The sequence below is a fragment of the Narcine bancroftii genome, chromosome 13, assembly GCF_036971445.1.
Source record: "Narcine bancroftii isolate sNarBan1 chromosome 13, sNarBan1.hap1, whole genome shotgun sequence".
Taxonomy (NCBI): Eukaryota; Metazoa; Chordata; class Chondrichthyes; order Torpediniformes; family Narcinidae; genus Narcine; species Narcine bancroftii.
This window is the reverse complement of record NC_091481.1, coordinates 14,093,706-14,153,002: the sequence shown is the minus strand read 5'-3', so window position 1 is coordinate 14,153,002 and position 59,297 is coordinate 14,093,706. Positions and strand designations below refer to the sequence as shown.

Below are 59,297 nucleotides of genomic sequence, written 5' to 3'. Positions count from 1 at the left end.
CCTTCTCCCGAACCCCCTCCCCCCAACATTTAGTTCATAACTTGATGAAGGGATCAAGCATGAAAATATTGTTTGTGTATCTTTATCTTTGTTACATAAAGTACACTTGGACCTGCTGAGTTTCTCCAGCATGGTGTTTTTACTTCAACCACAGTGTCTGCAGACCTTCATGTTTTACTCCTGAATATTATTCAATATTTGTGGTGAAAACTTACAAGTAATGGTATTGCCACAAGTTCCAGGACATTCTGTCCCTAACAAGAAAGACTTTTGATATTCATTGATAATTCCATTGACAATTTTCTCCAACAATCAAAGAATAGTTTGGCAGTCACTATTAATGAGAGTTTTAAACAGACAGATCACAGAACATTATATCTACGAGAGCTGGGCAATCTGGTTCACCTTGAGATTTTCACCATGCTCAAAACACAAGAATAGTCCAATGCTGAGAACACCCAAGAAGGTTGATACTTTATCCATTATCCTAAATATTCACTCCCACCACCCCAGTTCATGCTGCACACACTGAGCCTGTGGTCATTCCCACAGTCTCAGGGGTTAAGCACACAGACTCTTTGTGTTTCCCTTGAAAACAAATTTAGAGCTTGGAGAGTGACTCTCATATTGATACAAGTGCACAAAAAAAGGATGGAACTATATTAAACAGTTCCTTAATCCACATGTGAAGCAAATTATGAATTAGATTTTGTTTGTTTCACTTTTCATCAATTTTTAAATTTGGATTAATTTGGTAAATATGGGTTTAACATGACAAGTTTCCTAAGCTAGTTCAGAGTGGCAGCTCATCACCATTTCCTCACTGAAAATGGAGAATGATAGGAAATCATGTCTTTCACAAATCTAGAATTAAAATAAAATGTCTATCCATTTGTCCATCACCTCATGATCAACCAATGCTAGATTGTGAAATTCTTAGCCTTTTAAGAACATGAGAAATAGGAGCAGGAGTTAGGCCATCTGTCCTGTTGAGCCTGTTCTATCATTCAATAAGATCACAGTTGACCTGGCTGTGGACTTCACTCTGCCAACTTGCCTTTTTCCCCATAACAATGAATTCAACTACTGTGCAAAAATCTGTCTTAAACACATTTAATGAAGTCCGCTCTACAGTTACCTTGGGCAGAGAATTCCAGCTATGTTGTTCTCTGGGAAAAGCAATTCCTCATCTCTATTGAATTATTCCCCTAGATTTTGAGGCGACTGTCTTCTAGTTCTTGACTCACCTAGTGCAAACTTGTTTTCCTCTCTCTTCCCTTATTCTTAATTTTGTGTCTTTCCAAAAGATCCCTTCTCATTCTGATCAGTCTTTAAAGAATCGTGACATTTTTCCATGCTCTTACCCCTTCGTACTTTTGTAATCCTCCGAGATTTCTGATTATTTAGGTCTGTCATCTTGCACATGCCGATATTTAACTGCAGGACAATTGGGGGCTTTGTCTTTAGCTGTCAAAGCCCCCAGCTGTGAAATTTCCTCTCTGAAACCATGATGTAACTTTTTAAAAACCTGCTTTTTGCTTACTTTCTTATACACCCCCTTATGATCTCACTACTGTGCTTATCTATGGGGTTCTTCTTGTACACCCCCTTATGATCTCACTACTGTGCTTGTCTATGGTGTTCTTCTTGTACTCAGCACTTCTATACACCTGGTTTGAATTTCACTTTGGTGATGTTTTGCATTCCTTATCCTGTCAGTCATTTCCATGGTGGATGATTCGGAACTTCTCTGCAACCACTCAGCAAGAACTGTCTTTTTAAAATTTCTATGAGCCAAGACTGGATTTCAATGGGGCAATTTTTGAAAATTTAACCTCTTATTATAACGAGGTGACAAGGGTCTATTGGAGAGTGTGCAATTCGATTAGTCCCATCTGATAAAAATTAGCAACAAAGTAAATTTCCAAACCTTAAAACTGAAATAGAATTGATGAACAAGGTTGCCTCCTGCCTTTCTCCAAAATTAATGGGATATTCTAATTTCAATTTGCCCCATGTAAAACTGAGCTAATATCCATGTGGTTGATTCTTTGAAAGAAATCTCCAGATTCAATAGTGATTTGCCTTGCAGCCAAATGATTACCTACCTGAACGAAATTAAGATGGAACTGGAAGGTAATTTTGATCAATAATCCATCAGGCTCCAGTTAAAAACTTGTCCTACATCCCCTATCCAGACTATACATTTCCCAACTGTTCCGACCACATACTCAACTTGGAATCAGGTTAATGGGTTTGTGAAAGCGGGGAATTCAAGGACCTGCTGAACAAATGAAACAAGACATTTACAATTTGAGGTAAAGTTTGCCAAGGCTGCTAGAGATCTGGAAACATTCCTAACTATTTTAAGACAAATTATTTTCCTCAACAACTTGTGGAAAGGAAAGCCACTCACTGCACGCAGGTTCTGGTCATTCCCCAGCGATGAAATCTGTGTGCATGTGTCTGTGAGTAGAAATGGAATAGCCATTGGCTCAAGTTTTTCTGTTTTTAAAAAAAAAAGTTCTTCAAAAGTTAACCTAACCTACTGTGCTAACTGAATTTGATTGGGATGGATTAGCATTGAAATTCCATTGGCAGTACCGCTGGAGATGTTTGCAGAGAAGCGATATTGGCTTCATAAGCAGCATTCTCAAGAATTCTGTGTGCTGGCCATTAGAAATGTTCCAACTCCTGTCAACTACATGCAAAAAACAATCCCATCTTTGAATATGCTGGCTGCCAAGTGATAATTTATTAAACTAACGCATTCTAAAACACTGGCTCTGAATAAGAACAAAATACCCATACATTTAGTCCACATCTGTTTTAGATTAACCAGTGTTTAATCTGCACTCAATCTTAAAACTGCCGGCACTGTCATTATTTTCCTTGTTGAATCACAATGTAGAAAGGCCCATGAGTTTCAAAATGCTTATAGATAAATGGTTTAATGTAGAATCGATGAGGCCATTTGGTCCATCTGGTCTCTGCTAGTGTTTGTGCTTCACCATCTTGTCAAATCCCTCTCCAACCTGATCTCATTTCCTGACATTAATTTATCTTGTTTCCCTTTAAATATATTAATATAATAATCCTTGTATGATTAAAACTTGTCTTTTAATAGAGAAGGTTCTCATGAATTCCTTACTATAGATGTTAGTGTCTGTTTTGAATTTATAGACTTAAATTTGGTCATGCAAGTAGCTTATCAATGACTACTCAAGTCAAAGCCCCAGGAATCTATTATCTGACCTTCAGGATAGGCAGATCTGCAGCACTTTTTGTTTTATTTACCTCTCTTCATTCCAGTAACATGGCCCCCAGATTCTCCAACCCTTCCACCACCTCCCAAATACCCTGAATAAAACCATCCTCTCCCCCAGAAATGTATTTTCTTCAGTTGATGAAAGAAAATCCACAGGATTCTACATCATTTCTTGTATTGCATTTCTGGCAAGTGTAGGTTTATTGCCTGTCGAACAACGGACACCATATGAAAGTGGAATGGAGTCAACAGCATAATAGACTGCCTAATAGATTCATGTTTAACTGTCTACTCAACCCAAAACTCTCATCCATTAACCAAGGTCATCAACCTTGCTTTTTTTTCTCCTTGTGTTCATTCAGCTTTTCTTTCGATATATCCATACATTAATTACTCTTTGTGTGAGTGAATTCAATATTGCCACAACTCTGTAAAGAACTCTGACAAGAATTCTTTTGCAAATTTTTCATATTTGATTATATAGGATAGACTTGAACAGGCCATTTTGCCCAACCACTTAATGCTGTATCTAAACCTCCTCCTGGACATGCTCAATGTTTGCTCCCTCCTTTGCCAGTCTCATTGTCCATGTCACTTCCTGTTGTACATTGCAATTGTTGGTGAAATTTTGATTGCTTAGATACCTGCATGGACACCTCATCAGTATGCAGGGACTATTGGTTTCGGTGCTTGTTTCTTATGCTCCTTATTTTTAAATGCCCGTGCTTCACAAGACCAGTGACTCAATCCTGCTAAAGACTCCTGGGTATGGAGCAAAAGCTCAACATGGACACCCAGCTGCAAAATTTCTGGAAAGAAACCATCACAAAAGAAGATCTGCTAAGAATGTGTTGGCTGAGGCATTTTAAAGGTGATCTCAGCAAGCCACCAGAGAGGGAAATTGAGTGCAAGAAGGTACCCATACTGCCACATGTAGACTTCCAGACACAGAAATTAGCAGTGCAGAGAAAAGAGGAGGTGCCTTCAGAGGAGGTAAAACAGAAAAAGACGAAATCTAAGGAGCAGACTCAAAGCATGCCTTTGAGTGATATGAGGCCAGTCACTCCAGAGATACGGGCCCTGTTGTATGATGGATTCTCCAAAGAGGATAAAGGAAGATACCAATACCTAAAAGCCCGAATGAAGAAAAGTCCCAGTGAGAAATACGAGTACCCCATAACCTCTTCCTGGAATTATGGCTGGAACGTAGGTAAGCGTGTTGGCCAGGCTAACTGGATGGGATGAGCTCTGTGTTCCTGGGTAGAGATAATTCTATTTAAGACCAGAAATGCTTTTCCATGTTATTGAATAGTGGACCAGAAGATAAGGTCAAGGTTATTTAGCAGAGGTTAGTAGTAGGGTCAGAACACAAGAAGAGCTGCTGATCCCATTGGCAAGAAGTGGACAATTACATGATGCTGCAGGTGACTTCTCTGGGAAGCCATAAATTAGACATTGTTCAATTTGAATGGAATTCAATCCAGTCCAAAAGCAAAACATTGTTGGAGTGCATTGCTATTGTCTACACTTGGGCGAGTTCAAAATTTCTTCCATTTGAGTTGCATATAAGCTACCTTGAATATGCTCTTTTCCGGGGTCTTATTTCATTAAAAAATAAGATTTTAAAATTAGGTTAACCTCAAACATTGGAGTAACTCCATCAAAAACTTTTAAAACTGTTATAACATGGATTAGGTACCAACTAAAATCCCTTCAAAGCGACCATAACTCTATGAGTCTCAAGATTGTTATGGAAAAGGATAAAGATGGACTGGATATTAAGATCCTGAATTGGGGGAAGGTTGATTTCAGTAACACAAGACAGGTCCTGGCAAAGGTAAAGTGGTAGCAGTTACTTGCAGATATGTTTTCATCCAACAAGTAGGACACTGGACAACAAATTGTTTTAAAAGGTTTGCTTCCTGAAAAAAATTGTGGATTAATGATAGATAACTTCAAGCTGAACACAAAGATAATTTCTGATTTGCTGTATCCCGTAGGAAGTTCGAGAAACATTAAATTAATTTTTATTAAATTTAGCGTGTTTAATTATATAATGATGCTGACACATTGCGTTAGTTCAACTGACCTAAAAATGTTTTGCACCTGATTTTCATTTGTGCTCAGCATCTGATGCCTCTCGTGTCAGTGTCCAACAATAATCGGCCAGCATTGATGGATTCCAATTGTTTTGATGCCACTTTTCCGCGGTCACAATATCCTGGTGAAACCTTTCACCATGTTCATCACTGACTGCACCAGGATCAGTTATGAAGACATCCAAGTTCAAATGCAGAAAATTAATTTTCAATGACATGCTGCTCTTCATGGCTTTGTCTGCTTAAAGTAAACTTAAAATATGACAGAAAATCACAAAAGTAGGTTTTATCTAAAAGATGGTATATGATAAGAACATTTTAAGGTGATTTTTGAGATCAGTAGCCCAAAATCCAAGAAATACACCCAAAATAGTTCAGGAAGAAAAATCTTCATTGTCCAATCTAGTGAAAGGTCAGGACTAATGTGTTCCCAAAGGGTGAAGAGTAAACCTTGCTGTCAAAGAATATCAAGGCTTGGATAAAGAAAAGAAGGAAGCAAATGGTTCAAGAGAAAGTCGGAGAAAGAAGCTGAGGTCTTAAATGAATACTTCTCATCCATATTCACAAGGAGAAAGATAATGAAATTCACTTAAATGAATACTTCTCATCCGTATTCACAAGGAGAAAGATAATGAAATTCACTAAAAATGTATTAGTTATTTTATTGGCCTTAAGGATATATGAATCCACAAGGCTTAATGAAATGTATCCCAGGCTGCAATGGGAAACAATGAAGCAGGATGCTGGGGGCCTTGATAGAGATTTTGTGAGGCACAGATGAGTTGCTATAAATGACTGAAGAACGGCAAAACTGCTCGCATTATTCCAATGCAGCAGGTAACTACAGGCCTGTGAGTCTAATGTCAGTGAAAAGGTATTGGGGAAAAAAAAAAGTACTTTGGGGCTCATTTACACTTGTAAAGGCAGTGATTAATTAAAGAATCTCATCATGGTTTGGTTAAGGGAAGCTCACGTTGGATCAATTTGTTCGAGTTTTGAAGATTTACTAAAATTAACTGGTAAGGGCAGTGCAGTCTACTTGGACTCCCGAGAAGTTTTTAAACAAGGTCCCACATGAGAAGCTGAACCAGAAGATTGAAGTCCTTGCACTCCATGGCAAGTTGGCAAATTGTATTCAAACTCGGCTTAATAAATTAGAGGCAGAGGGTGATGGTGGAATAGTTTTGGAGACCTGTGAGCACTGGGTTATCACAGGAATCACTGTTAGAAACCTTACTGTTCGTTACATACATTACTGATTTGGATAAGATTACAGAAGGTATGATTCGCAAATGTGCAGATGAAACAAAAATATTGGTGTTGTTGAGGAGGGGAGTCTTAGGATACAGGAACAATACTAATCAGCTGGTGAGATAGTTGAGTAATATCAGGTGGAATTTAGTCTGATAAATGTAATGTGGTGCACTTTGGGAGGATGAGTAAAGTTGGGACATACACAATGAATAGTTTAGGGTTCTAGGAGGTTTGTAGGAACAAAAGGATCTTGGTTCACAAGTCCAATTACCTCTGAAATAGGCATAGAATATAAGAGAGAGGAGGAACTTCACAAAACACTGGTTGGAAGGACATGATTGAACTGGAGAAGTTGCAGAGTTTCACCAGGATGTTGGCTGAAATGTAGCACTTCCATTTTGTTGGGAACTTGATTTGCTGTATTCTTTGGAACAAAGGAGGCTAAGGGGGTGGGGGGGGGACTTGATTGAGGTATATAAAAATTATGAGAGAGTTGGTGTAGATAGTAGAAAACTTTTTTCTACAGCAGATATTTCTAAAACCAGAGGGTAATGGTTTATGATAAAGAAGGTTTGAGGAGGATTGTTTTTAATTCTGAAACACAATGCCTGGGGAGCCAGTGGATGCAAGGAACTACAACAGGATTTAAGAAACAGTTTGATGAGTACTTGAATCACCAAGGTATAGAAAGGTGCAAACCAAGGGCTGGTAAATGGGATAAGTACAGAGGTACTTGTGGTCACCATGGACATGCAGGTTTGAAGGGCCTGTTTCTATGACTATAAACTATTCACATATTTAACCTCAGAGATAATTAACCCAGGAAATGAAAATGATTATGCTTCTGTTAACTGATGTCACATTGGCAAGATTTATGCGACAGGTATTACATTAAAAGTTCTAAAATCTGGACTGTTCGGATTTTCCTTATTCTTGGGCAGTTCATCTGTGGGTTGTCAAGATGTCCAGATTCTCAGGTGGTCTGGATTTCTGGCATTTGGTATTTATGGACTTTTACTGGATTTTCTGATTGGAGCCGCTGTCTCCTGTATCACAGCTCATCCAGGGATGCATTATTGATAGGAATGGGATGAGGGGTTCACTTAATTGCTATGCTTCTTTCCTAACAGAGGATAATGTTGAGTACAAGAAACCAGGTTTTGGGCGGTCGGCCTTGGTAGAAACTGCTTTTTACCGAAGAAATGGGATCTTCAGTAAAGCAGAAGAAAATGATGGCATTAACTGATCCAGCACAGGATGTGGAATCAGGGTGGCCAACACGGCATCTTCTTAGATTCACAGGACAAAACCTTTGTTTCTGCTGGTCCAAGAGATGTGTGAGTCAATGAATAGCTCAAATGACCTTGCATCTTCAACAAAAGCTGAAGTACACAGTCTAATAAAACTTTAAGAGAAATGTCCATCTGCATGGTTTCTCCTTCAGGGATGTATAGAGAATGTTTTCCAAGGGACAGTCCTATGCTCAGAAAAAAAAAAAACGCATTCTTAGGAGGACAGTTGAGGTCTGAACATAAAGAGTCACATTATTGGATTACATTGGACAATGAAGATTTTGCTTCCTGAACTATTCTGGGTGTATTTCATGGATTTTGATCTCACTAATCATGAAAATCACCTTAAATTTTCTCATCATGTACCATCTTTCAGATACAACCTATTTTTGTGATTTCCTGTCAGATTTTAAGTCTACTTTTATTTTTTTTTCACACCATAAATCACATTAGCCATGATATACACTATTTCTTTTCACACATATACAGTGACTTTTTCTCCCCCCCCCCCCCCTCATCCATTTTAGGTATACAATCTAGGTTGCATTAAGCCAGTCAGACAATGTTGTCATTCAACAAAATTACACCAGAAATTCTACTGAGTCCATTCTTTTCTTTCCTTCTCCTTCCATCAACTTAGGTAATGTTTGTCCCCGGTAGGTTTTCGCTATTGTATTTAATGTAAGGCTCCTATACTTGTTCGAATATTTCAATATTATTTCTTAACCAATATGTTATTTTTTCTAATGGAATACATTTATTCATTTAAATTTGGTAGTTTCTTCCTTTTAATTTGGTTATGTATTCCATTAATATTTAAAGACATATAGTTCAGCGTAGCCCTTTTATATTTTGTTTATCTTCTCTTTCCGTTTTTCCATCATTACCTTTCCTCCTTTTCCATTTCTGTTTTCTTATTTTCAACTCTTTATAAGACAACATTCCTACAACATCTAACATTTTCCTTATTCTCCTATTTCTATCTTATTTATCCCCAATCTCCCCTTCACCTCCTGAGTTGTCCTTTATCCCTTGTCGGACAACCACATCTCCCCTCTCCATTTGGATTTGCGAATCCACTCGCAAGCGTCAACTGATTTTGCAGTGACCGCTATTTCCCCCCACCCCGCCTCCCCCAGAAAAGATTTCACTTTTCATATGTCACAAAGGTCCCTCTTTTAATTCCCTCCTTATTCTCTCTATTCCATTACCTTCCCTTATTAATTCTTGTCTATACTATCTATATTTTCCTCTAAGTACAGATACATTCATGTATGCTCATTGTCTCTATTCACTCTTATACCTCTTTACCTGCATACATATCAATCGTGATCATTTTTACTCTCATTACCCGTCTTCATCCCTCAGTCTATTTTTGTCTTTACCCACATACATATCAGTCGTGATCATTTTAACTCTCATTACCCGTCTTCCTCCCTCAGTCTATTTTTGTAATTGTTCTGCAAATTTTCGTGCTTCTTCTGGATCCGAGAATAGTCTGTTTTGTTGTCCTGGAATAAATATTTTCAATACCGCTGGATGCTTTAGTATAAATTTATACCCTTTCTTCCATAAAATCGCCTTTGCTGTATTGAATTCTTTTCTCTTCTTTAGGAGTTCAAAACTTATATCTGGATAAATGAAGATTTTTTGCCCTTTATACTCCAGTGGTTTGTTGCCCTCTCTTACTTTTTCCATTGTCTTCTCCAGTACCTTTTCTCTTGTAGTATATCTTAGGAATTTTACTACAATAGATCTTGGTTTTTGTTGTGGTTGTGGTTTAGAGGCCAATACTCTATGTGCCCTTTCTATTTCCATTTCATGCTGTAGTTCTGGACATCCTAGGGTCTTAGGGATCCACTCTTTTATAAACTCCCTCATATTCTTGCCTTCTTCATCTTCCTTAAGGCCCACTATCTTTATGTTATTTCTTCTGTTATGGTTTTCCATTGTATCTATTTTTTGAGCTAGTAGTTCTTGTGTCTCTTTAGTTTTTTTATTAGATTTCTCCAATTTCTTTTTTAAGTCTTCTACCTCCATTTCTGCTGCTACTGCCCGCTCTTCCATCTTGTCCATTTTTTTTCCCATTTCTGTTAAGGTCATCTCCATTTTAATTATTTTCTCCTCTGTGTTGTTTATTCTTTTTCTTAAATCCTCAAATTCCTGTGTTTGCCATTCTTTAAATGACTCCATGTATCCTTTAATAAGAGCAAGTATATCCTTTACCTTGCCTATCTTTTCTTCTTCTATTTCACCATACTCTTCCTCTTCTTCTTCCTCTGGGTTGACCATCTGTTGTTTCTTTGTTGCCCTTTCCTCCTCTTCTATCTTGTTTCTATTGTCTTCTGCGGTCTCTTCTTGCTGCAGGTGTTCTGCAGCTGTCGTTGCCGGCTGTGGAGATCGACTCCCCAGCTGGTCCCCCCTCCCGTCGGTGTGTTTTTTTTCATTCGCATCGCGCATGCGCGAAGTTTCGCGCATGCGCGGTTGCGCACTTTTGCTCGGCTCTGCGAGCCATTTTTGTAGTCCATTATTTACCGACCTGAGGGAGCGGGTTTCTCTCTCCGCAGCGGGCCTCTTCGGACAGGTAAGGCCTTCACCTTTTTCCTCCTTTGTCTTCTCTTCCTCTCTTCTTACCGTTGCTTTCGACTTTTCTTTTTTTGTCGCCATCTTCTTTCCACCTTTATACTCACTTTTCTGTAACTTTTATTTCTGTGCCTTTGTGTTTTCTCTTGTTTTTCCCGACTTTTCTGGAGAGGGCTGGAGTTCACCGTCCGGCCACTACTCCATCGCGTGACTCCTAGATTTTAAGTCTACTTGAAGCATACAAAATCATGAGGTGCCACATGTCATTGAAAATTCATTTTCTGCATTTGCACTTGGACTTCTTCCCTGCTGATCTTGGTGCAGGATCAGTGACGAACATGGTGAAAGGTTTCACCAGGACAATGTGGCCATGGAAAAGCAGTATCAGGGAAACAGGAATCCATCAATGCTGACTAAATATTGCTAGACGCTGACACGAGATGCTGTGTCCAAACAAAAATCAGTGGCAAAACATTTTTAGGTCAGTTGAGTAAACACAATGTGTTAGCATCATTATGCAATTAAACATGCTAAATTTAATAAAATTTCATGTTTCTCCAACTTCCTCCATGATACAGCAAATCTGAAAATATCTTTGTGTTCAGCTTGAAGTTGTCTATCAGAATCCCCAATTTTTTTTTTCAGGAAGCAAAACTTTTGTAAAAAATTGTTGTCCAGTGTAATAGATGAGCTAGTTATCTGTCATTGGGCCCAAGTGGAAGAAGGAGGTGTGTGTGTGTGTGTGTGTGTGTGTGTGAGAGAGAGATTTCCATTATTGAGCTCTCAAGTTCAGTGATCTGGAAATGAGGTAAACAAGAAGTGTTTGTAGTTATAGCAAAATAAAGTTTTGGTAACAATTGCATCAGAAACAACCAGTCTATTTTATTAAGTCTTTTGCAGTAACAAAACATATCCTGGCCCTGAATAAAATGCAGAGCAAACCATACCTCACTACTGGAGTCAATGCGACAGTTGGGTGCAATTGAACCAGTGTATGGGTTTTATCCATCTCAAAAAGGATAACATCAAGGTTCACTTGATTGATTCCAGGGGCAAAAGAGTCAACAATCCAAAGTTATTTGGTGCAGTGAGCTTCTGAATTGAGCAATGATACTAATTAAACCCATCAAACTTTTACTGGATGGCAGAATAACTGGTTAATGGATTTTTTCCCATCTAGAATGTATAATCAGGACTAAGATAAAGTAAAATTATTAATTTAAATATTTATGAATTCTTGGATTAATCTACACCAAGAAGGTTCTTCATGCACAGTCAAGGCTGAGATTGGTAAGATTTTGGGCACTCAGTCAATCCTACGATATGAAAAGAGGACAGGAAAAAGAAAGTGGTAATAGAAATTCTGCCTGGCCCGCAGGAAAAGAAATCTCAGGGTTATATGTGATGTCATGTATGTACTTGGACAATAAATCTGAACTTTAAACCAACCAGGTAAAATGGAAATAAAGGGGACTGCAGGTGTTGGATTCTCCAGCAACAAACTATCTCCTGGAGGAACTCAGTGGGCCAAGGAACAATTAACCCTACTTGATGAAGGGTTCTGGCCTGAGACATTGGTGTTGCTTAACCCACTGAGTTCCTCCAGGAGATTGTTTGGTGCTCCAGAAATTTTGGATGTTGGAGTGAGTGGAGAGCTCTACCTCTTGTTCGTATTCCCATGTGACATGGGTTGATCTGTGATTGCAAACACTGGTCTATTGTTGAATATTTTGGGTTATCTAGTGTTCTGGTGACACTGATCTTTCCTTGCAGACTTTTGGCCATGGACCCCAAACAAATGTAAACTAAAATGGACCACTCAACACATTAAGTTGTGGGAATCTGTTACATGGACTCCTGGGGGTTGGACCACTTTTGAATGTTCACTTTGATTCTTCCCATCAGTGAAGCCCTGGGTTTCCATTGGATCGAACAGTTCCTTAAAACTGGCTGTGTTCCTATGAAGAGGTACAAGGGTAAAACTACCGACCCTTAGACTCAATTTATTCCCACTCTCCTAGCATCAACAGCCCCACCCCTTCACACCTTCAACTGCTATCCCACAATCCCATTCCTCACACCCAACCCCTTAAATATACCCCAGCCCATCTGTCACCCTGCGCCAAGGCCCTTATCCTTCATAAATCACCCCTTCAAATGCTATTAACAGCCAAATCCTCACATTCAACCACTTCAAAGTACTTCTCAGCTCACCCTCAAGTTTGATCCATAATATAGACATAACAGTCATGCAGCATGGAATCAGGCCCTTTGGCCCACCTTGCCCATGCCAACCAAAATGCCCCACCCACACTAGTCACAGCTGCCTATAGTTGGCACATATTCTTCTAAACCTATCCATGTATCCATCTAAATTTTTCTCAAGCAGCGTGTTCCACACATTCATCACTCTGTATAAAAATTTTTTTAAAATCCTCAGGTTCCTATTAAATCTCACCTTAAACCTATGTCGTCTGGAGAAAAAACTGCATTTTGTATATCTCAGTGAGATCACCCCTCATATTCCTGCACTCCAACGGATAAAGGAAAGAGATGCTGGAGGAATTCAGCAGGTCTCGCAGCATCCATTGGAGCTAAAGATAAATAACCGATCTTTTGGGTCTGAGTCCCTCTTCAATGCTGCAGGACTGGCCGAGCTCCTCCAGCATATCTGTGTGTTTACTACAATCACAGCGTTTGCAGTCTTTAGTGTTTCGCTCCAAGAGATAAGCCCGAGACAACTCAACCTCTCCCTATACTTCAAGCCTCCAATTCCTGGCAATATCCTCATGAATCTTACCCTTAACCTCTCCAGCTTGACAACATCTTTCCTGTAGCACAGTGACCAACACTGAAAACAATATTTTAAATGGGCCCTCACCAATGTCTTATACAAATGAAATATGACCTCCCAACTTCTATACTCAGTCCTTTGACTGATGAAGGACAATGTACCCAAAGCCGCTTTGATGGCCCTCTCTGTCTACCTGTGACTCCACCTTCCTGATCCCTCTGCTCTACAGCACTCTCCAGATCCCTACCATTCATGTTATGCTTCCCAAAATGCAACATCTCACATTTCTCTGTACGATATTCCATCAACCATTCCTCTGCCCATCTGCCCAAATGATCAAGATTCTTCTGCAATTTTTGGCAACAACTTCACTACTTACAATGCTAAACACATCTGTAAACTTGCTTATTACACCCATTGATATAGATGATAAATAGTAATGGGTCCAACACTGAATGATGTAACACAGCACTAGTCACAGGCCACCAGTGCAATAAACAGTCTTCCACTATCGCCCTCTGCTTTCTTCATATCCATTCTACTATCTCTCCTTGCATGCCAATGCATTCTAACCTTCAGTGCAGAACCTTGTGGAATGCCTTACAGAAATCCATATACAGTAGAATTTAAGCAATCGGCAGCCTCAAGCGCCGGGCAAAAAAAAAAAAAAAACGGAAAATAAATACATTTTAAAAATACAAAAGTTTAAAATTGGTGCCCCTTAGCAATTAGTTTGTCAATCAGGCAACAAACAATCTTAAGCTACCGGAAAATTTGCTTATCTGGCATCTACCCATCCCATAGGTGCCAGATACTGGGGTTTTTACTGTATACAACGTCTACAGTTCTGCCCTTGTCAACCTTTTTGGTCACATATTTAAAAAAAAACCCAAGTAGATATGTGAACCTAATCTCATATCTTTAATCCTTATGCAAGTTCCTCACCCCTCAAAACAACCACTCATTCTCAACCCTCAGCACAACTCCCACCCTCACACTGCTATTCTTTATACCTGTCTATTGCAAATCACCTCATCTTCGCCCTACACCTCTCATTTATATACCCCATTATTAGTCCCACTACCAGCACTATAAATCTCTATCCCTTCTTCTCACTCTCTGTGGTGAATGTCTGCCAAGCTGCCTGTCTCCCGTCTGGTGAGCCTTGCTGTACTAACATTGGCTGTGCATTATCTCTACTGTTAAGGACACTCCCCTTGGATATAACTGTATATGCATCTATTGTCTTTCATTATTGTACCATGAGTTTCTGCTAATAAAAGCCATGATTATTGTTTGACCACATCATCTTTGTCTCCTTCATCAACTGGCACTTCACTCTCACACCCCATTCCATTCACCTCTAAGAGCCCCATTCTCACCCCTCAAACACCATCTATCAGCATCACAACCTCCTGAACCCAACTCTTGGCTTCACTCCTCAATCTCATGCCCATTCAACTCCACATCCCCAATATTCATTTAAATGACAGACTTCCTACCTCTCGCCTTTTGACCTCAGAAGGAAGGCACGTTCTTGCCGCAGTTGATCCAAAGTTTCTCTGACCCTGGTCCTCCAGTGAACCGATCCCTAATGTGGAATGCAAACAGGTACTGTCACACTGGAAATCCCAGAAGCATGAAGTCACGTTAAAGGGTTAAGAAGAATTCCCATGGAATGAGGATATCTATAGGGAGTGAACCAGTAATGAAGGAATGGAGGAGAGCTGGGAGTATAGGGACTGGAGAAGTAAGGGTCCCAAGTTGGGTAAATGATTCAGGGAAGTGTGAGGGGTTCTGGGGTCTGAGAGGCCAGGATTGCATGTTTAGGGGTTAGGTCAGCCAGCCCAACCCTCTCACATTTCTTATTCCATTGATACCTCTGAGGATTTGGACGAATGATCCAGCAATCGGCTCACATTTCACCAAGGCAGCTGGGAATGCAATTGAGTAAATTGGAAAAAAAAAAATCAATATTAACAATAATGAGTATAAAATCCATGGAGTTCGCAAGTGTTCTTTAGGGAAGGGAATCTGTCACCCTTACTGGGACTGGCCAAGACTTTACAGCAAACCTTTGAATTGTTGCCTGTAACACTGAACTTAGTTGCAGCAAAACTCCTGGGATAATCCATAACAGGAATGGAACTGGCATGACCTAGGCATCTACTTTGGACAGATTTAAAAAGGAAAATTATACCCATCCCAGTTGATAATGTAAACTCAATCTCACAAACATTTGGAAATGTGCCAAAAGCCTGATGTTCACTACATCATTGTGGTTCCTGGGCATATTTCGTGGCCCCAGCTGCCAACTTGCGGCCCAGGAATACTCTGTTTCTAACCCCTCAGTTTCTAACCCCTCAGTTTCTCCCCCTATGGGTGCATGACCTCAAGTTTCATGGAATTAGGTTAAACAAAAAAGGAAACATAGAAACATAGAAGATAGGAGCAGGAGAAAGTCATTCGGCCCTTCGAGCCTGCTCTGCCATTCAATGAGATCATGGCTGATCTTAAAGTTCAGTACCCCATCCACGCCTTCTCTCTGTAACCCCGAATTCCCTTATACTGAAGAAATATATCTAATTCCCTCTTAAATATATTCAATGAACCTGCCTCTACTGCCCTCTGTGGCAATGAATTCCACAGATTCACCACCCTCTGGGTAAAGAAATTGCTCCTCATCTCAGTTCTAAATGGTTTGCCTATTATCCTCGAACCATGGCCCCGGGTTCTGGACTCCCCCACCATTGGAAACATCCCTTCTGCATCCATTCTGTCCAGTCCTGCCAGAATTTTATATATCTCTATGAGATCCCCTCTCAATCTTCTAAACTCCAGCGAGTACAATCCCAAATTGCGCAATCTTTCCTTAAGTTATTCCTGCCATTCCAGGTATCACCCTGGTGAATCGCCTTTGCACTCCCTCCATTGCAAGAACATCCTTCCTCAGATAAGGCGACCAAAACTGCACACAATACTCCAGGCGTGGTCTCACCAAGGCTCTGTACAGCTGCAGTAAGGTATCCTTATTCCTATACTCAAACCCTCTTGATATGAAGGCCAACATACCATTTGCCTTTTTAACCACCTGCTGTACCTGCATGCTTGGCTTCAGTGACTGGTGCACAAGAACCCCTAGGTCTCTCTGCACTTTTCCATCTCCCAATCTATTGCCATTCAAATAGTAATCTGCCCTCCGGTTTGTATTACCAAAGTGGACAACCTCACATTTATCCACATTGTAGTGCATTTGCCATGTATCTGCCCAGTCCCCCAATTTATCCAAATCACACTGGAGCTTCCTGACCCCCTCTTCAGTGCACACAACCCCTCCTAGCTTAGTGTCGTCTGCAAATTTGGAGATATTACATCCAAAACCTTGGTGGATGAACAAATACTGTCTTCTCTTAGTCAACAAAAGAATCTGCTCTTCCACATTGAACACCACATGCATGATGCATTATGAAAAAGGGCACAGAGTACATTAATGTTCATCATCTGGGATCGCTTGGAGTACCACCATTGACCAGATGGAAGGTAGTGAAAGGCATAGATAGTGAGAGAATCAACATGGGGGAAAATACTTACTTGAATGTCTGCATTAATCTTCCAGTTGCAGGCTCACCTCTCCATGGCAGGAACAACGGAAATGACTGTTGTTCAGATCACAAGGTAACAACATTGCTTTTCACACTGAGGATACACACCATTGTGTTGTATGACATTAGTTGAATGGAAGAGCTGTCTCTCAACCTCTCATAAAGCTCAATGTCCCCCAGTAAAAATTAATCTTCTTGTTTGGCCATCATATTAAAGATTCACAACATCCATCCCATTTGCACAATGGTGTTTCAGTATCTGCACAATGTAATGGAGTAACTTGGCAAAGATGTTTTTGACTCTATCGCCCAAATTGTGACCTCTACTACCTGGAAGGACAAGGGCAGCAGATGTAGGGAAAGACTACCCTCTGCCACACGCCATCCTGACTTAGAAGTCATTTCTGTTACTTTATTGTAGTCTCGAAGAATTCATGATCTAGTTGTGCTGTGGGAATACTTTCATCTAACAGAGTGCTGTGGTTGAAGAAGATGACTAATGACGCACTCTCTCTCAAAAGATGAATGCATTGAAAGATTTGGCAACATGACAGATAAAGGGCAAAATTATCCACTTTGATAGGAAGTATGGAGCACCTACATATTTTTTATGAAAGGTATGAAAGCATGTTAGAATTCAAAATGGCTTTGAATGATCATGTACACAGCTTGAAAACAATTAACAAGCAGACAATAGTGCTTTTGGTCTATTGCAAAGTGACTGGAGTATTCAAGAAGAAAGCTTGTTGGATACTCACAATCTTTTGGTCAATCTATAATTAGAGTGTGTACAGTTCTGGGCTCTTTAATGCATGGAATAAAGAAGATGAGATGGTTTTCCAGCAACCAGAGATTGAACAGATTGGGCCAATACTCCCTCCAGTTTAGAAGACCAAGATGTTGTGTTTGGAGGAAATGTGGCCTCCCTGTTGATGGAATGTGCATATTGCAGGTAGTCACGTGTCTTCCCCATCTGAAACTTATTCAGAAGTTACCTCACCTGTCAGTCAAGGTTGGGCTCCGGCTATTAATTAGTGCACACCTTGCCGTTGGTTCATTCAAATCACTTAGTGTCATTATTGGCTAGACACACAGATTAACACAGTATTTAACAAGAGAGCACAGCATGTTCTCTCTCTGCCTCATGGTTCAAGCCCCAGAAACTGCTTCTGTGGATGTTGCTCGGAAGGGACACAGGTAAGGTGCGGACTGCACTGAAGTTGAGCTGTAGCATTCTATAGATAAAATTGCTATAGATCAATACTTGCAGTTGAGCTGCCCCTCCCAACGATCAGAAGTCTGGGAGTGTGTGTATCTCCCTGTGTATCGTGTGTACGAGAGCCACCTCCAGACAATCAGGGGCCCGGAAGGATGTGTGAATGTCTGCATTGCCTGTGTGAATTAGTAATTGTGTACCGTTTAATGTTTTGCCATGTTCTTTTAGAAATTTGTTTTATTCCCATTATGATTTTCCCACGCTCTTCTACAAATTGTTGTCTGTTAATAAAAGTTATGTGTGGTTACAAACCCTTATGTCCAGACTTGACTCTCTGTGAACCCACTGAACCTGATATTCTTTCTCAACACAACAGATGTGCTCATGGAAATGTATCCTCTTATGTTTACTTATCTGGGTAAATGGCAAGTGGCTCAAAACATTGGAGGCATTCAATAGAAGGGATGACATATGGGATAAGAATGATCTTCAGAGACAGGGCAAGGACACAATGTTGGGACTGCAATGGAAGAATTGGAGGACTGAAAAATGAACTAAAACAGGTGATTAGATGGATGGGCTTTGATGTAATTGATGGGATGTATATTTCTCCACTCAGACAGTTGTAACGATGAATCATTTACCTCAAGGAGTTGGAGATGTTTAGTCATTTGACTACATTGAAGTCAGAGATCAGTGGCTTTTTGGGCACTGTAAATCAAGGATTATCGGGAAGGGAGCATGAAAATAATGCAGATATAGTGTGGAATTTAATGGGATTCAGCTCTGAAGATCAATGTTAATTTTTTCCCATTTAAGCCCTTTCTTCCATTCCTCCTGATCTTCAATACATTTCATCCCAACAGCACTCGCTATATCTTGCGAATGTCACAGCAGCAGTCCATTGTCTCAATGGGCTTCAAGACAGCCGCCATCAATTTCAAAACCAAATAGGGCAACAGTAACAGGCCTTAATGTCTACCACCCCATGGCATTGACCTCCACCATTATGAAATGCTTTTGAGCACCTGGTGATTGGATGCATCAAAGCGCATCTCCCAGTGACAATGAACTATTTCAATTCACCTATAGATAGAAGAGTTCACTGATGATGCTATAACCTTGTCCCTCCAACCCATCCTGACCCACCTGGAGAATGATGCCTCATACACCAGGCTGCTGTTCATAGACCAGCTCAGCATTGCCCAGAGGCTGTTGAAGGTGCTGTCCTCGCAGGTACCCTTTCTGTCACTGGATTCTGGACTTACTAATGAAAAGACCACAGTCTGTCTGGGTCAGCAATAGAATGTTGAGCACCATCACACTGAGCCTACTCCTGTTCATGCTACTGACCAAAGACTATAATGCTTGATCCAGCTCCAACAGAGATCACCAAGTTTATCGAAAATGCGTCAGTAGTTGGCCTTATCAGTAACAGCAATGAGTTGCACTATGGAGGAGAGGTGGAAAATCTTGTGATATGGTGCAAGAATAACAACCCAAGTCTGAATGTGGACAAGTCAAAGGAGTTGATCGTGGACATCAGGAGGACCAGGAACGATCACCTTCCACTACACATTAATTCGTTAGTGGAGAGAGTAAGGAGCACCAAGTTCCTCAGAGTCCACTTAACATGACCTATTCTGGATGCACATCTCCTCACTTGTCAGGAAAGCACAACAATGACTGCATTCTCTGAAGACTGAAGCGGGAAGGTAGATGGAGCTCTGCAACCTCCATATTCTTGGATACAATTCTGTGAGATTAATTCTCTTTCTGGTTCATGATGTCTCACCTTGTGCAAGTCTTCAGTATGAATGTTCTGTCCATGGGTGTGAGGGAATGGCCTGTCAATGGCTGGTGTTCTGCTCCGGGCAATGGAGAGGCCCTCCTGTACCTGGATGGGAAAAATATGGAGATGGTAACCAGGGAACAGTGGGGTTGGGATTACTTTTGGACAGATCTAAATTTACAAACATTTCAGGCCAGAAAATGACAAGGACATCAGATACTATAAGTGATCATGACAAACAAAGGTGACAAGAGGAGTACAAACTTGGGTAGAAATGCAGTCTGAACTCAAGAGAGTAGGGAATTGGCATGGCATTGCCCTCCAGTGTCAAGGGCTGGAGTCCACACTAACTCCAGTGAATGTGGTGGGATACAAATAAATGGTTTGAATGACTGGGGCTATAACACTGGATGCAGTCCAAAGAGATTCAGAAATGAATGGCCAAATTGTTTATGTGCCTCAGATCTGTGAATGTCAAAGAAATGCCAGGATGTCTCTGACTCTTAACAACAGCCGTTGACATCAAAGGCCATGAGGTTGAAAGAAGTTGCACAGATATATTGGTGCTTGTTCCGGTTTTAAAGATAGTTGGGAAGGGGAGAAGGTGATATGATGTTAAAGGCTTTGAGGCACTGGTGAAGCCTAATTTGGAGTATTGTGAAGAGTTGGGAGGTCCTCATTTAAGAAAGGATGTGCTGAAGCTAGAGAGGGTTCAGAGGAGGGTCAGAAGGATGATTAGGGGAACAGAAGAGTTAACATATGAAGGATGTTATGACAGCTCTTGGCTTGTACTCCTTGGAATTCAGAAAAACCAGGGAGGATCTCATTGAAAATATATCAAATGTTGATGCAGGTCAGTGGGACCAGGGAGAATAATATTTCAGCACAGACTGGAGGGGCCAAAGGGTGTGCTTCTATGCTGTATTGTTCTATGGTATGGACAGAGTAAATGTAGAAAGGCTGCTTTCCATGGTGGGAAAGGACAAAAGGGCACAAATTCAGGATTCAAGGGCATCCACTTAGAACAGAGATGTAGAGTAATTTCTTTAGCCAGAGGGTGGTGAATCTGAGGAATTTGTTTGAGGAGACCAAGTCATTGGGAATATTTAAGGGAGAGATTGATAGGTTCTTGATTAGCCAGGGCATCAAAGGTTACAGGCAGTGAGGCTGCGTGGGAAAATGGATCAGTTCATGATTAAATGACGGGCCAGACTCAATGCTGCCATGTCTTTTCCTCTTAAAAGTTCTTTGTCTCAGGAGCAAAGCCACACAGATAAAGGAATAAAAACTCCAACCCTTGACCCCTCCAACTGGCACCCTTGGGGGCCTAACTCTGATTGTGGCCCAGGACCTCTATTCTGTGATTCCATGTGATGTACTCCAGGACAAGAAATTCTTGTCCACACTTAAGTCCCTTGATGGTGTCCTGGAATGACTAATATATTATCCCAAGAAGGCTGCTCAGGTGCTCCTGAGCCCCGAAATAGGAAGCAGATATTCCAAGTGGACAATTTTAGAATGATCCAGGTGTTCTGGCGCCATGCTCTGTTATCTGGTTCTTGAGTTGGTGACCTAGTCAGACAGCCACTCACCCGCAATGTCTGCCGTTCCTTATCCCTCCTTCGCTTCTCTTCAGCCTTCCTCTGAACGCGAACCAGACTCCGCAAGATATTCTTCTTCTCTTCATCTGATATTAATGCCAAGTTCATCTCACATTGACGACCATCTGTGCGAAGCTACAGACCAGAGATAACACTGACAGTCAACTTCTCAACCATCCAATCAAATGACTAGAGAAGAACTAATTTATGGCAGAGTTTCAGTCTGAAGGGTATGTAATCTGCTCCCTCTCCATGCCACAGAGTCTCTGAACAAAAACTTACCTAGAATCAAAACCAGCAAAAGGGTCTGATTGCAAAAAGCCACACACAGTAGATACATATGGTCAGTGATTGGGAAGTTCTGCACAACTCCTTGCATTCTATGTGGGGGTAAATTATTTTAAAAATTGGTGTCTGTGGCTAAAGTGCTGTAACCATAGAAACACTTGCATTGATCAATGATTCTATGTAAATGAGTTACAATATGGGATAAGATTAACAATCACCAAGTAAAAACTGGGTTCATGAAAGTGAACCAGCACTTTGAGAAATTGTGGCCTCCTCTGCTCCAAGTTTTATGGGCTCCCTTCCCTGTGAAGCAATCAAGGTTTGGTTTTTTCTCTACTTCTCTCCTACGGACTACACTAAAAATATTTATGTTGCATGAGGTGAAAAATAAAACAAGGCTTTCACTTAAATAAGCCATGTCCCGGAAAGGGTGGGGGGATAGTGGAGGGCTGTAGTAGGGCCGTTATTGAGAAGGGCTGGTTTATACAATTGGATTGCACCTGGGGGAGGATCTCTCCTAGGCCCCCAACACCAGAAACGTTGGCCAAGGAGGCCCAACAACGCCTTTACTTCCTGCGGAGGTACTGGGGACATTTACTACATTCCTACAGGGGATGCATTGAGAGCATCCTATGTAACTTAATCACTGTCTGGTTTGGGAACTGTACTATCTCAGAACATAAGTCCATGCAGCGGATAGTAAAGACTGCTGAGGGGATTATTGGCGGTCTCTCCCCCAGCCATGATGGGCATTTATAACAGACATTGTTTGTGGAAAGCCATAAACATCGTGAAGCACCCCACAAACCCCTCCCGCAATCTGTTCTCCCTCCTGGCATCTGGGAAGAGGTACCTAAGTGTTCGGGCACTCACGACCAGATTACGAGACAGCTTTTTCCCCCAGAGCCATGAGGCTTCTGAACTCTGGAGACACAGGGCTAGCATAATGCAACATGATAGTTAATATGTTACTTATATGTTATTTATATAAAAAAGTTTCTGAAGTAATTTATTCATGTAAATAACCAGCTCCACGGTCCAGAGAAATGCTATCTCATTTTCACTGTACACAACAAGGTTTATTGTATGAACGACAAATAAAGGCAACTTGACTTGAGTATAATGGGAAAAAAATGGAACATGATTTGTATGGTTAATAGTGTAAAATGGGAAAGAATGAGAGAGTGAGAAAGATATTCTTCAAGAGTATTTCTCTTGAAGGATATTTAAACAGTGGGCATAGATAGGAAAGATTAAGAGGGATGTGGGCCAAGCCCAGGCAAATGGGAGTAGCTCAGGTAGACAACTTGGTTGGCATGAGCGAGTGGGGCAGAAGGGTCTGTGGCCATCTGTGTAGCTCAATGACTCGAAGAGTGAAAATAAATGTGAGATGGTTGAGAGAAATGTTATTTTATTATGAGACTGAATTGTTCTTCAATGAGAATTGATGAAAAAAAAAACCCCAGAAAATGCTGGAAGCACTCAGAAAGTCGGGTAATAACTTTGGAAGCTGTTTAGGTGGGAGACCCTTTGCCAGAACAGGGAAAGATGGAAAAAAAAAGAACGAATTTCACTGAAGGTCGTGGAAGGATGAAGAATGACAGGATGAGACCTGTTCAAACGGGTTTAATGTGACAGTGAAGTTTGTTATGGTTCTTTGTTAATGTGTGCTGTTTAGCTAGGTTGTGGGATATGCTCAGTTGGCCCTAAAAAACAGCCAAGGTTACAAATGGATGATTTTAGCAGAAACGAGCAGTTCTAATAAAGACATAAATATATGAGGCTGACAACTGGAGAACTCGATGTTGAATCCAAAAGGCTACTATGTGCTAAAATAAATGATGAGGTGCTGTTACTTACAACTCAGTACACTAAATTGGAAGAGCAAGTGAATCACTGTTTCATCTGGAAAGACTATTTGAGTCCTTGAGGTGGATGAACAGGGTTATATGCAATAACAATTTAAAATGATTAAAAATATAAATTTTTACATTTTTAAAATAAAGACATACAATATGGTATCAGGCCATTTCGGCCCATGAATCCATGCTGCCCAATTTACACTGAATTTACATTTTAAACAGTGGGTGGAAACCGTAGGTCCCAGGGAAAACCCACACAGACACAGGAAGAAGGTAAAAACTTCTTACAGACAGTGTGGGATTCTAATCCCAGTCTTGATCAATTGCTGCTGCTGTAAAGGTATTGCGCTAATCACTACGCCAACCATTCTGCCCAATAACTGCATCGATAAATATGCTTGGTAGGGCTCCAACTCTCCACAGGAAAAAGGCTACAGTGATTGATGTCATGGTGTAACACAGATAATATCTTATGGCCTGAAACCACATGGGACTAGATTGTGAAGACATTAATTCTCACCAGATTGTTGGGCTTTGAATCAGTCTCCTCTTTTCCATCCTGCTGCTCTTGCGTTGGGTCTTGCTCCCCTTTTACTGAGGCTTGATCCAATGGAGTATACAGACCAGTGTCTACCTGCTGTGATTGGTTAGATGGATGACCAATAAAAACTTCTAACTCTTGGTCTTCACTCTGGACAATAGAAACAGGATACTTCCAAGTAAAGAAAGGCAACCCAACAATGAGCGCATCAATCATAGTGGTGTACATCATCACTCCTGCCCCAGATCAAACCCTTCAACTTTACAAGACCTTCCCTTCAGCTTCCTAATGTTGTCAACCAGTTGCACCTGGTCAAACTGAACACCTGGTCACAGAAATAGTTCACTATTTCTCCCATTTTCTGATCAATATCATCATTATTGAGGGCTCCAGGTTGGTGTTTTGGTTTCTTATGCCTGAACTAGTTCTGAAAGAGCTGACTCCTGTAGTTCCTCATCCCAGCCGTTTCCCCATAATCTTATAAATTTACACTTTACTGCACTAAATAGTCTTGTGAAGTTTTCGATGGAATCTGATTCCATCATCATTTTAGGTGCACATGTTGTAGATCTTAACGGTCTAAGTGAAGAAATTTCTCTTTCATTTTGTTCGTCAATTATTTTAAATTGGTGGATTTTGGTTACTGACAAAAGTTGCCAGTGGAAATAATTTCTCATGTGTTGTAAAACTGTTCATAATTTTGATTAGCTCCATTACTTGCTCTGTATGAAATACTCAGCTTCATGGATGGACTGCAGTGATACATAAGCAGAATGGGCTGGGAACACTTGGCTTGTCAGGCAATGGAAAAAGAGGGCAGGACCAGAAGCTTTTATCAGAAGAGAGAAAAGCAAGTTCGGTTTTAGAAGGAAAGAAGGTGTGGAGGGATGAGCAGAATAAATGGAATACAAATTCATACATTTGTAAATAGTTAATTGACATAATCATTTCAAATATCATGTTATTTATATGGGGTTCTTATTTTTAAAAGGGAAATGGGGATATTGTATTGAATATGTGTATACTTTTAAGAACTACGTGGTCTATGCAGTATAACTTTTGATGTATAGTTGTACCAGCCACTGCTGTAAGTTTAATATTTTGTGCTTTCAATAAAGGATATTAGTTTAGTCAATCTATCCTTAGCTTGCCTTACTAAGTAGAAATGCAAAAATGGCAGTGTGTGCTCCTGTGAGATTTTTAATGGACTGACTGATTACCAAACAACACCATCTCATTTTTCACTGTGTGATAGTTCATGATAATTTTGGCCAAGAAAATGTCGAGGAAAGTTAAATCATTATTATTTTTATCATTATTAAAATTATGAGGAGGATAGACAGAGTAAATGCAAACAGACTTTTTCCACTGAGGGTAGGTGAGACACAAACCAGAGGATGTGGATTAAGAGCAAAAGGGGAAAAGTTTAGGGGGAACATGATGGGGAACTTCTTCACACAGAGAGTGGTGGGGGCGTGGAACGAGCTGCTAGCTGAACTGGTGAATGCAAGCTCAATTTTAACACTTAAGAAGAATTTGGACAGGTACGTGGATGGAAGAGATATGGAGGGCTATGGACTGGGTGCAGTTCAGTGGGACTTGGCAAAAAAAAAATGATTCAGCACAGACTAGAAGGGTTGAAGGGGCTTGTTTCTGTACTGTAATGTTATATGACAGTGTGACCACTATTTGAGATCCTACTCTTCTATGGGGGATGAAGAGGAGTTTTGTGCAGACTTGACTGAGCAGGTAAACTTGAACTTTACTCCTAACATCAGAAAGGCTGCAAGAATCAAAAATGCAAAAGTGTGTTTAAAGAAAAATTCAAGGCAACCAAAAGGAGTCAGGCACATGGTGTGTCAATAACTTGGCAATAAGAGCTTGCCACCCTCTGGTGAATCTCTCCTCTGACATGGCAGCAGGCAGTAGTGACTCAATTCCAACCATGACCTCGGTCTGGATCGTGTGAGGTTATGACGGAGAAGAACATTATCAAATTGATGTGCTAATTGAAGAAAGATCCCTGTAGTCCCTCCTGTCTTCCATCATTGGGTCTTTTAGTGAACGTTCAAATTATGTTTAAATGTGATGAGTGTTTTTGGTTCCTCTCGCTTTTCAGCAGTAAATTTCAGACACCTACAACCTTTCGTGATTTTCTTCCCCCTTTTATCTTCAGTTCATTTTCTACCAATGACTTTAAATCTATCCCCTTTAGTTTTGAACCTTCTGCTAAGGGAAAAAGGTCCTTACTATTCACCCTATGTGGGGTTCCTCATCATTTTATACACAATTAAATCTCCTCACATCCTCTTTTGTCCAAAGACAACAACCTTAACTTCTCCTCATAACTACAATTTTCTTCAGTCTCTTGCTTTTTGTTCTTTTTGGTCATTTGTAAAAAATGCTTTGACTAAATGTAGGGGATATCCTAAAGAAGATACAGTCAATTCAAAGGTTGGCCATGCGGCTGACAGTGAGGAAGGATATCCTTGTACAGTCATGCTCCGCATAAACATCCGTGGTTCCATAAGGTTATAATAGAGTTCAGAAATCCCGAACAGAGAACAGGACGTAGTGGACATAACCGGGTGTAGTGAACGCAAAAGTTTTCCACACGCATCACATGTATCTCAGCCTCCAGACTTACCCAACACTACATTAGCCCTGCAAGCTCCAATTGTGGTAAGTACAGATTACATATTAGCCTATATGTACAGTAGTGTATATCTACAATGTATTATTATATTATGTATACAGTATTAACCTACTTAACCCATATATTACCTTTCCAGATTTTCTTTCTTTGGCTTGGCTTCGCGGACGAAGATTTATGGAGGGGGTAAAAAGTCCACGTCAGCTGCAGGCTCGTTTGTGGCTGACAAGTCCGATGCGGGACAGGCAGACACGATTGCAGCGGTTGCAAGGGAAAATTGGTTGGTTGGGGTTGGGTGTTGGGTTTTTCCTCCTTTGCCTTTTGTCAGTGAGGTGGGCTCTGCGGTCTTCTTCAAAGGAGGTTGCTGCCCGCCAAACTGTGAGGCGCCAAGATGCACGGTTTGAGGCGTTATCAGCCCACTGGCGGTGGTCAATGTGGCAGGCACCAAGAGATTTCTTTAGGCAGTCCTTGTACCTTTTCTTTGGTGCACCTCTGTCACGGTGGCCAGTGGAGAGCTCGCCATATAACAGGATCTTGGGAAGGCGATGGTCCTCCATTCTGGAGACGTGACCCATCCAGCGCAGCTGGATCTTCAGCAGCGTGGACTCGATGCTGTCGACCTCTGCCATCTCGAGTACCTCGACATTAGGGGTGTGAGCGCTCCAATGGATGTTGAGGATGGAGCGGAGACAACGCTGGTGGAAGCGTTCTAGGAGCCGTAGGTGGTGCCGGTAGAGGACCCATGATTCGGAGCCGAACAGGAGTGTGGGTATGACAACGGCTCTGTATACGCTTATCTTTGTGAGGTTTTTCAGTTGGTTGTTTTTCCAGACTCTTTTGTGTAGTCTTCCAAAGGCGCTATTTGCCTTGGCGAGTCTGTTGTCTATCTCATTGTCGATCCTTGCATCTGATGAAATGGTGCAGCCGAGATAGGTAAACTGGTTGACCGTTTTGAGTTTTGTGTGCCCGATGGAGATGTGGGGGGGCTGGTAGTCATGGTGGGGAGCTGGCTGATGGAGGACCTCAGTTTTCTTCAGGCTGACTTCCAGGCCAAACATTTTGGCAGTTTCCGCAAAGCAGGACGTCAAGCGCTGATACATTATCTGAAATACTACAGCATCCATATAGCTTTGCTAAGAATATAATATGGTGCTCGCCCAATGTCCACATCGCATAACGTCCTATTTCACAGAACGTATGTGGACATTAAGTGACTTATGACTGTATTTGTATCCTCTCAAATGCAATTTCATTTTTCTTACAGTATAATGTGGTTACTAGAACTGTATGTCTAATGCAAGCCATAGCCTAATACTGAACACAGTTTTTGTATAATCTCCCTGCTCTTGTATTCTACACCTTGGCTAATAGAGAATCATCCTAAATGCTTTTTGAATCACCTTGCTGACTTGTCTTGCTATGTTTAATGATAAGTTGTTATAAATTCCAAGGCCCTTTGCTCTCCATACCACTCAACATCTTCCTAATATTATTTACTTTATTGCTTTGCTTCTCAGATTCATGAGAGGCTCACACTTCTCTGGATTAAATTCCTGACCAATCAGACCATCTACAGTTTCCTCCTCACTGTCAATCACAAGGCCAACCTTTGCAGACTTCTTTATCGTGGCCCCCCCTCCATTTAGGTAGAAAATTTTTTATAAAAAGCAGGGGAGTGAGGACTGAGTCTCATGGATCTGCTGTCACAAACCATATTTCCTGTTCCCTTTAAACTATGGGCACATTGGAAAAAAAAAGAAGCATGCTAGGGTATGAACAGAAATAACTACCAATAATCCAAAAAAAATCTGAGAGTCAGGTACCACTAAGTTCCAAGGGGGTCCCGAGAGTTTTACTGTATTATGTTTATGAACTGTCCTTTGAGTTGCTGCCACACTTCTGTGGGTGGAACTTGTCAGGGACACAGTCTCACAGTAAGGAAGTCCTTCATCTAATTGTAAAGTTTTCTTTTATTCAATAATGTACTGACTGATTACAAATATCTTTGGGAGAGGTACTGAGGCAGAACCTCTTCACCTGTTTTATCCTCATATTGTTTCAACCTTCTCTGTATTGTGCCAGATTGAAAGCTGAACCTGGGTGTGGCCTACAACATAATGATTAAGCCACATCAACCAGCAGAGCTTGGTGAGAGGCAGGATTCAGCAGATGAATACTGAAACCTGCCTCATGTGACTGATGTCATGGCATTACACAGCTCCGTCTTGTTGTTGAAAGGTCGTGATATTTGTTCTCACCAGTTTGCTAGGCTTTGAAGCTGTCTCCTCCTCCAGGGGTCGTTGATCTCTCCCCAAGACTCCTTGTGCTTCACATACTTCATACTCGACTTTTATTGAACTTTCATTACTTGGAATCTCCAAACCAACTTCTTCCTGACCTTCTGAATAACCAACAAACATTTTTCCGAGCTCCTCCACTCTCTGGGCCTCAAGGATTGGCTCCTTTCAAGACAGTTTTTAAAAAAAAGTTTGAGAATCTCAGCACTTAGACCATGTAGTATTACAACACCTTTCACTGAAGGGCCATTAGCAGCCCCTCTCCACATTTGTTTGCAAAAGTCTCCATTATATACATACACACAGCATGATCCAATTTTATGTGGAGGAAGCAGGTCAGTTAAGAATTGGAATATTTGGAACAAATAAACCACGATTCCAATAAATGTCTAAATGGAGAAGCCAGACACACTCTAATAATCAAACCTTCCCCCAGCTTCTCACCAGATACCTCAAACCCATACGGCTTCTGTTCCTGAAGGTGCCCCCTCAACTCTCTACCCATCCCCTGAAGATGCTGATTCTTTCCTTCCTCCCCAAAAGATGCTCCCTCTTTGCGTTCCCCTTACGACATTGCCTCTCTCCCCCTCCATTAAAGGTGTTGACTCCTACCCCTTCTCCTTAAGATAAGCCCCTACCCCTCTCTCCTCCTATCCAAATGGTGCTGATTCTCTCTGAAGGTGGTGGCGATAACTCAATACATTTTCAGGTGGATTTTAATCTGTTCCCTGCACACTCACTTTGGAAGTCATGTTTGGCGATGTTTGAACCTGGCTGCTGTTAGTCTGACTCTGAGGCTCGGTTGATTGCAGTCTAGGAGAGCTACTATTTGATCCTCCCAGGTCTCTGGTTGTTACGAGATTGTGTCACTTGAAGCAGTGTCCTCTTCAGTCTCTAGCTTCCATGTCATAGTAATAGAATGGTTTCAAATCTTCAAAATATAGGATAGTCTTTCTCAATAGTAGTGGAAGTGCAAAGGTCAAAGCCAATTTAAAAAAAAATATAGACATACAGCATATTAACAGATCCTTTCAGCCCACAAGCCTGTCATTAATCTGTCTGACCTCCAGGGGAGTCCCAACTGTTGCCTCATCCTTCAGAAGAGAGAAAGCAGGGGTTGGGTGGGGGGGGGGGGGGGTGGTGGGGAGGAGGGTACAGAATAACCCAGTGAGTCATCCTTGGCAACTCTCGCCCAATGCCTTGCAAATGGAGGAGAAGATTTAGGGCAGAGATGAGGAAGAACTGCTTTTCCCAGTGTGTAATGAAACTGTAGATTTCTCTGCTCAAGGAAGCTTAAGTCAGAGTTAGATAAATTTTTGCATAGTAGGGAAATTAAGGGTTATAGAGAAAGGGAGGTAAGCAGAGTTGAGACCACGGCCAGATCAGCAAAGATATTATTGAACGGTGGAGCAGGCTTGACTAGCCAGAATGCCCTCTTCTGTCCTATTTCTTATGTTCAAAAATGGAAAATGTTTCACTTGGAAATAAAAGAAACAGAAAGGAACTCTGTGATAATCTGAAAGAAAGAGGTTATCATCTGGAGAACCCTGATGGGGGCAAATCACTGAAGTGACTGAGGGAAGTTTCTCAGTTGTAGGTGTTCTGGAACAACACATCTCTCTCTACAAAACCCACAAGAACCTTCCTGAGCGGTAACCATTTACCTTTCGAGCACCAAAGCCTGGTGAACTTCATACATGTTAAATTCTGTGCACAGTATAAGAATTGCCTGCAACCAGTGAACTTGGAAGAATGAGAAGTGAGATTAGACTGTGAACCAAATAACTTTTCTAAACTTACCACACATTACACACACGTGTGCTTAGAATTAGAAGGGGTTAGGTTAAGATAAGTAAGTTAAAAATAAAGTTAAAGTTTGATTCTGTTTTCATGTTTAAAGATAATTAAAAGCAACTTTTGTTTAAGTAACCATTTGTTTTTTTGTTTTTTAATTTTTTTTTTCACACCATAAATCACATAGCCATGATATACACTTTTTCTTTTTCACACATATACAGTGACTTTTTCTCCCCCCCCCCCCTCCCTCCTCCCAAGCCACCCCCCCACCCCCCCCTCTCATCCATTTTAGGTATACAATCTAGGTTGCATTAAGCCAGTCAGACAATGTTGTCATTCAACAAAAATACACCAGAAATTCTACTGAGTCCATTCTTTTCTTTCCTTCTCCTTCCATCAACTTAGGTAATGTTTGTCTCCGGTTGTGGTGAATATCTATTGCTGGTGGATTTTGGGGTCCTCTGGGCTCGTAACATAGTTCCCATCTGAATGGTACAATTGAATCCACCTTCATATTACCCCTGGTAATGCACAATCCCCTCCACTCAAAAGATTTTCCTCAGTATACTGGGTTCTTGGGATGTAACTGAGACTCCAAATCATTCAAACCTGTTGCCACAGCCTCAGGTTAGAGCAAGCTGGCTCCATTTGGCAGATTTTAATATTCAACTGGGGGCCAAGAGCACCAACCACCATTGGAACTTGTGGCCTGAACATTGAGAACCAGCTCATTCAAAATATTTCCTGGCATGGAGCCCAGAGTACTCTGAATGGAGTATTAAACTGATCTGCCAGGTGTGAGGGGTCATGCCAGGTCGGAGTGCAAAGACGCAGGACTAGGCTTCCCATCACTAAACAGGAATTAGATGGGCGTATGTGAGGAAGCCTGTGATTAGAGATTGGGCCTCGTTGAGGGAGCAGGATTTACACCTAATTCAAACTCAGCCATCTTACCTGTGTCAATGGAAAATTGTCCACAGGTAGCAGAGTCATTTCGCTGGAATAGATGGTATCACCTCTGGCAGCAGGTGGTTTAACCTTCCAAATGTCTATTGCCACGGCATCAACCATCTTGTTATGAACTGAAATGGAACCAGATGCTAAACCCTGATCTGTCAGATGATTTAAACCACGCACAAGCAGCTTTTCCCGTGTTAGACGGGGCAAGAGTCATGCTCTAATCCCAAACTTCTCCTTGCTGTTATCCCAGCCCCCTTCACATAACAAATTAACCCAATATCCAACATTCAGAACCTATCTCTAATTTAAAAAAAATTAAAATGAAAGAAATAGAAGCAAAGATAGATAATTGGCCCCTCATGCCTCTTGAGTCACCCAGTCAGAGTATGGCTGTTCATTCCCATCAGCGCCAATGTCCTGCACTGACCTTATATTCTCGGATTACCTTAATATTTTAAATATATCCAGTGACTGACCCCACCCCACCCCCCAATCAACCTCCACAATAATCTTGGGTGAATAATCCCAATGGTTCAGTATCCTATGGATGAAGAAATTTCAACCCATCTCAATTCTTAATGATTAAGCCCTTACCCAAGATTGTGACTCCTGGTTCTAGACACCCCAGATGTCAACACTGACTGTCCTTGCAAGTCCATAAGCATATATTTTTCAATGAGATTACCAGTCATTCTAAACTTATGGCAGTACAGCTCAGGACACTTGATCTCCATCAAAGGATAACCTTCTCATTGTAAAGATTGATTTTTCCTCATCTCCCACCTCACCCTGATGCCCGTCCCCACATTCATCTCTAGGCTTACACCCTGGGACCTTACCAATCTGATCCATATCCATCTGCGATGTAACTGGCCCCAGGAACATTGGTGTCAGGTTGCTATAGTGTCGGTTATTCCACAGATCATTGTGCAGTAAGCAATAAATGTTAACTAGGTCCTCCACAGACTGAAACAAAAGGTATAATGGGGTCAGGTGCATCAACACATCGAGGTTATACATGGTAATGCAACTGTGAATCAGAGTAGTGAAAATCAGAAGCTCCAATACATTAAACACCCATACACAATCGAGTGAATCACAATACAAAGACCTACAGAATATATTGCAATATATTGAACCCCAATACAAAGATCCCACATAGTGATTAACACTGAAGTTCACATTTTATGAATGAACAAAATTCATGATTCATTGAAACCTAATACAGGTAACCCAATTTAGACCCCATACACTGGATGCCGTACAGAGTACCCAGCATGTTCCTAATGCAGAGAACTACGATAAAAAAATGCCCCAGTCCAGGCAGCACAAACTTCTCACCTGGCCTTCCATCTGTTGCACGAGTTCCTGGACCCTGGCCAATTGCCTGAACTGCAGCTCCATGAGCCCCGTGACGGCTGGGTTTTGAGTTGTGGTCTCCTTCCTTTCCCAGTACAAAATGAAAGCTTTTTCCAGGAGCTTGATCTGAGGGTCACCATTCTCATCCTAAGGTAAGATGTTCTTATTTCTTATAATCACAGGAAACATGCATTGAGGAAAGCCACATGGGGCCTCTTGGTCTATGTTCCCACTGCAAAACCCAACTGAGCTCGGGTCTGCTCTATCCTGCTCTACATTCTTTGTGTGATACAATTACTTCCTAAGTTTATTGAAATTGAGCCCTGCTTCCTCTGCAGTGATACTCAGGATTCAGATAAGACTATTCTGTTCATCCTTTGGATTTCCCCTATTAGAATGAAGGGCTCAATTTTGAAGAGACTTTTCCTAAATCCAGACCTCTCACCCTTTAGGGTCTTCTCCACTCCCTCGAACTCTTGTATCGTGGCTACCAAGAATTAACACATTGCCCAAAGTGGTTCTGGTGAGAGGCAGACCCTGTACCCCAGGTGAACCTACATTTAATTCTGTGAAGGTGAAGCTGCGTATTGACATGGAGGGCACCCTATGATCATGCTCAATCCAATAAATTCAGTATAGCTCAGGGTTGGGCACCTACAAGGACCATAGACCATTGGCTGATTTCCACCACAATCTGTAAACTCAGCACCTGGCATATTCCCTCCACTATTAATATTGTTGGGTGGGCAATGCTGGAAGAGAGAGAATAGAATGAAGAGCATTCCAGTCGTGGCACCATGTACATAAGCACAAGATGTGAGGCTACACAACAATTACATCACAACTTAACAGTGAATCAGTGTGCCACAAGGCTGGACCAAATTTCTACTGTCCTACCAAATCTCATCTTAAAAAGGGCTGGGCAATCTAATAACCATTCATGATGGTTATGAATCTAAAAGTCAATCCTGATTTATTTGGAATTATCTTGAGCAGAAAAGATCTCAGCAAAAGGCCTGCTACACTCACCTGCATTCATCCACCTACTGTAAAGAAATGAGGAAGCAGTGGCGAAAGGCAAAGGCTCTGGGGCCAGATAACATCCTAACTGTCACGATAAAAACTAGAGCTTTGAAAAAAAATGGGATTTCTAGAGAAGCTGTTTCACTAAATCAACACTGACAAACTGTAAAAGTGTCCTGATGTAATCTATCCATAGGGACAGTTAGCGCAATGCCTTTATAGCGCCAACGATTGGGACTGGGGTTTGAATCCCACGTTGTCCCTAAGGAGTTAGTACATTCTCCTCGTGTCTGCGTGGGTTTTCCCCAGTGGCTCTGGTTTCCTCCCACCATTCGAATCGTCCTGGAGATGAGGGTTAATTGGGTGTAAATTGGGCGGCACAGACTCGTGGGCCCAAATGGCGTGTTACCGTGCTGTATGTTTAAATTTAAAATTTAATTTAAAGCAAGACAATACCCCATTAATCTCTTGGATCATTAGAAAAGTGATGAATGATATTATTAACAGTGCCACTTGCAAAGATTCTGTTTGCCAAATTCTGCCTGATCAGTCGGCTCCAGATTTCATTCCAGCCTGGACAAAAGGAGATGAATTCCAGAGGTGCAGGTTGTGTGACGAGGAAAATTGATGATTTATGTATGCATCGGGCAATATCGCAGAAAAATTTTGACCTCTTCTTAATATTCGGTAGTGTTACTATCCCAAATATCAAAGTCACCAATGACCAGAAGTTTGACTACAAAGGCCACATATATACCTTGTCTATAAAACCAGATTAAAGGCTTGATATTCAGGGTTAAAGGCTTGATATTCAGGGTTAATCCCCCCCCCCCCCCTCCCTAACCTTCCCAGCAACAACACGCTCATATCAAGAGTGAGACAAAAATATTCTCCAATTCAACCTGTGCAGTTCCAAGACTCAAAGCTCTCGACATCAGTACAGTCACATGCTTGTGGCTGAAGTACATCATTTGTACCAAATGCACTGCAGAAAATCATGCAAACGTTTTTGACAGCACCTCACTAACCAGTGACCTCCAGTGTCAGGAAGGATAAGGACAGTATAAAAATAGGACCTGTAGTAGTACACCACCGTCCTACTGCAGGGGGAAACCTCTGTACCCGGAGGAGTGTCAGGGGACAGGATAACACCTGGCCGGCTGCCAATCAGTCGGCCTGAATGAATCAAGCCCCACCCGGTCGGGTGTCAATCACCCTCCGGGATGTAAGCCTGCGCCGGCCTCCCGAGGCCTCACACAGAGTTGCTGCAGCCACAGCCAGCCTGGCTCTGTGGAAGTCTTTGTGGATTAAAGCCTGCTGTACAGTCTTTACCTTGTGTGTGTCTGATTCTGTCTAACAGCGCACCACAGGACCCCACCACCCACAAGCCTTGCACCTTCCTTCACTGCAAAGAACACAGCAGATTAAGGGGGTAACTTACCACCACTTTCTCAAGAGCAATTCAGGGTAGAAATCATCGTTAGCCTGAGCTTGTGGCACTCACGACTCATAAATGAACAATAACAAGCTTTACTGCAAAATAGTCCGTTATCCCAGCAGTCTATTTAATCAGTACATGACCAAGTGTGTAAATGAACAGTATTTACCAACAAAGACAAATAGAACTCAGGTTAAAGTGGTGGCAATGACTCCAAATAACAGTAAAATCTAAGAAAGAGAGGATAATTACAGGCAACATATACTTACATCCCTGAGCGCTCCAGACCTGCTTGATGGGGGATTTACCCAGTCGTCATTCTGGCTGTTAGTGAATGCTGCCTTCTCTGTGCAGTATTCCACATCACCAAGAAGCATCATCTGATTGTATATCAACTGTAGCAGCAACTATCATCAAAAGATGTTTTTTTAAAAAAGGTTGGAGAAGGATTTAGAACACTGATAAATTATTCTGATTGTTCCATAGCATCAAGAATGAAATGATGAGATATTGATGAAACTTGCTCAGTACTCCCATTATCAGACCCAGAGTAAAACTGCTTCTACACTGCTCATCAATCAGTCAGACAGGACAGCCCCCTTCAGATACACGGTCTAGATCCTGTTACACAGTCTGGACAACCATTCCCAGAGCAGCACATAGAGGATCCCTCTAGATCAATGGTTCTCAACCATTTTTCCCCCACTCACATACCACCGTGAGTAATCCCTTACTAACTGCAGAGCATCTATAACATCCTATGTCAATAGGTGCTCTGTGGTTAGCAAGGGATTTCTTAAGGTAGTATGTGAATGGAAAAAGAAGGTTGAGGACAACTGTTCTAGATCATACCATAAAATCGTTCTTGGCTAGGTACAGTATGATGCTGTGGGCTTCCTGATATAAAATTACATGTGAAATAGAGACAAAAAAAACCCAAAATTAAAAGGGCCTTGATCTGAAGCATTGGCCCTGCTTCTCTCCCACGGACACTGATCGAACTGTGGAGCGTTTCCAAAATTCTCTGATTTTGTTTCAGACTTCCTGCATCTACTGTATTTTGTTTCAATTATGAAACTGGGAATTTGGCTTATTTTTAGTGCAACACTTCAGGGCAAGCGAGTGAAACAAAAAAGTCTGCACACGCTGTGATTATAGTAAAGATACAGAAATGCTGCAGGAACTCAGCAGGTCTCACAGCATTCAAAGAACCATAGAAAACTATAGCACATAAAATAAGCCATTCGCCCCCTCTACTTTGTCCGTAAATGTCATTCCGCTAGTCCCAAAGACCTACACCCATTCCCTAACCCTCCAGATCACTCCCATCCATGTAGCTATCCAAATTATTCTTGGAGGTAAAGATATATAACTGATGGTTGGGGCCTGATCCCTTCTTCAAGGTACGAGTAAAAAGCAGGCAGGTGCCTGAATTAAAAGAATAGACGGGGGAAGAGTGCAGACCAACAGATAAAAGGTGATAATTGGACAAAGATAGGAGGACAGGAGAGGAAAGGTGAGAATTGATCAGGGGAGGGGTGGCTCTGAGAATACAGAGCTAGAGAAAAGGAGAAATAGGGATATATGGGGGGGTAGGTAACAGAAACTGGAGAAATTGATGTTTAAACCATCTGGTTGGCATGTACCCAGTTGGAATATGAGGTAATGTTCCTCTAATTTGAAGATGGTCTCAGTGTGTCAGTGCATAAGAGCATGGACAGACATGTCAAAAAGGGAATGGGATGGGGAATTCAAATGGGTGGCCACTGGGAGATCCATGCTATTGTGGCAGACAGAGCCGAGGTGCTCAACGAACTGATGTCCCAGTCCGTGTCCAGTCTCTCAGATGTAGAGGAGACCGGATGCAGTAGAAGACCCCTGCAGATTCACCAGTGAAGTATTGCTTCACTTGGAAGGACTTCACTTGCAAGAGGCACAGTAAGATTGAGTTTAAGCCTTACCAGAAAGAATAGGGAAATGAGTGAGGAGCAGGGGACCCAAAGATGGTACATTTGATAATGGATGGGCATTGCCTATTAGGGATGAAGGAGATAGCCTTTCCCCAGGAATGGATGGGCTTTCAACCTCAAGTGGGCTTCCGCCTAAAAGGATGGCTATTCACTGCAACCAAGTTTTGGATATACTTTGACTCCCAAGGACCTAATGGGCATTATACATTTCAGGACAGATATGATCTGGCTTTCAAAGAATTGCATGACTTTAAAACAGCCACCTATATAGATTTTAATATTGTCAATCCCACTTATCTCCTGGAGTACATTAGATAGAGTCATTCAATGGAAACTTACTGATCGTTCCTCCTGGTGATTTCTACATAACTGTTCCAGAATCACCTTCTGAATGTGAATCTTTCCCAGCATTGCTAACGACTTGGAATCAAAGCTTGTGACCACTGACGGCCACGGTTTGTGGTGAGGTGTCGTGCAGATGAAATCCTGTAGTCTGCTCACGGCTAACATTTCATTTCTCCGCTCACGCAACCTTGGGAAAAGTCATTCAAACGTTGAATCTCACACATCAAGCAGTAAAATTTGTTCACAAAGTAGCACATCCTCAACCTGTGCATATCGACAAGTTTCACCCTCAGCACCAACAACCAATGTCACCCACAACTTCAACCCCATCATTTGTCCACCATCCACTCCACCCAAGTCTCAGCAGCAACTTCCAATTCACCTTTCTTACCCTTGTGAGCATGGCCAAAGCCCTCATCATTTTATTATCCCAAGCCTCTCTTCTTAGAATCCCAGAACCATATTTCTGTCTCCTGAGACCGCAATCTCCTCTCTTTCAGTACCCCAGCCTGATCACCTTCCCCCACCGCCTCACAGAACCCAGTCTCTCTGCTCTCTTTCCGACCCATCTCCTGCCAGACCTCAACCCTTCTTCTCCTCAGTTCACACTCTCTTTTCTTTTCAGATTCCAATCACCCTCTCTCCCATGTCACGATTTCCCTCTGTCTTTCTCCAAAACTCAACCTTCTTCTTTCTCCAGACCCAGTTACCACTTTCCAGAATTCAACTTCTGATGATGTAACGTAATCACCTCTCTCTTGTGGGATGACAGTCCCCTCTCTGATCGCTCCCAGAATCATTCTCTCTGGACAATTCATTCTGTCTCTCTCCAGACCTCAGACATTATCAGACAAATTTTCTCTCTGCTATTTTTTTTTAAACTGATTTTGGATATTTTGGCAGAAATATCTACCCAATGTTCAGTATTATGATATTAGTGACCTCCCATAATGTGACCTTGCTTCTACACTTGGCTTTGTTAATATGGCAGTGTTCTGTGATTCACATACTGTGGGTCTTGGACACTTTCCTTCCACTCAGTGATGCCCAGCACAAGTGCTGCTGTCTCAAACGTGTCTTGGAGCTGAACCTGGCATTGCAGGTAGTGCAGAAAATGGAAGAGCCGGGACCTCTGCATTGGGGCCATTGGTGTGGATAAAATGGAAGACATTTCTTGCTCACAACTTCTACGCAAATCCAGGAGCTTTGAAAAAGTAGAAATTTCTGGGAATAAAAACACAAGATATTTCAGTGACACAGCCAGACAACCACACCAAACTTATCCCTCGATCTACAAACTCAATTCCATCCTCACGTATTCTATCCTACAATCCCCAAATCCACCCTCTATTTTAATCAAGATGGAAGAGCTATTGAATGAAGGAAAATTTTTGTCAACATCCTCATCCAAAGCTCCCAATGGATGATTAAACCCCAGTGGCATCACCACTCCACACTATCATTCTTCCCAACATTCTCAAGATACCCCTGCTTCCTCATCTTTCCAAACACTGTCTCTCCATACCCCAATGTTTCTGCAGTGTCTCTTGATGGAGATGATCAATGAGTATATGATATTTCTGCTCCACCAACTGGAGAAGGTTTGATTTTGATATAATATCCTTGCCCTCAGGACCTAAGCATTCCATATCCTGTCCATCATCACGAATGACAGCAGAGACTCCTCCCACTGCCCATCTATAACAAGAAACCAAGGAGAGGTTAGAGAAATAGCAAGAGAACAATAAAAAACTTGAAAGGCACTGAGAAGTACAACACTTCAGATCTTATAGCAGTGGGTGTATACAGGGAGTGGGAGGTCCAGATGAGCAACAGACAGATCTCCATGTTAACTCTGCCCTGGGTTGCGCCCTGGAGAGGCCACTACAGCTTCACTTTAGGTGAAGTACCCATGGTCAACCACGACCGAAAAAGGCCACAAATATCTGTATATATACAACATGGCGGCTACCAAGGCCAACTTTTGCAAGATGCATTGGCATTATTTTCCATAGATAGACCCCCACTTTCACCATAAAAGCACAATTTTTATATTTTTTTTGGTTGTATGTACGGATAGGCGTAAGTCACATAAGTAGTAAGTTGAGGAATACCAGTACTGTATGTATGAATATATATATATGTGTGTGTGTGTGTGTGTGTGTGTGTGTGTGTGTGTGTGTGTGTGTGTGTGTGTGTGTGTGTGTGTGTGTGTGTGTGTGTGTACATGTATATTTTTTAAAATATGTACATATAAAAAGAAATATGGTGCAAAAACTCTTCTCCGTCATTCAGTCTATATATTCAGTGTGTTACTGGTTCTGAACACAACATTGTTGGCACATTTTTTTGTACCATTGCCACTCATTATTATACTCTTGGAATGTGTGACCCAATTAAATCAAGTGTACTCCTGCTGAGTGTGACCCAGTGCTACAAATATCTTACTTGTGGTGGGTATATGACCTGGTGCAAACCCAGTGTATTCCTGATGCTTTTATCAGTAGCGCATCTGCAATCTTGGGTGATAGGGATGAATTATTGGGAGCTCCTCTCACCTGGTGCTGACTTGATGCTGCTCTTGGTGCACATTGCTGAGGTACTCAAACTGTGCCTTCAAACCTTCCATTTCAAACTTATCATCCTGTGGAAACAGCACGGCTTCCATCAGTCATTCCCTGCGACTGACTCACACATGTCATTGTCTGCTCCTCCTTCACTACTCACTGCAGCAGTCGGTTCCTGCTGCCGATTCAGAGTTCAGATTGATTACATGACATCACATACAACCCTGAGATTCTTTTCCTGCAGGCCAGGTAGAATTACCTGGTGCAAAAAAAAAATGTACAGATAATACATGTGAACAAATAAAGAAATGGAAACAAATTGACTGCGCAATAAAAAAAATAAAAAATACAATGAATAAAAAATCAGAAGTGAGAGTCCTTAAATGAGTCCCTGATTGAGTTTGTTATTGAGGAGTCTGATGGTGGAGGGGGAGCAGCTGTTCTTGGACCTGGTGGGTGAGACTTGCCTTACTTTGACTTTTCGTGCACTATTTTATTTATTTTGTACGGTTGTTTGAATATTTGCTCTATGAAAGCTGCTGCAAAACAACACATTTTGTGACTTGTTCATGATAGTAAATTCTGATCTATACCTCTTCCCTGATATAGTAGCAACAACAAGAACAGAGCATGTTCTGGGAGGTGTGGATTCTTGGTAATTGCTGTTGCTCTGCAAAAGGCAGTGTTCCATGTAGATGTTCTCAATGGTGGGGAGGGTTCTGCCTGCGATGTCCTGGGCTGCATCCACTACCTTTATGCTCAGGGGTATCGGTATCCTCATATCAGACCGTGATGCAGCCGGTCAGCACCCTTTCCACCATATAGCTATAGAAATTTACCAGGATTTCCGATGTCATGCTAAACCTCCGGAAACTCCTGAGGAGGTAGAGGTGCTGACCTGCTTTCTTCACGATGCCGTTAGTGCGTTGGGTCCAGAAAGGACCCTCCGAAATAGCGACTCCCAAAAATTCATTCCCTCAGTGCTCTATTCTCTCCTTCCCAGCTGTAGCCATTCATCCAATCTGTGGATGCAGCTTGTGGAACGTACCTCAGTCAGATGACTCTGTCAATCATTCACTAACACAATCCCACTCTATCAGTCCCTTTCTTGCCCCTCATCACTGCTGTAACTGTTCACAATCCTGCTTCTCTCCCACCTTCTCGGCATCACTGTTCTAATCCACCACCTGCACTATCTGGAATGTTATGGGCAGTACCATAACCTGTAAACTTACCCCAAGCCATGCTTGGTCCTGACTTGCACAGACATGTTCTATACAAAGTTGATATCCTTGTACACTGCCCTATTAGACTCTGTTATGACAAACACATCACAGGTTTGATGCAGAATAACAGCAGATTACACTTGAAGATGAACTTACTTTCTTTTCCTTCCACATTTTAAGCTTCGTCATCATTTGGCATAACCAGAAATGCTGTTGCGTTTCCATCAACCTCTGATTCTCGTCACAAAATGGATCCATGAGGTTTGGCAGTGATTGTTGATCCCTTCTCCAGCTGTTCAGTCTCTGGATATTCCACAACAGCTGCAGATTGATGAATGGAGGGTCATGGGCTTAAATATGATACTGGAAACTGCCTTGTTACTGGAAGGGCTTGGACCCAATCCATCCTCTCTGCTGGTCGAGCTGAGCTCAGCCAGAGCATCCTGGACTTCTGCACCTCTGTGAACAGTGCCAAAATATCACCTGACATCCTCAGGACAGACTGGGGTGGGCCACCACCTTCAGTGCTCTGTGGTTATTCTTCAGATATAGCTTGTGGAACAGGTCTCTATGAGCAAGCAGCTTGAGACTGTACCCTAATGCAAGTCAGTCTCAGAGAACTGTGGCCCAATGGGAAATGGCCTGTGGAACTGAACCACATGAAAGACAATGTCTGTGGAAGAACCCCAGTGAGGGTCAGTAGGTGGGGAACTGAACCCCAGTGAGGGTCAGTAGGTGGGGAACTGAACTCCAGTGAGGGTTAGTGGGTGGGGAACTGAACCCCAGTGAGGGTCAGTGGGTGGGGAACTGAACCCCAGTGAGGGTCAGTGGGAGGGGAACTGAACCCCAGTGAGGGTTAGTGTGTGGGCAAAGCAGAGGGCATCCCTGGTGGGATTCTAAAACAGAGTGGAGATGAACTTCAGCCACAAATATGGACCCTTATTTTTCACATGTGGGAAGAAGAGGACATGCCAGAGAGCATCAGGGACACTGACCACAATCAAGTGACTTATACAATTGCAATAACCACAGAGAGGGGAAAGACTCCCTATTAACATGCACTGAGTGCATGAAGAGCAGCTCCCAGAATCACAACATGGATTCAGTCCCTCCCGAGGTGTAATAGACGTGACCTTCACCGTGTATTGAGTTCATGGGAAATGCAGAAAGCTGCAGCAATTGACCTTTATTTCCATTAACTGAGAAGGAGCGTGGAGCATCCTTCTCAATTCTGCTGATTACACATCAAGTGACAAGGTGAGGCGTAAAGAGGGGACATGTGCATTTTAATAAGTGGGAACATTTGAAGTAATTTATTTTGCTATAAATAAATATGAATATAGAATAAATATTGGTGTGTGGTTGAATCACAGTGTCTTTGTTCATGAGTCATGTATGGCTATCATTTGGGAAGGCATTTAATTCAAGATGTCAGCATATAACCTGCTGGAAATTTAGCTGTGATTGTACAGGGCTTTGGCAAAGCCAATACTCAAGTACAGTGCACTGTTTGGTCACCATATAGAATTATAGAACATTTGGCCCTTTGGCCCTTCTTGTCTATGCCAAACTATTACTTTGCCTCGTCCCACTGACCTGTACCAAGTCCATATCCCTTGATACACTTCCCATCCATGTACCTCTGTCCAAAGCTGGCAGCTCTTTCCACACTTCCACTATTCTCTGTATGAAGAAGATCCCCCTAGACTTTTCTCCTTTCACTCTTAACCCATGTCCTCTGTTTGAATCTCACTTAAGCTCAATGGGAAAGGCCAACTTGCATTTATCTATACCCCTTATAATTTTATGTACCTCTATCAAATCTTCCCTCAGTATTCTACACTCGAAGGGATAAAGTCCGAACCTTTTTAACCTGTCCCTGTAACTCAGTTCCTCAAGACCCAGCGACATCCTTATAAATCTTCTCTGCATTCGTTCAATCTTATTGATATATTTTCTGTAGTTAGGTTACCAAGACTGGACACAATACTCCAAATTTGGCCTCACCAATATCTTGTATAACATTACCATAACACCCTAACCTCTATGCCCTATATGAAGACCAATGTGCCAAATATATTCTTTACAACCCTGTCCACCATGACTCCACTTTCAGAGAATTATGTATCTGTATTCCCAGATCCCTCTGTTCTACCGCACTCCTCAGCGACCTATCATTTAGTGTGCATGACTTATCTTGGCTTGTCCTTCCAAAATGTAACACATCACATTTGACTGCATTAAATTCCATCTCCCAATTTGTAGCCCATTTTTCCATCTGGTCCAGAACCCTTTGTGCCTTCCTCACTGTCCACTACACCTCCAATCTTTAAAGATAACTAAGGGCATCTTTAAGGATATCTTAAACCACAATATCTAAGGAAGGATTTTTTTTACATGGAGGGAATGTAGTGTAGATGTACTAGATTGAATGATTAGATAAAGGGATTGTCCAATGTTGAGGAATGGAGCTGAATGGATCTAAATTCAATTAAATTTAGAAAAATAAAAAGCAACTAGAGATTGGAGATTGTCTGCTCTGGTTGATGTCTAAAATTGGTGGGTGATTCATTGTCCATTTAAGACTGTAATGAGGAACATTTGCTTCAAATTAGGGGATTATAAATCTTTTGAATTTGTTCAAGCCTTAGCACTCAGAGAATCAAACAAGATGGGCAATAGACAAAAAAAACAATCCTATTAAATTCTGGAGTAAATTAAGGGGCTCCTCTGGTCCACTTCTACTCCATTTTTTTACACTCCATTCATTCATTCTGGACCAGCCAACTCCTCTACTTTGAAAGTATTGACCACTTTAATTTTATAATACCTCCTCACTGGTAGCAACCTTTACTCCAGTGAAGGCACAGGGAAAATACTTTTTTGGCTTTTACTGGATCCATTTTATATTTTCCACATAACAGCTTTATTTGTTATTCTGCTCAATAGTCACAAGCATTCTTTTTATGTCTGGTTTCAATCTCTGTTGGTCATCCAGAGATTTCTAGCCTTTAATGTATTTCCTTTCATTCTCTTTTGAAAATGAAATCCCTGTTCCCAAATTGCCTCTTCTGGGAAGACTCCGTGTATTCAGTTACCGTTCTGTCCAATAATTTTTGATAATTATTCTTCTACACTCGATCCTTTTATAATTTACTGAAATTAGTCCTCTTCCACTTACTTGTTTTTGCGCCAAACTGCATCTTGCCTTTTTACAAAAACTATCCAAAATTTGATGAAACCCTGATCACTCTTACACAAAAACCCCAGAACAAGATCCAGCAGATCCCTTCCTGGAAATACAATGATCAGGAATATTCTCATTTGCCACCCTGCACCTCATTGGCTCTCAATTTGGTTTTGAAATCTTCATTCTGCTGTATAAATTTGCCCAGTGCCTAACCTACCCCCACCCCCACCCCCATTTTATTATCCTCCTCCATACCCAGAATTCCTGGTTTCTTGCTCGAATATTATTAGCTCTTTAATAGGCGCCAAGTTTTCAATTCTAGAATTTCCTCTCTAAACCTTACCATCTCCTTATTCTCTTTTAACCCCCCTTCAAACCTAACTCCGGGATCAAGCCTCGAGTTACCTCCTCTTGTGGTATGAGTTACCTTTCTGCTTGATAATGATCCTGCAAAACATCCAGATGTTTTACCATGTTCAAAGTGTACCTTAAACTAGTGGCTGGAGGAAGAGAGGCGATACAGGGAACAGAGAAGGGAAGGGAAAGAAAATAATAGGTGGAGGTGGGATTAGTAGAATAGAAAGATAGAAAGAAATTAAGAGATCAGTAATCAGAAGAGGAGGAGAAGAAGACAGAAACATGGGGAAAAAGAGGAGGAGTTTGGGGAGAAACAAAGGGGACATAGTTTGTGTTGGAGGAGAACTCTATTTGTTCTCTCAGAGATGTACATTACCTCTTGGATTTAGAGGTGGGAACACAGAGTAAAGCTGCTCATTGTCTCACCTGAATGAGCACTCCTTGAACTTGCTGTGCTGAGACCGGCCCCTGATGCAATTGCTGATGGAACCCAAGAGAATCTTCTCCCATCAAGTCTCTCAAGAATGCCATTCGCAGCACATCAGAGCAAGCCCAGCATTCCGGTTCCATGTTTTCAGAATAGTCCTTCCTGGATTAAGTCAACATGAGCAGAGAGAAGGATAGAGTGAGCAAGCCATGGGGACTGTTCAAACATTCAGATTCTTGATCACCCACTAACTTTCTATTCTCTGGGTACTGGGGTCAAATCTAGATGCAGCCATGGGAGATATAAATAAATGACATGATGAACAATAAAATGTACCTGGAGTTTAACAAGCAAGTCTGCAGATGCTGGCGTCGAGTGCAATATCCACCTTTTTATTCAGACCGACCCCTGAGTGTAGTCCCACCATTTTATTCAGGTGCCTGTCTGCTTTTGTTTATACCTGATGAAGGGCCCAGGCCTGAAAGGTTGGTTACCCTTTGTTTCCTATTTATGTTGCTGAGTTTCACCAGCTCATTGGGTATTGCAATAAGATATATCTCTGGTTTTGATTTATAGTAACTATAAACCTGATAACACCTCCTCTCACCTTTGGTGCTTTTGTAATTCAACATTCGCAACATTTCTGCCCTGAAAACCAAACTTTAAATTATTTACATAAATCAGCAAATACCAGCAACCACTACTAATAGGATACCACTAATTGTAAAATACCAGAACTTGAGTCACCCACCAGTATTCCCTGCTCACAGTCTCCAACAATTCACCTAATTTCTTGATCAGGTCATGTTTTGCCATCAAAATGGTCAACTGTCTGCCTTGAGGGAATTTGCCAAAAGCCTTCTGGGCATCCACATTGAAACATCTTTAGTTGCCTCTTCAAAATATTCTGTCACCTCACCAAAAGAGTAAATTCCAAATGCCTTGAAATGTCCACCTTCGCAGATATGTCTGGTCAGTGAAGTTGATAAACAGGCTTTAAAAACAGCAGGTACTTTTAAATGATTTTAGACACAACTCACCCCGGTTGAACACTCAGAAAAAATTCCACCATGAAATGGCTGCATCTCCCTGTGAGTTACCAACAAGAGCTCAAAGCAGAATATTATTGAAGTTATTACTTTAATTTCCCACCTTAATGCGAGCTGCCTTTCACAGAACTTGTTCAATTATAAATGCCTCTCTCCATTGCAATCACTGTTGCTGTGGCGACACAAGCAGATGGGAAACCCAAGCTGGTCTCTTGACATCGGTCTTTCTTTATTCCCAAGTCCCCAATTTGTGAGCGGTTTTTATTCAAATAAAAATGTTACAAAATCTCCTGCTGCTTCCATCAGGACCCTGAGTGCCCCAAATCCTCTCTGTTCATCAACCGTCGGTGAACGAAACCTGTAGCTCTGCTGTAAAAATTCTCGAGTTCGCCTCAGTTATTCTGTGCTGTATATGGTTATATGGTTTATATGGTTATGGTTATAATGGGATTAACCCGAGTTATAATGGGATTAACTCCAAAGCCACATTAGGCTCTAGTGGCTCTTTTAATGCCAAGATCTGCCTCTGACAGGCATTTGGAGGTTTAAATGTGTAAATTAGGCTCTTTTGGGGACTGAAAGTGCTCACAAGCTATGGGATGCACCAGTGTTTGTGCTTCAGGGTGGACCATCCAAAATCTCTCAGCACTGAGTAAACCTCTAGCTTATGGTTATACTTATAGTGGATCCACCTTGCATGGGCACACCCATCCCCTCACTTGTCAGGAAAGCGCAGCAGTGAATGCACTCCCTGAGATGAATGAAGCGGGCAAGGCTGCCGGCCACCATTATGTCAACTTCTACAGGAGCTCTATTGAGAGCACCCTGGCCAGCTGCTTCACAGTGTGGTACAGAGAAATGGATCAGAGGTCAATCCACAGGCCGCCCCCCCCCCCCCCACCCATCACCCACCAATGTGATCTACCAGGATCCAGTGTGCAAAATCACTGAGGACCCACCCCACACACAGCCTGTTTCAGCTGCTCCCGTCAGGGAAGAGATACAGGAGGATCAGAGCCAGCACCACCAGGCTGAGGAACAGCTTCTTCCCACAGGCAGTGAGAACGCTGAAAGACCAAAGGATCATATTAATGAAACAATATTTATTTATTTATTTGTATATATGTCTCTATGTGTGTTTAAGTCTGGCTGTGTTTCTGCATGTTTTGCATCGAGATATAAAAATCACTGTTTTGTAGGGTTGAAATTGTCCAATCATATGACAATAAACTTGACGACTGAAAGAAGGACATGGCCTGTCTATAGATCATCCCCTTTAGGCTGTCTGGGATCACAGACCCTTGCACCGGAATCTCTCTCATTAGAAACATTGCCCTCCTTATGATGGGCCGAAGGGCCTGTTTCAGTGCTGTAGTGTTCTATGGTTCTATGACCCAATTCCTCAGAAATCTCCTTGACTCTAGAAACAAATTCCCTAGGTATTACTCACCACAGACCCCAAAGACTGGAATCAACATTCTCTCGAAACTCTTGAAAAACCCTTTTCTACCAGATCGCTCTCCCAGACTCACCTTTCCCTCTGGAATTTGTGTTGACTGGGATCAACTTGCCAGGTCCATGCAATTCCGACTTTTCCACAAATCTAAGTCCCCGAAGTCTTCACATTCTTCAAATTCACAAGGCTCTTAAGAACTCTGAGTTGCATAATGCTGAGCAGATCTACAGGAGACATAGATAATATAAATGGTAACTCATCCATCTCTGGTACCTTGAATCATGGAGTCACAAAGCAATTCAATCAATGTCCAGCTATTAAGTATGAGATTCATGATGATTGGACAGAGAGTCAGAGTCTGTCTGAGTTGGAATCAATATAAATTTCCCACTACAGTAAAAAATCCTTTATATCTGGCACCTATAGGGATTGGTAAATGCTGGATGTTAATTTTCTGGTTGCTTGAGACTGCATGTTATGTGATTGGTGAACTGATGGAGAGGCATGCCAATTTTAAACCTGTATTTTTTTACCTATTTATTTTTCGCAATTTTTTTCCTGGTTACTTGAGGCTGCCGATTGCTTGAATTCCGGATAACTGGAGTTTTACTGTATGTTGGATCTTGCCATCAATTCCGATTCTGCATTGATTTTGTTGATTGGAAAGTTTTTCTCTGAGCAGCACCATTCTTCCATCTAAGCTTAGTCCGACTTTGATTCATTTAGGGTGTGATCAAAGGAATTGGTTACTGGGCAGCGAGAGAATCAGAAGCAGCAGAGAACAAACATTGACATATTATCAATGAAGAGGCAAATTAGAATTTCAATCGGAAGCAGTCATTAAACAGAAGAGAGGTTTTACGGAAAGGAGGTTTCGTTGCACACTTCAGATGATCGGCACGGAGAGATTCACTTACTGTCCCTTCTATCGGTCATTTCCGTGCAATAATGAACTTCAAAAACCTTTATCGAGGTTTGAGCCAGGCTCCGCATGATACGGCATTCTGCCCTCAACACGCAGTTTACAGGTATGTACACTGACATTATCCACTGGTGCTAGAAGATCATCATCTTGGTGAGAGTTGGTCTCTTCAAACCTTGTTAGTCTTCCAGTACAAGGATAGATCAAGTTAATGCTGCCAAATGGCATATTCCATCACATTGGACAACTCTGGTCCTGCCACTGGACATACTACATGGGTAAGGTTTACACTCCTGCTCCCATGGACACAGGAGCTGGGTCCCAGGCAGAGGCTTCTCAAATGCTTCAGCGACAGATTGTTTAAGAATGAAACACCGATTAGCATTGACACATTGCAAGGAAGTATTTTGAATTGTTTGTAAAAATTGATATTGATAAAGACACACGTGAACACAGAAAAGCTGGAGAGATTCAACAGGTCAGGCTGTATCCATGGAAGAAATGGTCACTCAATGTTTTGGGACAGGATTTTTTAAATCAAAATTAAAGTAGGAAGGAGTGATATAAAATATTGTATATTGAGAGGTAAAAGAGGCTGGGGGAGTAGCTGGGAAGGGGCTGAAAGGTTATAGGGTATTGAACAGAACGTAGAGGTGCAGAGACAGGTCAAGAGAGAGAGCTCTGGAAGAGGGAGGGGAGGATTAGTGAGAAAAGAACTAGAGTAGGTAACAAAATGGAAACTGGAAACAGTTTTATGTAAAATTGAAAAATTCATGTCATTGGGTTTAAGGCTGTACGGGAGGAAGATGATGGGCAATGGATGAGGCCAAGAACAGAGTTAGGGGAATGAAAATGGTTAGCAACTGGGAGTTCTAGCTTTGACCTAGAGTGAGTGCAGGAAATCAGCAAAACAGTCGCCCAACCTCCCTTTGGTCTTACCATTGTAGAGGCGGTCACACCAAATGCATTGAATGCAATCGATTAAGTTGGGCAAGATGCTTGTAAAATTCTCCCTCAGCTGGAAGGAGTATATGTGACCCTGGACAGAGGTGAGGGAGGAGATGTCGGAACATGTCTTGCACTTTCTATAATTACACCAGCAAGTGCCCGTGGGCCCCGGCTGTATTTATCGTACATATTATGATGACAGTATATTTTTGAGAAAAAATATTTTTCCATTCCAAATAAATCTCTCCAGATCTGCCTTTTATTTTCTTCTCCCTGTTATTGTGTGCACATTGCTCTCTCCTTCTCAGTTTTAATCATTAATTTCCCCTTTCTCAATCTATCTTTATTTTTCTCTCATTTCTCTTTTTTCCAAGTTTCTCCCAATTTGAACATTTTTTAAATTTTTCTGATTTATGCTCAATCTGTTAGGATACCACTTGAATCTAATCCTACCGGTTGCTATAGAAACTCCCAATCACTTACTGCCTGATGAATACGTGAGAACCTGCACCAAATGCTGAGCAGTAAACATTAATGATGGAAAACCTAATTGCCATGGTTTCCAACCTGGACCATCCCAGGATTTATCTCCTTCAACATCATCTCTTTCGATTACCGTCTAACAGTGAGAATCCTGACTCCTTCCCTCCCCTTTCTCTGAGAGTGTTTACTCTCTCTTTCCCTCCCCCTGAAAGTGCTGACACACTCCTGAGGATGTTGACAATCTCTCTCTCTCTCCCTCTCCCCGAAGGTGCTGACCCTCTCTCCCCCTTCCCCTAAAGATGCTGACCCTCTCTCTCTCTCCCCTGAAGGTGATGACCTTCTCTCCTATCAGGGTGTTAACTACCTCTCTGTCTCCCCCCTACCCTGAAGGTGCTGACCCTTTCTTCCCACTCTTCTAAGTGTGTTGACTCCCCCTGAAGATGACCACCTTCTCTCCCACTCCTTTCAGGGTGTTGACTCTCTCCCTCCCTCCCTGTAGGTGTGGACTCTCTCCATTTTCCCTAAATATGTCGACTCTCTCTCTCTCTCCTGAGTTGGTGTTCTTTCCTTCACTGCCATCTTTTCCAACTCCTTGAAAGAAAAGACATGTCTGCACGCTATAAGACCATGGGCTTTCCAGTTCAGTTTCTGCCAAACTGCACACAAACTGATAATGAAGTCATTGATGATCAGGAGCCAACTAATCTTTATCAATTAATTTAGAGCAGAGAACTTTCATCACCTCTTCAGATTGCACACTATTTCTGTCTGGTCCCCATGCTGGGGGTCAAAGTTCACAATCACATGGGATTAAACTGGATTTGGATGGAGAGGGGTTCAGACCTCAGACAGAGATGGGGAAAGGAACAGATGCATTGAATGTTGACTTCTTGGGGTGCCTGTCCCCTCACTCTGATGTAAACCAACATATGGCTGTGCACTGTGCCAAGGACAGGCTTTGCTCTGTGTCAAGTGAAGATTAATTATCTTAATTATGTTTCATAGTATGGGAACAGCTGGCGATTACACCCGCTGATCCAATCCTTACTAATGAACTTGTTTCACTGTCACCTTTCCCCCGTAATGTCCACGTTATGATTCATTGGGATTCACTCGGTGCTCAACTAAAGCTTTCTGTTCAACATTCACTAAGAAGCAAACTTTTACTTGGCAATTTTTCTCTCTATTCCTGTTCGATGATTCTATTTGATTCTCTCACTGCACAAAATAGGATTCAGTGTTACTTGAACTTTGAATGGCAAAAAATGATTTACAGCTTCAAGCGCTTAAGATCGAAGATCACTGGAGAGTGAGCAGGATTAGGAGCCCAGGCCAATTCCACTCATTCACCCTGATCATAAGGTAGGATCCAGGACCATTCCCCTTTCCTCTAATCAAGAGACACAAGGACACTGATCAGAAAAAGAACTCTTTCCTACCACCACTCCAATTCTCATGCTATTTGTCTGGCTCCTTCCACACGTCGATGGAATTGATCTGGGAAGAGAAGGTTGGGCACTGCTGACACAGTACTAGACGGGCTGAATGCATTTCTCCAAACCCTGGCACCAATTAATTGGGAAGATGCACCAACAAATAGTGCATGAGCCAGGATTCTGTAATTGTCCTGGATGATCTGATTTGAATATAAATGGAAGCAACTTCCAACAGCTTTTAGGCTCTAGACCTTCTCAATACTACTCTATCCATAAATGACCCTGGAACCACTGCACTATTGCTGAGGGACTGCTGGAGGCGAATCCATGGACACTCGGTGACTTTGAAGGGACTCTCTTTTGCTCTATTTCTCTCCTACTGTAAGAGGCATTGGGAAATGCTAATGTCAGCTCTTTGCCTTACAGCAGGCAGAAGGCCATTTTGTGTAATTTTACATTCTCCACTATTACATGACAATAAAGGAATCTTGAAATGTCACTTTTTCTCTCACACTAACTGCAATGTGAAAAGTTATTTATCAATCATTTTATATTTATTATTATTTTTCCCTGTCTTGGCATATTGGGGTAATTAATTTATACTATTGTCGCTAGTGTTTCTTCTATATTTGTTTGGCTGCAGCAAGTAAGAATTTGTGCAGCCAAACGTCTCCCCATTACTCAACATATCTGTCTCTTCTTGAAGGCCTTCACATTCCTCTTCTCTTTTTGCCAAATCTACTACTCTTGTATATTGGCGATATTTTGGATTGTACTCCCAACAATCTGTGGAAGGATCATCACCAGAGGAAGTACAGCATTTCAATCGCGTGGCTAGTCATTATTTTCTCAAACACAATTACAGATGGGAAAGAAACATTGGTCCAATGTCCTGAATGAGAAACAAGAGTACTGAGAATATTGACCTCTCAAACTGAGCTTTCATGTCCAGGACCAACCTCTCGAAGCAGAAAGTTAGCCCTGAACTTCCAGTGCTGTTACTTGCACGGTTAATTCTCCCTTCCACTACCATGGTGACCTTTCTGTCTCGTGGCTTCCTAATTAAAGTTTGAGGAATGATATCTCATCTTCATTCAGGACATGCTGCAGCCTTAACAACTCAATTGTGAGCAAACAAATATCAGTGGCAACCTCTGCATCACCCCCAGAGTCACAGCTTCCCCAGTAGTGATCCCTCTCGAGTTCTGTCATCTAAAGAATCCTCAACCCACATCATGATTAACTCCTACTCCCAAGTGCTCTTGTTTTTTTAACATCTTTATAAAAGGCCTCTGGAAATTCACTGGTTTCACCTCAAATATTTTGCCGGTTATAACCTAAAAAAAACCCCACATAAATCTTCACCAATCTTTTCATTTTTACTTACTTTTAGAAGGTTTTAGAGCCCTTTGTTATATTTCCTATAAGCAAATAAACATTTGAATATGGAAACCTATAATTTAGTAACACCAATCGCCCCTCAGTCCCTGGGACCTGCTCTATCGGGTGCATCTTGGGCGTATTGTGGGTCGGAAGGGCATGTTAAGTCTACTCTGAAATTCTACTTTCTCTATCCTTATAAATTTTTAAAATCTGCCTTTACTGAATGCTGAACTTTTCCCAATTTTCAGGCTTATTGCTTTTTTGGGGGGGAATATTTTAGAAACTTTTCCTTTGATCGAACTTACCTCAGCCATGATTGGATCATTTTTCTTGTGTGCTTTTATATTTTTGTTATAACCCATATTCATTTCTTAGCCACGTGTGTTTAGTATACTTTTTAGTCTGCCATAGATCACTCACACCTCACATTTGCATAATATGCCATGTTTAAATTTAAGTGATTTCAGATTGAACCAATTCCCATTCAATTTTTTTACATAAAATTCTAACATCTCCTAACCATTTTCCCAGAAGGCCCCTTTACTATATTAACGTTTTCTCATTGCACAATGTTGGATTTAAATTTGCCTGTTCCATTGTCGGGTTCATCAGTATACCAATCTAGAAAACCATCTCCTCTAATATAGTCACTGAATTCACCCTCACACTAATGTTGCTTACTTGGTGGGCCCAGTGCAGCTTAAGATTAAAAATTAGTCTATTATCCTTAGAACTTGCATCTAATTTCCCCTATCATTTGGGATCCATTGGCTCCTTGCCAAACTGGGTCCTACTTGATTTTCTCCTCTCTGCCCTTATCTCATCTTTTATTATCAGGGCCACCTCTCTTTTTCCATTTTGCTTACCTCTTCTAAAAGTTTTGCACCCTGCAATATTTAATCGCCAACCTTGGGTCACTTTGTTAAGCATGTCTCTGTCATGGCTACAATATTGTCACCATTTAACTCTGCTTGTGCGATCGTGTCTATTTTGTGATGAATGCTGCATACCTTCTTACCTATTTTTATATTTGTCTACCACCCCTATTGTCATTACCCTATTGTCATGACTTATTTTGCCTCAGTGAATTATTGCCTTGCCTTTTCTCTTCAAATTTCCAAATGTTGCCTTGCCAGAACCTCCCTGATACCACTATTTAAAGCCTCGTGTACAGACCCAATTACATGATTTGTTGAAATGAAGCATTCAGTCTAATTCATGTGAAATCCCTGTCAATGGAATGGCTCTCTGCCCAGTATTAATATCACAGCCTCAGGAATTGAAAACCGTATCTCCTATTTTGGATTTCTAACTCCATCTCAATTCCCATGTGGCTCTATAAGTAATCCAGGGTATACACCTCATTAATTTGGACCTTGCCGCTTATTCACCTTCAGAAGAGCCTCATTTTTAGCATCCTCCATGTCGCCGATTCCCATGAAAATTATGACCCTTGCATTCCAAATTCCTCCTCTGACCCACAATGATATCCTTAAAGAAACAAAACTGCAGATGCTGGAATCTTGAGCAGATAAGCAGCTGTTGGAGGAACTCAGCAGGCCAGGCAGGCTCATGGTGGGTAGAAATGATCAGTCAATATTTTCGGTTGGGACCCTTTATCAAGACTAAAGAGGGAAGAGGAGATATCGCATGAACCCTGGAATCTTTAACCCTAGTATCAGGCAGCTAAGATATGGGCGCTGTTCTCCTGCTATGGTGCAAAAGAGGGGTGGGCAACCTTTTTTTAAACAAAAACACACATTTCACCTGAAGCAATCCCTATGCCTTAAGTGCTCTGTGATTAGTAAGGGATTGCTTAAGGTGGTATGTGAGTGGAAAGAAAATGTTTGAAAACCACTGTTTTGATCATACCTAATTGACTCATTATGTGCATGGTTTCATAACTCCAAAGGAAATGGGCCAATGACAATTTTTCTCAAGCAAAATATTTCAGTAACAATTGGGTCTAGAGCAGTGGTTCTCAACCTTCCCTTCCCACTCACATCCCACCTTAAGTAATCCCTCACTAATCACAGAGAACCAATGGCATAGGGATTACTTAAAGTGGAATGTGAGTTTAGGGGGGCAGTTTGAAAACCACTGAGTTAGATGGACTGCATCATCTAATTTAACTGCCATAATTTTTTATGATTAAACCTAGATACTAATGGACCAAAATGGCCTGTTACCATGCTGTATGCCTAAATTAAAAATTAAAAGGTTGGCCACCCCTGGTGTAGATTTTTCTAACTATATTGAAGACAAAAGAAACTCCAGATGCTGCAATCTGGAACACAGAATGTCGAGAGAACTGAATGGGTTAAGCATCATTGTGATGGCAAAATGATACATTTGTATTTTTTTTGAGACCTTGCATCAAATTCAAATTCTCTAACCTAGAATCACCTTATTTTATCATATAATTTATCATATTATTTTATCATATAATTTCCAACGTAGATTTGGTCCATTGAGTCCATGTCAGTTCCCAGGGGAGCAATCCATAAGTCACCTTGTCCTTTCTCATTTCCCTCCATCCTATTCCCTCTTCAGCATGAACACCACTTTAATTCCTTCAGCAATTAGCTAACAGAATGGCAATTTACAATAGCTTCCATATTTGATGACATACACGACCCACTTTTTCCCCTTAAGTTTAGCTCAAAAATATCCCATGTCTTATATGTGAAGTTGAAATTTCCTTACCATGGCGCGGTTTCTGTTGGCCGACTGCAGCTTCCTGGTGGACCCTGTGTGTGGCTTCTGTTCACCGGCCGCATTGTCCCGGCGGACCTTGTGCACGGTGGGCACTGGGTGCTGAACATTGCCAGGGAGAAGCGGTGGCCTGACCAGGGCCTGGTGGCAGATGAATTGGTTGGTACGCCAGGTGGTGTGTGCCATGTCCAGTGTTCTGGCTGTGCTGCTGCTACGGCAGAGAGGTAAGGAGCTGCGGGTGACCCAAGGAGCGTGGTCACTGCGAAGGTGCAGAGAGAGCGTGGTGTTTGCTACTGGGAGAGGGTCCACTAATATTTTCCTTGATCCCAATAAACACTGGATTTTATTCTGTGACAGAAGGGAGGAATAACCTTGGTAATATTTTGCAGGGGTAATGAGGCATTTTAGAATGGATGCTATAAGAATTTGGTATTCCCAAATGAAGTGTCAAATTTCTGCCTTCTTCATTAGCATTGACATCAAGGCAACAAGAGAGAAGAACAAGGAAACTCAGCTCATTACTTTGTTCCTGCAATTCCTTTTAAACATCAAACAACTTACATGAGCTTTTCTTTTATCGAGATCAGTGCTTACTGAATATTATCTTTAACAATAAATTACATTTCTCTCCCTTGCCAAAGTCTTCAGTAAAACATGAACCTACGTGGTCCCAAACTTGCGACTCGGATGTGCTCCAACACCCTGATGGATCCCTTGTATTCTGTAATATTGCATATCTGTACCTCTCCCTCAATAATGTTCCTGAAACCCTCATCCGTCTCCGCTTTGACTCCTGTCCAGCAACACAATATTAAAATTCTCATCTGCCTCTTCCTACCTTTTATTATTATAGAAGTACAGCATGGAATTAGGACCTTCTGGCCCACGACCAATATGACCAATTAACCTACTAATCCATACATCTTTGGAACATTCGAGGAAACCCATGCAGACACAGGGAGAACGTTCAAACTCCTTAGAGACAGTGGAAGATTTGAACCAGGGTCTCTGGCGCGGTATAATAGTGTTGCACTAACCACTACACTAACTGTGCCGCCCTTCAAAATCTCCTCCTGCAGATATCTACTTATCCAATTTTGAAGCAAGAGGAAGGGAGAGAGCTAGATAGAAATAGTGAAAGAAAGAGAAATGGAGAGGGAGAGGGGCAGGATTTAAAGGAAAAGGAGGAAGTGGATAAGGGAGGAAGAATGATAAATAAGCAGGAGAGCAGGTGGAGAGAGAGAGAGAGAGAGAGAGAGAGAGAGAGAGAGAGAGAGGAGGGAAGTGCCCTCTCCACCTACAGTAACTGGGAGGAGCTTTAGAACATAGTGATTGCTGGTCTCCAACAGCTTTGTCCAGCACCTGATTCACAGACACCAACATAAAACCTCCTATCAAGTCCAGGATTACTGCAAGAACTGCCAGCCAGGCCTCTTGAGTTCTGGTAACTTCATGAACAACATATTTAGATCAACTAACAGATTTTATATTGAAAACTTAATCAACAGAAGACATGTGGTTGAGGATACTGATCTATTGATAATTGGGGATCATTACCAATACAAATGTGAATCAGCTCCCTGTTATCCACGGGTTCCTTGGAGTCACCAAGTAGCAGGTTCCCTGCTGGTGCCTAGAGGAGAAGGCACTCTGCTGGAGTCTACAAAACAGTTTTCTGCTGGATTAAGGACTAACTACTCTCTGCTGGAGTCTGCTATCCAGGTATTCTCTGCTGGTGCAAGAAGCAGGTTCTCAGCTAGATAAAGAGGAGGCAGTCTGCTGGATTCGGCAAAACAGGTATTCTCTGCCGAATGCTGAGAAACTGTTGTATTCTATCTTGTAACAGAGCTCAAATGTTATCTTGATAGCATTCATGTTTGTTCAAAGATCCTGTAATTAAAAAAAAACCTTTTTTTCTAATTCCAGCTGATGCACTTTATCAATCATCTAAACCACTGCATTGCAAATGTGACTTCTGGCTGCTAGATGAAATGATGAAAATGTAAAATAATCCCTCACTCACACCCACGCACAAAAAGCACCTTTGTTTCACCCTGTGTGGTGTGGGCTGGAACTCCTTGTCTAATAATGTTACTGTTTTGTGATTAAGCCACAGATGCGAAGCTTGGATTTTATCAACATTCATTTGAAGTGTTACCGCTGTAAGTTTGAAAACTTTATAATCAATTCTGACCAGTGGCAGGAACATTAAAAGTCCGCCTCAATGTTTGCTCTAAAATGTGCTGTTGTTAATCTGCTGTTACTTGATTTAAAAAAAATAATAGATTGAATAATTTGGACAGATTGACAGAATACTTTTTCCAAATCTGCACAGATGAGATGATAAGTGGAGATGTAAAGAATTGTGAGGAGCGTGTTAATAGACTTCAGGAAGGTATGGAGTGCCAGATGGAACAGGTCAATTGAGAAAATGGTTAGTAAAGCATATGGAACCCTGAACTTTATAAGTATACAAGAGCAAGAACATAATATTACAGCACAGTACAGGCCCTTGATGTTGTGCCGATCTACATATTCCTACAAAAAAATCGAAACCCTTCCTCCTTCATAACCCTATATTATTCTTTTATCCATATGCCTGTCTAAGAGTCTCTTAAATCTCCCTAATGTTTCAGCCTCCATCACCCCTGGCAAGGCATTCCAGGCAACCATAACTTACCCCTGATGTCTTCCCTAAACTTTTCTCCCTTCACTTTATACAAATGTCCTCTGGCGTTTGTTATTCCTGACCTGGGAAAAAGCTGCTGGCTGTCCACCTTATCTATTCCTCTCAGATAGGCCTGAGGCCTTCTTCAAGGAATTACACAGTGCCTCTCATTCTTCTTCACTCCAAAGAGAAAAGTGCTAACTCTGCTCACCTTGCCTCATAAGACACATTTTCAGGGGTTCAGTGCTAATTTTGTAGGTGCCAGAGCTCACTAAAATGGCAACAAGGAGGTCACGCGAGACCTAGCCTTGGTGGCTACCATGTATTTGGCGCGACTGTAAGACTACGAGGTAGGACAACCGGTCGTGGAAGAAACACATATGTCCAGAATAGAGAATAGCGATCAGCAGTGAAATGGTGGTGGGAGGGGAGGGGG

At 41.7% G+C, this 59,297-nt stretch overlaps 2 protein-coding genes and 1 long non-coding RNA gene across 3 annotated transcripts; 1 reads left to right on the top strand and 2 right to left on the bottom strand.

Annotated features, from left to right (window-relative positions):
• Positions 1 to 3,899: 3,899 nt before the first annotated feature.
• On the top strand, positions 3,900 to 8,042 carry LOC138748911 (protein SPMIP1-like). Its single transcript, XM_069909832.1, has 2 exons — positions 3,900 to 4,478; positions 7,752 to 8,042. The coding sequence occupies exons 1-2, from the start codon at positions 4,037 to 4,039 to the stop codon at positions 7,865 to 7,867; spliced, it is 558 nt and encodes a 185-aa protein (XP_069765933.1). The 5' UTR covers positions 3,900 to 4,036; the 3' UTR covers positions 7,868 to 8,042.
• Positions 8,043 to 11,373: 3,331 nt separating this feature from the next.
• Positions 11,374 to 40,854, bottom strand: LOC138748195 (uncharacterized). The gene is made up of 14 exons (XM_069907978.1): positions 40,593 to 40,854; positions 39,560 to 39,732; positions 39,045 to 39,258; positions 38,029 to 38,221; positions 35,989 to 36,126; positions 33,241 to 33,405; positions 32,739 to 32,865; positions 31,894 to 32,021; positions 29,104 to 29,307; positions 24,172 to 24,342; positions 21,493 to 21,636; positions 19,904 to 20,005; positions 14,793 to 14,881; positions 11,374 to 12,454 (listed from the first exon to the last, which is right to left on the bottom strand). Exons 1-14 carry the CDS (start codon positions 40,700 to 40,702, stop codon positions 12,316 to 12,318), a joined length of 2,097 nt encoding a protein of 698 aa, XP_069764079.1. The 5' UTR covers positions 40,703 to 40,854; the 3' UTR covers positions 11,374 to 12,315.
• A 1,142-nt stretch (positions 40,855 to 41,996) lies between these two features.
• Positions 41,997 to 48,526, bottom strand: LOC138747907 (uncharacterized). The gene is made up of 3 exons (XR_011347721.1): positions 48,383 to 48,526; positions 45,801 to 45,963; positions 41,997 to 42,148 (listed from the first exon to the last, which is right to left on the bottom strand). It is a non-coding gene; the product is annotated as an uncharacterized lncRNA (long non-coding RNA).
• Positions 48,527 to 59,297: the final 10,771 nt, after the last annotated feature.

What these genes read in the sequence shown, in the direction of transcription:
- LOC138748911 (XM_069909832.1), top strand. Translation starts at nt 4,037, where the DNA reads ATGGAGCAAAAGCTCAACATGGACACCCAGCTGCAAAATTTCTGGAAA. An exon ending in GAATTATGGCTGGAACGTAG is followed by an intron (nt 4,479 to 7,751) that starts GTAAGCGTGTTG and finishes CTTTCCTAACAG; the next exon opens with AGGATAATGTTGAGTACAAG.
- LOC138748195 (XM_069907978.1), bottom strand. Translation starts at nt 40,702, where the DNA reads ATGGAAGCCGTGCTGTTTCCACAGGATGATAAGTTTGAAATGGAAGGT. An exon ending in CAGCATCAAGTCAGCACCAG is followed by an intron (nt 39,733 to 40,592) that starts GTGAGAGGAGCT and finishes TTCTTGTTATAG; the next exon opens with ATGGGCAGTGGGAGGAGTCT. An exon ending in AGGAACGGCAGACATTGCGG is followed by an intron (nt 20,006 to 21,492) that starts GTGAGTGGCTGT and finishes TTTCCCATCCAG; the next exon opens with GTACAGGAGGGCCTCTCCAT.